At 36.8% G+C, this 68,463-nt stretch overlaps 8 protein-coding genes and 1 non-coding gene across 11 annotated transcripts; 7 read left to right on the top strand and 2 right to left on the bottom strand.

The window, feature by feature from the left end:
- Window positions 1-8,361: 8,361 nt before the first annotated feature.
- On the top strand, window positions 8,362-9,377 carry LOC103838534. Its single transcript, XM_009114981.1, has 2 exons — window positions 8,362-9,047; window positions 9,353-9,377. Exons 1-2 carry the CDS (start codon window positions 8,362-8,364, stop codon window positions 9,375-9,377), a joined length of 711 nt encoding a protein of 236 aa, XP_009113229.1.
- A 365-nt stretch (window positions 9,378-9,742) lies between these two features.
- LOC103838427 (uncharacterized GPI-anchored protein At1g61900) lies at window positions 9,743-12,455 on the bottom strand. The gene is made up of 8 exons (XM_009114863.3): window positions 12,386-12,455; window positions 11,979-12,098; window positions 11,327-11,908; window positions 10,999-11,244; window positions 10,875-10,886; window positions 10,632-10,775; window positions 10,492-10,536; window positions 9,743-10,091 (listed from the first exon to the last, which is right to left on the bottom strand). The coding sequence occupies exons 1-8, from the start codon at window positions 12,453-12,455 to the stop codon at window positions 10,018-10,020; spliced, it is 1,293 nt and encodes a 430-aa protein (XP_009113111.1). The 3' UTR covers window positions 9,743-10,017.
- A 4,613-nt stretch (window positions 12,456-17,068) lies between these two features.
- LOC103838426 lies at window positions 17,069-21,190 on the top strand. Its single transcript, XM_033279883.1, has one exon. It carries the CDS (start codon window positions 20,078-20,080, stop codon window positions 20,672-20,674), a length of 597 nt encoding a protein of 198 aa, XP_033135774.1. The 5' UTR covers window positions 17,069-20,077; the 3' UTR covers window positions 20,675-21,190.
- A 10,270-nt stretch (window positions 21,191-31,460) lies between these two features.
- Window positions 31,461-33,204, top strand: LOC103838425. The gene has a single exon (XM_009114861.3). The coding sequence runs from the start codon at window positions 31,679-31,681 to the stop codon at window positions 33,035-33,037; it is 1,359 nt and encodes a 452-aa protein (XP_009113109.1). The 5' UTR covers window positions 31,461-31,678; the 3' UTR covers window positions 33,038-33,204.
- A 407-nt stretch (window positions 33,205-33,611) lies between these two features.
- LOC103838424 (transcription termination factor MTERF4, chloroplastic) lies at window positions 33,612-35,780 on the top strand. 2 transcript variants are annotated; one of them, XM_009114860.3, is made up of 2 exons: window positions 33,612-34,218; window positions 34,337-35,780. In XM_009114860.3, the coding sequence occupies exon 2, from the start codon at window positions 34,363-34,365 to the stop codon at window positions 35,644-35,646; it is 1,284 nt and encodes a 427-aa protein (XP_009113108.1). In that variant the 5' UTR covers window positions 33,612-34,218; window positions 34,337-34,362; the 3' UTR covers window positions 35,647-35,780. The 2 variants fall into 2 exon arrangements, with proteins under 2 accessions (XP_009113108.1, XP_018509680.1); XM_018654164.2 differs by having other exon boundaries at window positions 33,612-34,225.
- A 385-nt stretch (window positions 35,781-36,165) lies between these two features.
- Window positions 36,166-43,014, top strand: LOC103838423 (transcription termination factor MTERF8, chloroplastic-like). The gene is made up of 3 exons (XM_033279223.1): window positions 36,166-37,934; window positions 41,830-42,301; window positions 42,788-43,014. The coding sequence occupies exons 1-2, from the start codon at window positions 37,107-37,109 to the stop codon at window positions 42,277-42,279; spliced, it is 1,278 nt and encodes a 425-aa protein (XP_033135114.1). The 5' UTR covers window positions 36,166-37,106; the 3' UTR covers window positions 42,280-42,301; window positions 42,788-43,014.
- A 252-nt stretch (window positions 43,015-43,266) lies between these two features.
- LOC103838422 (transcription termination factor MTERF2, chloroplastic) lies at window positions 43,267-44,915 on the top strand. Its single transcript, XM_009114857.3, has one exon. The coding sequence runs from the start codon at window positions 43,336-43,338 to the stop codon at window positions 44,671-44,673; it is 1,338 nt and encodes a 445-aa protein (XP_009113105.1). The 5' UTR covers window positions 43,267-43,335; the 3' UTR covers window positions 44,674-44,915.
- Window positions 44,916-45,143: 228 nt separating this feature from the next.
- LOC103838420 lies at window positions 45,144-55,899 on the bottom strand. Of its 2 annotated transcripts, XM_009114855.3 has the most exons (3): window positions 47,258-55,899; window positions 45,593-47,103; window positions 45,191-45,502 (listed from the first exon to the last, which is right to left on the bottom strand). In XM_009114855.3, exon 1 carries the CDS (start codon window positions 52,925-52,927, stop codon window positions 51,185-51,187), a length of 1,743 nt encoding a protein of 580 aa, XP_009113103.2. In that variant the 5' UTR covers window positions 52,928-55,899; the 3' UTR covers window positions 45,191-45,502; window positions 45,593-47,103; window positions 47,258-51,184. The 2 variants fall into 2 exon arrangements, with proteins under 2 accessions (XP_009113104.1, XP_009113103.2); XM_009114856.3 differs by having other exon boundaries at window positions 45,144-45,491; window positions 45,593-55,899.
- A 4,242-nt stretch (window positions 55,900-60,141) lies between these two features.
- LOC117128631 lies at window positions 60,142-60,248 on the top strand. Its single transcript, XR_004452025.1, has one exon. It is a non-coding gene; the product is annotated as a small nucleolar RNA R71 (small nucleolar RNA).
- Window positions 60,249-68,463: the final 8,215 nt, after the last annotated feature.

Genomic DNA, 68,463 nt, shown 5'->3' with positions numbered 1-68,463 from the left:
TTCCTAAAAATTATTTTATGAAGCATTATATCATAAATTATTTTGTGCAGTATATTTAGGTCATTTGGATAATGATTATAAAACTGGTTCTAGAACTGATTTTCTTACTCATAAAATAAAACAAATTAAAATCATTAACAAATCAAATTATAATATTATTTCTCAAACTCTCTATATGATCGACACCTAACAAAAAAATAATTAAGTGATTTCTCATTTAGTATAAAATGAAAATTTAATATAGTTTTTATAAATTAATTTATAAGCTTGTATAAAAGACTTAAAACCTCCTATCATAATATAAAACATATGATAATCTAAGATAAATAATTTTATAAATGTATTTATACTTTTTATAAATGATTTATAAAGCTTGTATGAATTTTATTAGACATTAATAGTTATTATAATACTTTATATACAAATATATGGCTTTATAGAAGAATATAAAATCAATATATCAATTTTAATAATAAAAACTGTTTATTATTTTATGTAGCTTACAAATATATAAAAAACTATCAAACATTACTATTCTTTCTATAGTTTCAACAAATAGTTACCATAAATAATTATTTGTAATATTATATAAATTTTTGGCAAGTGATATTAACTGTTTATAGACTTTTTTTAATCCAATAAAAAATAAAAATAAAAATTAAAAATTATCTACCAATCAATTTATAACATTTTCTTTAAAATTTCATAAATGATCGACGCATAAAGAAAAATCTCTTAACTGACTTCTCAATTAATATATAGTAGCATAATATGATAAGATTTTATAAATTAATTTATAAACTCTTATAGATGACTTACAAACTTTTATCATAATTTAAAATATACAATAAGCCAAGATAAATAATTTGATAGAAAGAATTTATATATGTCTTCTAAAGCATGTAATATGAACTTTAGAAGATGTTAATAGTTATTATAATAATTTATATAAAATATAATGCTTTTAAGTTTTAAGTAAGAAAACAAATTCATTATCCTCCTATATAATTCATTTTATATAATTCATTATGTAAATAGAAAACTATTTTACTTATTTTATATAGTTTATAAATATTAAAAATAATTGATCAAACATTATTAATATATCTATAATTTCAACAGTTAGTTATCATTAGCTATTATCTGCAACATTACATAAAAGCTATCTATTACTATACCTTATATATTAATTGAGAAACATTACAAAGTTGTTTTGTAGCCACGTGTCACCATGAGAATGAAACTGAATTTTTTTAGAGAATTAGGTTGGTCCATCTTAATTTATATTATATTTTTTATTAAACTAACTATTAAACTGATAAATAGTGTACAAAAAAATATTCTCACACTTTTCTTAAATAAAATCTACAAAATTACCTAATATGATTAACGTATATATGACAATTAATGATTATGAATAATAAATATTTGATAATATTTTTTGTATTTTAGCTCTTTTTTGTTTAATTTTATATTATTAAAATATATTAAAAACCACATTAATCATATATTAAAAAATAACTTTTTTTCTTATATGTTATATTTTGAATGCTTAAAATGACTATAAATTACTAAAAATGTTAAATGTCTAACACTAAAATTTTGTGATTAATAGTTTAACTTTTTTTGGTAATAAGAAGATACAAATGATCATAAATCGTATGAATATGTAGTCTCATTTATTAGACATTCATATTATATATTAATAAACTTTAAAATTACATTATATAGCATAGAAAAATACTTAAATATGATAATTTATAAATTTGTATTGAAAAATATTGAAACTCTAATATTTTAATTTTGAAATTTGCATTCAAAAAATCGCACATCAGAAATTTTTGTGTTTATCATATGAGTATGATTTCTCAATAATAAATATTTATATTAAAATATACTATATATCTATGTCCATGTCACTGAAATTTAGTTATATACCATATAAAATAAATAAAATGATTGTTTTAATTTATTTACCAAAAAAATATTGTAAATAAACAAGATGTATTGTTTTGATTTATGTATTTACTCTAATTTATTTATATATATAATACGTAAATGAATACCAATGAATAATAATAGATTAAAAAGAGTTTATATATAACATTCATCCCGCGCAATTGCGCGGTTTTAAGCTAGTATTTTGTTATTTAACTTGTTATTATTAAGAGAAAAGTGTTTATTTATTTTTAATAACGATAATATGGGTGTAATATGTAACTTTTTAACCAAAATGTCTATTGATTTATTCAATATATTGGTTGACTTAATTTACATTTAATAAGTTAATTATATTAGTATTTGTTTAGAAATAATAATATATCTAAAAATGATTTTAGTATTATATGATCCTCAGTACTAATTAACTCGTTTATTCTTTAAGGCTTTAACCAATTACGAAATGCTTCCATCTATGTTAGTTAATTGTGCTTAATAAAGAATCAATATTTTAAATGAGATGTAATATATATATATATATATATATCTGGCTTAGATGACAAACAGGTTAAATAATAATTTAAATCATGATTTTAAAATACCATAAATTGGTTTTTATTTTTTTAAAATACATTTAATCAAAAATACCTTAATAACGGTTTAGTGGTCATTTTTAAAGTTTAGAATTTAAGAGATGGGGTTGAGCTATCATTTTTTATAAATGATAGTCAAACATTTATAAATGAATTAAGAGGATTAATTTAGTTTTATCATAAATTTAAGATATTTATAAAAATAGTAATCTTTTAAAGGTAAATTTGAAAGTGGTATTCTGGTAAAACTGAATTACCTGTTTTATATTTTTATATCATCAAAATTATATAATATAACTTTTAGGGTCATCAAATTTCTGAAATTAGTTTTGAAAATTTATAATACAATACATATATATAATAAATATAATTTATTTAAAATTTTGAGTAGTTTTTCTGGTAAAAAGATTTAATTAGAGATAAAAGAGATATATTAATCTATATTAGAGAGAAGAAAAAAAACATTGGTCAACAGAAAACTTTTTTAGCGTTGATTAGAATATGTAAAGATAATGAGTCGTTTTGATCAAAAAAGAAAAAGAGAAAAAAAAAACGAAGAAGATGAGTCGTCGTAAGGATATCACGTGGGACAGCAAGCACGCTAAACTCGTGCATCAAATCAACACACGTACAGAGAGAGAGAGAGATCTATGGTCAACCTAACCGCAAACGCGGTTTGTCTCATAAACGCCAAACTACAAGTAACAAACTCAACAACGATCAATTGCGTATATTTCAGCCAAATGTGAACATAAAGATACAGTGTAATTTTCATGATTATATATAGCAGAAAATTATCCTTAACATGTGTAGTATTTGATTTGTCCTCTTCAATAAAATATTCTCAAAGGAATAACATGTCCAGAAATAATTAGATTTTTTTTTTCTTGACTAAAGGCATAATAATTAGATTCTTTTTTATCTATTAAATAAATATCCGATAAAGGAATTATCCAGTGATTACATTTATCGTAGAAAATTTAGTTGAGTATTAAATGTTTAAATCATATTCCATATGTCAAAAAATTTAAGAGTAACAATCTAAATCACATTCTAAAGTAAATAATTTCCCACCCCATATGATTGCCGAAGGTGTAAACAAATGTAGTCTCTGTCTCATGAAAGTCCAACCTTTTAACTAACTGTCGTATTTTTTTCAGTCAACGACAAGTAGTTAGCATAGACATAAACCTTTCCATTGACTTTCTGATACAAAATCATATAGGCCTTCATCATTTGATTTAGGGACATAAACTATTGTTTTTCCTTTGGAAGACAACTCAAACCTTTCAATTTTGATTCAGTACTAAAAAAAGTTTAAATATATCAAAATGTTAGTTTGATTTGTATTGAATAATGAAGTATTCACATCTTTAAGTTTTATTTTATTTAATGATGAATATTAATCATTTAATATCTATGAAACATATAAAATGTTAATTTTACTAGAAACATAAAGAGAAAAGGCTTTCAAGTTTTAAGCAAATATTTTTGGAAAATTCCATAAAAAATACCTCAACTAAATTTTGTTAAGATATTTTGTACACAAACTTTTTTTGTTACCCAGTTTAATACATTAACTAATTAGTTTGTCCATTCTAATATAGTAACTTTTTTAAGCGGTTCATTTTTATACCCAAACTATACTTATTTTAATTAAAATATTAATAAGTTGCAAATGAAACTTATAAAATCTCTCAAACTGAAAAAAATTTCTTAAGGTTATCAACTTTTTAGTTTATTTTTTTCCTAAAATTTAAAACTAACTTATTTTAAAAAGAAATGTTTTGAATTTGAGAGATTTTATAAGTTTCGTATGAAACTTATTAATATTTTTATAAAAATAAGTATTGTTGGGTATTAAAATAAGCAAAAAATTTTAAAGTTAGTGTATTAAAATGAACAAATAATTGGTTAGGGTATGACACTCGGTAGAAATAAAATTCGATATTAAATATCTTAACAAACTTTAATAGGGTATTTGTTTTTGGAATTTTCTCAATATTTTTCAACCTTGAAATATTATTCAAACCCTAACATATTTACATTATGAAGTTTTATTACTCTCTCTGCTTTTATTTCTTGGCGTTTTGAGTTTGTACATATACATTAAGAAAGTATTTAATTTCATTTTTATAAAAATAACATAATTTATAACTAATTAATCACAACCCAACCAATGGAAAAACAAACAGTACAATATAAAGAGTCATATAATGTAGTATTAATAAATTTTACATTGCAAATTGAAAAACTAATATAATTTAAAACAATTTTTTTCTAAAACGTCATTTATAAAAGACGGATGAGAGAATTCTACCTCAAATTTGATACCACTTTTTAAATTTAGTGATTTACTTTTAAATGCTAATCTTTTTTGTGATTTACTTTTAAATGCTACCGCATCCATATGAAATACAAAATACGATTGTTTCCAAGCATTACATGCTAGACTGTCACTTTTAAATGCTAATCATTTTCGTAAATACCTTAAATTTATTTTAAAAGACAAAACTAGAATTCTTAAATTATTTATAAAAATTTAAGAATTATTTATAAGAGTTTATAAACCCAACTCCACCACCCTAAATACTAAATCTTAAACGATAATCACTAAGCCATAAATATAAATATTTAATATTTTTGATCGAGGGTATTTGAAAAATAGTATTGAGCTTAGTAGCAATTTCTCAAAACAAAAGGAATATTATTTATCATGATGCATCCAAACTCTGCTACTTACATAAAAATATCTAGATTTTATTATTCTCGCAACTCAAACTCATCATCCGGATTCAACTCTTGAGTTGGAAACTATTTAATACTCGGGCCCCTTAGTACTCCTACTAAATATGCATATGCATGATTTAAATACTGAACATGTCATGTTGTAGCAGAAACTATTTTTAGTCATATAAATGAAAAACATCCAACATTCTTTTATAACCGTGATGTGATTCCAAAGGTTTTCTAGACCCAATGACTAATCAATACGAAACCTGCAGAATCCGCATTTTCTTACCATTTAAATCGCTCTGAATTGCCAAGGATAATCAAATTTATAGTGGTACTCACATCTGTGAACATTTTATCATTAGGCCAAAACCATTTGGTTATGATTTTCCTTATGATTTATGGCTATTATCCTCTAGGTAGTTATTAGTTAATCATTTTCATTTATTTTGTGTAAATATATGAGTTAAGATAAGATTAACACTTAAGTTAATCTCCATTTTCCTAGAGTCAGATCAAAACTTTGTCTCACTCATTCCCACGTGAATCGCGATCTCTACTTAGAGAAGAGGATATTGCGGAAATGAATAATGACTTATGACTTATGGTTACAGACTTACAGCTAAAATAATAATTAAGCATAGTTCAATTATTGATTTAATCAGATTTAAATCATAACTTCTGATTGGACTGCGTTATAAATTCTGACAGATGGACATGATATAGATGAACTGTTTTGTACCTAATGGATATCTACCATGCATATTTCCTCCCATAGATAGCCTAACATTGTAGGTTGCTATATTTAGTAGCAGGCTAGGGTTTTCTAAATCATATACATTCATACATATATCGTCTTGGAGTTATGTAAGATCGAAAACTCGAGAATCTCGTGGGTTTGGCTGGGTCTATATATCTATTGATGAATGAATTAAGAAGGTAGATGAGCTTAATTTAGTGAAAAAAAAACAAAAACTGGAGCTTTTGTTTTGTACTTGTAAGAAGTAATTAAATTTTGTATTTTTATGCCAGATATCACGTTATATCTTTTAATCAAACGTATGGCAAAGATAAGTGAAAAAACTGGAGCTTTTGTTTTGTACTTGTAAGAAGTAATTAAATTTTGTATTTTTATGCCAGACATCACGTTATAATTTTTAATCAATTTTTTATGTCAAACGTATGGCAAAAATAAACCCACTAGTACATTTTCAAGAGGCAAGCATTCATATTCTATATCACACATGATAGATTAAAAACTGAAAAAATCTCAGGTGGTCCTCAAAAATCTGAATAAAATAGTATTTTAAATAGCACAGGAATAGATAGAAAAAAAAAACGAACTAGGATATACATCCTATATTCATATGTGAGATAAATTGGTAAAATAACTTATCTTGTCTTTGTATTACAAAAAAGAAAAAAAAAAGGATTTTCTGCAAAACGACGTAGTTTTAAGATCCATCAAAATATGCACATATCATACACGTATACTTAATGGAAGGGTTATATTGCACGTTGAATGGAGTTGATAGGTTTGACTTGTATTTTTTCATTTGGAGGGTAAACTTGCAAAAAAAAAATCACTTGGAGGTTTTTTTTGCAGAAAACCCAAAAAAAAAAAAACTTATCTTGTCTTTATTGTACCAAAAATATATAAGTATTGTTAATTTGTTATACGACAAATTATTGAAGTGGAAGATCATAAACTTCGGAAAGCCGAAGACATCTTAACACATTGGGACAAAGGTCCGACATCAACGCCAAACTGAAGTTACTGAATCCCATTCTTGAAGTGGAAGATCATAAATGAAGAGGTGATAAAAGTCTTGTGCAAGTTGACTAAAACTCCTAATCTCTGCAACAACTTGCATGGTACATTTTTGTATCACGTGATATATTAAGATAGGCTACCCATTGAGATGTCACATCGTTAATTTTTCCAGAAAGTTTTGGTCACATAGTGTTGCTCTGGAAAATCACATCAACAAATTGAAAACATGTTATCTTATCATGCAACACATTGTAGGTATCCTAGTTCATCAAGCCCACTAAGTTCAGGCTGAGATTTTAGGACCCAAAACGAAATAGAAAATGACATGTTTTCTAAATAGTGATGTTATAATCTTTCCCATTGCAGTTCACATACTAAATCCTCCTAATAGTGCCAATAATAGGTCCAGTAATGTTGCCATTAACAAAAAAACTGTTCCATGAACGTGTTTCGTAGAGTTTCAATTTCTTTAAACGCAATTCCAGTTCACATTTTTTTAATCAAAGATATTTGTATCATTTGGCATGTGTACCTCCATCAGTCATGAATTCAATTTTTTTTGGGAAATAAATTATCATCACTTGGCTAGTCTGGGATTGAGATTCGGCCCAAGTGGTTTACATGGTGAATCGTAATAGATAATTGGTTAACCCTTTAACATTAGTCGGAAGGTATTCCAAACTCGGCTTAGGCAGTATGGTAGCCAATCCACTCTGTAGCACTAAGCGAGTTCTTCCTGAAGTCGATCGGATCAGCCGATAGGATTTATCAAATAAAAAAAGAAGATATTGGTATCATTGGACACTCATCGGAGTTATGCCCACCAACATATATGCTTTAGCCATACTAAGATCCAACGAACACCGTTGTCCTGGACTGGATGGATTATGTCAAAAGTATGTAATGTTCAAGACTTTAACATAAATTTCCAACCGAAGTATATAGTTGCCAGAATTTTAATTTCTTCGGTTTCAATCTAAAACAGAAACTAGAACTCTTGACCTTTCATTCTTGGTAATGATAACAAAAAATCAGATGTTTCTTGGTTTATATATAAAAGAGTACTATAAAAAATTTATCACAAAAGGTCCAACTATTCATTTGTCCGGAAACTCATTATGGTCTATCGAACCCGCTCAATCTGACTCTTGGGTTTGGAAAAGAATCCTGAAGCTCAGGCCTTTAGCTCTGCAATTCTGCAATAGAGTTGTGGGTAATGGCGCCACCACTAGTTTCTGGTTCGATGTTTGGACTCCCTTTGGCCAACTGATCAACCTAATAGGCATTGGTGGACCGCGAGCGCTTCGTGTAAGGAAAGAGGCAATGGTGGCGGATGCGGTATCTGGTTCAGCTTGGTCTTTACCACACCCTAGATCTCATCAGGAAGTGGATCTTCATTCTTACCTCACTACTATTACTCTCCCATTACCTGATGTTGATGATGTTTTTAAATGGAAAGCTGCTAATTACCCTTTGAAAGTGTTTAATTCTCAGGCTACTTGGGAGGTCTTGCGGCCAAGACAAGCAGCTCAACCTTGGCATGATATTGTTTGGTTCAAAGGGGCTGTTCCGAAGCACGCTATCTCGATGTGGATAGTGAACTATGATAGACTATCGACAAGAGCTCGACTGGTATCTTGGGGTCTATCGATACCAGTGTCTTGTCCCTTTTGCACAAACTTCCCGGAAACAAGGGATCACCTGTTCCTCTCCTGTCAGTACACCAATGATGTCTGGGCTCATGTCTTCACCAAATGCAACCCTCCTTCGCAGATGTTTGCTAACTGGGCGGAGCTACTATCCTGGATCAGAGCGCCACAATCAAGGAGGCGTTTTCTGCTCAGGATACTCGTCTCCCAAGCGGTTGTCTTTCACATTTGGAAACAGAGGAACAACCTGATCCATAACAACACTTCCCTGCCACCTACTAATGTATTCAGAGCCATTGACAGGGAGATGGGGAACATTATTTCTCTAGGAGGTCAAACAAGCTCTTCAATTCACTTATGGTTATGTGGTTGCGATAAATGTCTAAGTTATCCTGAACTTTGGATATCAATGACCCGTCTTGTTTTTTTTTTGTTTTTTGCCAAGATGTGTCAAACTTAAGATTTTGTTTGTGTAAAATCTTTCTTTCATTTGTATGATATTTACGATTTAGCAAAAAAAAAAAAAAACTATCAACACGTGAAAATAGCATGAATATGTTGGTCCTATTTGTTTTCATGTCGCAACAATCTGCAACTGCGACTTGCGATACAGTCGAACGTCATATATCACAAATCACAAGTTGCTATTTGTTTTGCTATCACAGGATTGATTGCACGATTAGATCATAAGTCGCATGTTATTGTTTGATTTGATTTACGCGACTTGTCACAAGTCATGATTTTAAATCCTAAAAAAGATTAGCAACTAAAAACCTATGATATGAAACGAATAACATTTGGTCACAGAATCTGTGGCATGCAAAAATGGCTGTTTAAACATCACATGGGAGGTCAAATAAGCAAAATCTGATCAAAATTCATAGAGCCATCACTTCTTTCCACCATCCCAAAGCTTATATGCATGCCTGATTTTGACAAATTTACCAACTAGAATCGGGTCCATATGAAATAAAAAGAATAAATTTAAATTTTGCATACAAATTAACCAAGTAGCACTTTTAATTTCCGAAATCAAATGTCTATAAATATATAAAAATTGCAAAGTAAACATATTATATATATATATATAAGCTTACAGAAAATAAATCCTACAAGACCTTTTTCTTTACATTAAAAAGGTTTCCAAGAATCATGAATCAATAAAGATAAAAGACTTTCCGAAACTTATACCTCAAACAACTCAAGCACTTGAACCGGTTATGTCAACATACTACTTCCAACAGCTGACTGTACCGGTTTGATCACAAAAACCACAGCTATTACTAGTAAACCGGTAAGAGATAAGAGTGAACCCAGTTTAGTTCTGGTATCATGACAGAAGCATCACAAGAACCATAGACAATACAAAGATCACCAAACGTTTCACTCCCTCATTGTAGAGACCTGCGAGATCAAAAGAAAATTAAAACACATTTCAGATTTGACTAACAAACCAATAAAGTTTTTAGTTTAGAGTATATTAAAGTCCCACATTGAGACTTTCTGGACAATATATAAAGACCATCTCCATTGTATTTTACTATTTATTCCTCTAGAATAGAATAATTCTATAATATAGGTGGAATTTACTCTAATGTATTCATTCTTCTAAAATAGCATTTCCCTATAATAGAGTAAAAAAATAGAGGAATGTTATTTCTTCCCTTAAATATAAAGAAAAATGTAGAAATTTCTATTTTAGAGGAAGATATTATGACAAAAATATACCAATCTTAACTCTTGAGCTATCTTTTGGTGAGAGCTAGGCCTATTACTAGTGTAACGTTAGACAGGAAAAACTTACTGGGTTGCGAGGAGGCAGCAGCAGGAAGAGCAGGGATTCTAACAGCTGCAAAAGAAAAGACAAAAGTGGATATAAGTTAAAGCACAAAAGAGATGTATATATCTAAAATCAAGAAGCTAGATACGATGATAACAACGCACTCTTTTTACAGGTAGAGGCTGAGGACTGAGATGAAGAAGGCCATGGGGCTGGAATGTTGTCATTCAGATCACAAGTGAAGCTAATTCCCGTGTCTTGATCGAATATCGCATCAGATGGTAAGCTTGGTAATAGACAACCAGATTCTTTAAACCAAAAATACAAAGAACAAAGTCTTAAGAGTTAATAAAAATGGTTTTAAGGTTTCTAACATGATGAATGTAAATGGGAAGTTTAATTCACACCTTGGTTTCCAACTGTTTGAATCCAACACCACAATGCATCATCAAGAACCAGAAAGATGAAGAAAACAGGTTAAAGATTTATATTGAAAAGGAAAATAGATGTTGAAAGTGTAAAGTAGAGAACCTTGAAGAGAGAAGTCTTTGAGACTTATATGACAAGCAGTGAAGACATTCTTAGTGATGTTTAGCTTCTGCAGCTTTGTCCCAAGAGAGGTTGCGCAGTCCAAAGCTTGCAAATTAGTTATAAGTGATTGCTTTTGCAGATGAGACACATAACTCTCCATTGCGCGGCAACAACTTGTTTGGTTACTCAACTCGTTGCTGCAGTTAGCACTGATGTGTCTCATGTGTGGAAACACAAGAGGACAAACTGAAACCAACACACACACACAAAAAACATGTTAACAAATCATAATTTAAAATGTTGAACCCTGATTTGGTTATACTTTTACCTCTATTGAGTTTGCAGTTTGCTAAACCTCTGAGAGTTTCCTTAGCCTGAGAAGGGTCAAGTTTAGTAGCGAGCCAACGGTGCACTATGTTCTTACAATCACTGATCCGAACCGAGTTATCCATCAAAGGCTCAGAGGCATTGAGAGTAATATTAGTAGCTGCGTCGAGTATGGCGTTTTGGCAAGCCTGTTCGCAACACTCCTTGACAGGATCAACTTTCTCACAAGCCAAAAGAAGCTTAGACGTATCCACCGCGCTTTCGAACTGATCCACGTCGGTCACAGGGCAGGAAGAAGCTGTGAGATTCGACGAGTGAAGGGAACATATACTCCCAAGCTTGCTAGAAGCGCCTTTGCCTACCAAGATCTGCTCTAAATCCGAGAGACAGTGCTTAGACTGTGTTCTGTTTAGTGCAAGCTGACCAGTTTCTTTGCTCGCTTTGCCGAGGATGATGGTGAGAGCAGCGTCTAGCTGAGGACAACACATGACATTGGCTAATAATGGAGCAAAGACGGTCCAGCAGTTGTGTGATGTTGTCTGAATCAAACTCTCGGAAGCAGTGAAATTAAGCGAGCAAAGCCCTGAAAGACACCAAAAAGAGTTAGTATCCAAAGGCAATCACAATGGAGAAACGTTAAGACAAGAAGAGACCAGAGAGCTTGGGGATGGTGGTGTTGATGTAAGGAGCCATAGGAGAAGGAGCAATGAAGGGAAGGAATGGTTGAGGAGACGTGTCTGGTGATATCTGAGGCAAGAACTCCTCAGATGAACCTATACCCAAACCAAACCATCACACAACAAGTTGAAGCATTACAGCATCTATAAACCTTAACATAAACACTCATGAAGCTCAACATTTCACCAGAATATTCGATTAATTTTCTACAGAAAGAGTGTAACTTTAGGATGACCCATCACAATAAACAAGCAGATTGTTCTAAATCAAGCCAAAAGAATCCAACTTTCAATCAAAAATTGTACCAATCAATTAAGGAAAGTGGTAAGTCATAAAACCCTTTGCTTATAAACCCTAATTAGAGAAGAGAATCAAGACTCACATAGAGATAGCAGAAACATGAATTGAAGAACCACGAAGAGACCTAGCTTGAACTCCGCCCTTCTCGTCATTTCTCTTCCTTCCTTTAACAGAGAGAGAGAGAGAGATTGTGGACTGTCTTTGGTCTCTTTCAAAGCGATGTTTTTTGTCACCACTACTGTCTGAGAAATCAGAAGGAAGAAGAAAGAGAGAAAGGCCGTTTCGGTGCGGGTTTGTAGTAAAAATCTTGGTAGAGAAGAAGATAGACACGAATAAAGAAGAAGTAAAACTCAGAAACAGCTGTCTTCGTCTTCGCAGAAAACAGAGAGAGACCCCACAAGGCAATGAACACAGACTGTTGTGTAATAAGAGAAGGGGAGCGCTTGAGAGCATTTATTACTCTCGCCATTAAAGTTCCCTTCCCACCTTTTTCTCTCTCTCTCTACCTCTAAATCTAATCTTTTTTACATAACCGGAATCAAACCGAAGTGTTAACCGAATTAGGAATTGGTAAACCGGATTTGATCATTAATTTATCATATACGTACTCCTACTCTGCTCTACTACTCGATTTTAATGTTCATTCGTACCGAGAAATTAAATAAACAAGGCCGCCCCGTTGGAGTAATTTATTAAACCTGTTGGTTAATACCGGTACAGACTGATTTCTCTGTGAGAACGCATTTATAACAATCGGGCCATCTTAGGCCATATTTATTTGTTTATTTGTTTCACTTTCAGAGAGTTTCGTCGTGCTGAAGAAATGGAACACCAATGACACGTGACTGTGCTTAAGGCGTAGGGTATGGGCACGTGATCGGAACCATGTTTACTGCTTGCTGCTTCCGGAAGCTAGAGCGAGGATTGATGGTAAAGTAGGCCTGCGGGATCTAGAACGCAATGATGGACGCGTAATGGGCTTATATGGCCCATAAAATGAGTTTTATATAATGTTAAGAGGTCTTTAATCTTTGACCATGGTTTTTTTTCTGACATCTTTGACCATGGTTTTTGTTGTTGTTCTTAAGGATTTGACAAAATAGTAAATTTTGATTTGTTTCCATTTGAACCAAAAAAATTGGATATATGTAACTCTTCGTAGCAAAACAAATACAAATATGCATTTTGCAATATCTGTGAGAAACGACACAAATCAAATATAGTAATATATTTAGGAACATATATTCATTTTGTTATATACATATAGTTTAAAAATTATACATATATATATATATGAAAAATTTCCTAGGATGGTCCTAAAAAGTTTTTTTTTCACAAAATAGTTTTATAAAGGTCAAAATGATCAAAATATTTCATTAAATATGTAAATAGACACTTATAACCATATGGTTAACTAATTTAGACTTATGGTTTAGGTCTGATGTCAGGGTTGGAGTGAGGTTTAAGAATTTTTTTAAATAAAAAATACAATAAATTTAAAATAAAATATTTTTAAATTGGTTCAAAAAATTCGGATTTCAAGATAAAATTGTGAAGAAAAAAATACGAAAAAAACCAAAAATAAGAAAAAGTTGGAATTCAAAAACGTATTATTCAAAATAATAATAATAATAATAATAAATTATTTTATGTATATTTATATATTTATAAAGTAAAAGTAAAAAGGTCTTTTACCTCTTTAATGAAAATTTATTTTGGTCTTTTTTTTTTCCTTGTGGACTATTTTGGTGAAATATCTATTTTAGGATCTTTTAAGAGAACTATCCAATATAAATTATATAACTATTATAATTTATGTAAGTTTTACAATATTTTAGTTACTAAATTTATAATTTTAGTTATTGAAAATTTTAAACTATATCTTTTTATTTTTAAAATAAAATATTATTATTTTATATTATTTTGAATTTTTTATTTATTTTTATTTTGTTTTATTTGTAAGGATAGAATCGGATATCTAGACACCGAATATATGGATACCTACAAATCGAATCCAATTGGATAACTGATAATTCCGACAAAATGGATAGGATCACGAGTACCTCCAAAAATGCGGATATTTAATTATTGTCCACCCTTAGTTTTTCATGGATATAAGAGCATTGGCTTAGCATTGCTAAGAAATCTATTGAATTTATCAAGCTAATTTAAATATTAAAATAAGATTAACCATTAAAATTTAACAAATGCTAAATGAATCTCTTAAGAAATAGTGAAAAATTTCAAATAAGAGAGTCTCATACTTTTTTATATTTTTATTTATTGTTTATTTTTTTGTGTAAAAAGATTTCTATCAATAATGACAATCTAAAGGAGTTCATTAATCTAAATTTGGTTAGAAGACCTTTTTCATATTTTTCTTCTTCTTTTTGTTAGGAGAATTTGTATGCAGAGCATCTTGTGACAGCAAAACAGTGGGAGCCCTAAATCAGTTTGAAAGCATACAAATATATTCGAGATTCTCTTGGTCTTGTCTTCTAACACTAATGGTTGGAGTTAATATATAAATTTTCAGAAAACAAACATAAAACAATAATAATAAGAATAATAATGTATCACTATTCCAAGGAAAACAAATAATTTAGTGTACTATTTCATTTGTCTTTTAGAATGATTTGATTTTATTATGGCAGGTGAGATTCTGATTCTTTTTTTTTTTTGTGTGTAAAGATTCTGATTCTTTCCGGCATACATAGACATGTATGGTTGTGCCTGAGCTAAGATCTTGTCATCCTTTCTTTCGTTTAATAAATTTTAATTTTTAACAGCCATATTTTTTTTCACATTCCATCTCATGAGCTGTTTCAACAAAACTAATACAATGTATATACAAAAACTAGATTGTGAAGATGTTTCTAAAAGTTGAGTAAGTTTATAAGTTAATAAGTTTGTTCAGCTTTTATTAGTTTTTGTATTCAGTTTGGTTTAACTTTAGTTGGACTTGGATTTAGTCAGCTGTCTCTCTTGTTTTTAGTAGAAAGAAGCTTAGAAGTAGAAAGCGATTTTCTTAGTGAGTACCGGAAACCTGAATTTGATCCCATCACAAACTATTGCTCTCAACCATGAACTAACTCGCACAAATCAAACATAAACTTAGTATTTTTCTCTCAGAGAATCGACTTCTCCAACTATAATATCTAAAAAAAATTTCATAATACTATGGCTTGTGGTTTTGATGGATCGTTAGTCTAAAACTCTCATGCCAGGTTTAAACTTTATTTAATCTCACGATCGAAATGTGGTCAATATAATACGGAAGAATCAAATTGTTGAGAATACCGATCAGTTTCATGTCAGTCAAACTCTGTTGGATGGCTTCTATTTTTATTCTCAAAGATGTCTTTTTATTAACTTAGTGGAGTACTCTTTACTAGAAAATTATTTATCTTGTAATCACAAAGGTTGTTTGTTTGTTTTATGGTTGGCTATTGATCGATGGAATCTACAGATCCAATCTTGGCTGGCCTTACGGCTTTGCACATGGCCAATCATTTTTCTTTTCTTTTTACATTTCCTTAAAATGACTATTCTGAATGTTATTTGTATTGTATGTCAGTTTAAAATGAAAAATTTGTTATAAAATGAAAAGTAGTATGAGATAATTTAAAATTTATTACTACAAATAATAAATAAAATCGTTATAAAATTTGTGTTTGTATTTTGTAAGTTGGTACTCAAGCCTTGCTCTCATCCCAAATATATGTGACCTCCCATGCTTTCTCGATCATTATGGCATCCGGTTCATGGTAGCTTCGCTTCTTGGTGATTATGCGTTAGTCCTAGAAGTTCTTAATATTCTAGTTCGTCCTTGCTTTTAAGTTTATGTACTATGTTTTGTTATTGGTTTTGTTACTTGGGGGAAATCTTTGCCTCGCCGGTTTATGGCTCTGGAAAGAGTGTTCTTTACCAGTTTTTGGTTTTATTTGTAAAAACTGCAGTTCATCCGTTCAAATATAATCGACAGATGACAAAAAAAAAATATTTGTAAGTTGCAAGTTGTAGCTACTGTTTACTAAACCTGTCTGATACTCTGTCGTTCACTCTCAGCCGTTCAAGATGACCACAGTGGACCATAGGTTTACGTCGCATAATATTACAAGTGGACTCTTGCTTTTGTTTATTAAGTTACCTCCATTATTTAAGAGAAAAATATTTAAACTTAACACGACCTCATAAAGAAGAATATCTCAACAAATATAATGAAAATAACAATAAATTATAGAGTGAATCTATGAAAAAAGAACAATATTTTAAAAGAGCTCACCTGAGTGAACATTAAACTAAAATTCTTGATAAATATATATAATCATGTTTTGCGCAAAATTAAAATCCAGAGCTAGAATTTAATTTTGTTACATTATATTTGTAATTATGAAAATTATCCAATATAAACTTTCTTGGGTCTTAACATTTTTCACCAGACAAAAAAACTTTCTCATACTAATATTTATCTTTGATGGACTATCAGACAGTCATCCATTCAAATCCATTTAATAGTTTTTTTTTTGAAATACTCATTTAATATTTAATCTATTTATTTAGATCAGAAACAAAGAAAGAAGAGAAAAATACCAAAATAGCACTAAATCAAGTTTTTGTTCCCAAACTAGCACTCAAGACCAAAAGTCACAAAAATAGCACTCAAGGGATGGGGTTTAAGGTTTAGAATTTAGGGTTTAGGGTTTAGAGTTTAGGTTTTAGGGTTTAGAGTTGAGAAGTGAGGTTTTGGGGATAAGATTTCAAATTTGAAAAATAAAAAAATTTAAATTTTTCAAAAGATAAAATGTTATTTTGGTCATTTTAGTTTTTGAGTGCTATTTTTGTGATATAAACTTAGAAATGTGCTATTTTGGAGATTTGCCCAAGAAAGAAAGTTATTTTTTTTTTCTCTGTTGACAACAAGAAAGAAAGTTACTTGTTAATCACTTAATCCTAGTCGAAGTTTCTTTTAACCAAAAGTGTGGCAAGTTGCTAACATTATTGTCTTCTTGAAAGTTCGACCTGTAACACGCGCCGTTGAAGAGTGCATCACGAGACTTACCTTAGTTTCTTACAGCGAATTCAGCTTATGTGCGAGGGCAACTAGGACTGGACACGAATACTTGTTATTTGCCTTATACCTGCTATTTGATCTGTATTCGCTTTGTTTTTGCAAGTATTCATCATTGTCAAGTCAAGTATTAAGTCGTTGAGTTTTGCTATTTGCAAGTACAAGGCAAATAATAAGTATCACAAAAAAAGTTATGACTCACTTTGATATTACTCGTTACTTGTTTTATGACTGAAAAAATGATAATTAAACCATAAAAACAAAAGTCATAAACAAATAATTCTTTGTTGTAAGAAGTAAACAATACTTTTTTTTATCGAATTCCATCTTTATTTTTATATTAGCTGCAAATATTTTATTTAAAATAACTCTCGTGTTTTTACTAAATCGAGTAAATAAAATAAACTTTCATAAACTTTTCTCGTAATCTATCCAAGTAATTTTTAGAAACTTAAAAATATATCTAAGTAATTAATAAATACTTGTAAGTAGCAAGTAATCGAACAAGGTAAGTAATTTGCAAGTAACATATTTTTGGACAAGTACTCAAAACAATAAATACTCAAAATAACAAGTACTCGTTTTCGACAAGTCAAGTATAAATCTAAAATTTTATTATTCGTTTAAAGTAAGCCAAGTATCACAGGTATACTTAAAAAGTGCAATGGTAGGACGACTGGATCTTTATAATATCCACATAAGTAGACAATAAAATATTAAAAATTTCAGTTTCTATCGTGTTCCAAAAGGTCCTCCTCCTCCACCTTCGTATCAAAGTGACTTAAAGATTCTTTTAGATTTGACCAAAATACAAAAACAGATGGTGGAAACTTAAATTCCTTTTTCATAAGATGACCGAATATTAAAGAATTATATTGGACGAAAAGGACATTTATTGAACACAATATTTTTCCCACGCAATTTCTTATAGTAAATTATTGTAAAACTAAATTTATTCCAACTTTCATCATTCGTTGATCTTAAATGAAAATGCTATAAAAATATCGTAGTAGAAAACATTATGTAGTTGGAAGAAACCCTTTAGTATAGTTAAAACATAATTTCTAGTAATTTAATCTGTAGTGAGTTGGCTTTTCTCTCATTCTTTCTAGGTTTAGCTTAATTGCTCAAAAACCTACAGCTAAAGTGTAAACTAAAAATCGTTTTATTCCATTTTAAATTGTAAACTGTACGACCTAAAAAGCCAGATTTGTATTGGTTTCATGCATTTTCAGGAGAATGTCTTTTAGCCAAAAAAAGAAGTAAGACTATTATTACCAGGACATTCTAACGAAATTATAGCAACCGAATAAGAATAGTAAAAATAATGAAATGAATTTGAAATACAATAGTGATATCAAAAATAAAGAATAAAAAGAATCAACGAAGATGTTAATAAATCTTGGGATTTTTTTTTTATGCCAAAAAAATAATAACTGTCTCATTAGACTAATCTTTTATATTTTATGTTCCATTAGGCTAATTATCTTCAAAATAAAAATAATGCCCTTAATTTCAGTTACAAATTCGAAATTACAATTAACAAAACGATTGTTAAATATTAAATATAATAAATAACTAAAGTAATTAAAATAAAAAAATTAAAAATCCTCAAATAAAAGAAACTCTATCTCCAATTTTTTATTTTTTTTTCTTCTGAAAATCTGTTTTTTCATATATGGAAACTAAATATTTCTAAATACTTTTTTTCCATATTTTTCGGAAATGATTATTCTTACTCGAATACAAGAAATCAGTAGTATTCGGTTTTTACAGGTTTTTAAAATTATAGTCATGTGTAGATTTTGATTTCTACATGTTTTATTTACACTAAATCTGTAGAACTCAGTTTCTACAAGTTTTTAGATTTATAATAATGTGTAGATTTCGATTTCTGCAGGTTTTAGATTTATAGTAATCTGTAGATTCTGATATCTACAAATTTTAGAGTGATATGTTAAGCGCGAAATGTGTATTCTAAATATGTTTAAAGTACTATTATTTACATAGATCAGGTATTCTAAACATAGAAGATTCAATGAAAAAAATGGATTTTATTTTCTACTTCATAGAATGTCAATTCTAACAAAATCTGAAATTATGATTTAAATATTTTTAGAACTGAAAAAAAAATACCACTTAATTCATATAGGTATTTCATCAGATCAGTAGTAACTATTTTTCAACTTTTTGTTTGTTTGTAAAACTTTTTTTTAATTTATTATCAAAAATATTAAAGAGCATCATAAACAAAATGGTACAAAATAGAAATTAGTTTAATGGGACATAGTTACTATTTTTTTGGTCCAAGAAACAATTTTTCCATTAATCTTTCCGTTCTGTATTATATACCGTATGCTACTGCATGTGGCTATTAGATTACGCAAGATAATACATTTTCTGGAAAATAAAACAAAAGACGAACCAATGGATTTGAAAAAACTTTGTTCTAAGCTAACGAAAATTGTAGGGCTATTAGTAAGAAACAGAAAATATAGAAGCCATATTGCACAATTTTATTATTTATTGTCACATTCTTTTGTACTTTCTCCTCGCAAATGCTATATATATACTCCTCCATTTCACTCGGTCTGAAACTTATAGCAAAATCTCTAACATTTAACTCCATAATAATAATTGTATAATTATTATAACTAACCAAATTTAATTAAGCGACAAGAGGCTAGCCTGTGGCTGAGTTGCATGGCAAGAGGTCGAAATCCGACGACGATGAACCGTAGCGATCGATACCTTGGAAGCTACAGTTACGGTGACAGTCACGGAACCTCACTCACCGACGAATTAGAGCTCGCCGAGGAAGACATCTGGTCACCGGCCGTCATTCACGACACCGAGACAGAAGATTCATACGGCGGGTGGAACTCAAGTGCTAACTCTGTGAAAAGTGGGCGCGTGGGAGGACTCTCGCTGACTTTCAAGAGCTCTTCAAACGCACCGTCGTCATCTCCGATGCTCGTGCAGCAGATCCACGGCGGAGTAGGCGAAGGAGGAGAAATCATGCGGAACTTGGCGTCCTCAGCGCCGGTTAATGTGCCGGATTGGAGTAAGATATATCGAGTCAACTTGGTTGAGTCAACACACGAGCTTGACGGTGACGACGAGGAGGAACCGGGGATGATGCCGCCGCACGAGTACCTTGCTAAGAGCCAAGCACGGCGGAGCAGGAAAATGGGAGGCGGTGGGGCGTCGATGTTTGAGGGTGTAGGAAGGACACTCAAAGGCAGGGAACTAAGGCGGGTTCGTGATGCAATTTGGAGCCAAACAGGGTTCTACGGCTAAGAATGTTTATAACAAATAACAAGATTCTAGATTTCAGTTAAAATATTTGTTTTGGCAGAATAGAAGTAATTTTGTAATTTTCTAAGTTTTTTTTTGCGTTCAACGAGCCTACAAATTCAAGTTCCTCTTTATGATGTTGCCTAAAATTCAAAAATCATTTTGTCTTATGTTAATTAGTTTAAGGCCCTCTTCGTTTGCTCTGTGATCCATCTGGGTGAAGATGCAAATTGATGTTCGTTTTGTGCATTATAATGCTCCATCCAGATGGATCATCCAGCTGAATTTTTAAAAACTTATCTCAAATTCTCATCCAAATGAAAATGAGTCTTGATGGTGCATCTGGATGCAGATGCATCTAGTTCAGTTCAAAATGATAAATGACAAAAATGACTTTTTAAAATCAAAATATAATTTTCAAACCGTAAATTCTATTTTTTTGCATATACATTTTTCTTCTATAACCAAAAAATACATTTTCTCGCAAAAACTGAAAAAACACACTTTCCCGCCAAAACCGCAAGATGCGTTTTCCGCAAAAAAAAACATAAACCCACACATTTTCATAAAAACACATTTTTTGGCTAAACCAGTATTTTTCGACCAAAACCGAAAACGTATTTTCCCTTCAAAAAAAAAAACGCATTTTACCGCCAAAAGCCAAAAAACGCATATACCCGCCAGAACTCCAAAAAGCATTTTCCCGCCAAAACCGGAAAAATGCATTTTCTCGCCAAAACCGGACAACAGAATTTCCCGCCAAAACCGGAAAACACACATTTTCCCGCCAAAACTGAAAACACACAATTGTACCGCCAAAACCAGGAAAACGGATTTTCCCGCCAAAACCGAAAAACGCATTTTCCCGCCAAAACTAGAAAAACGCATTTTCCCACCTAAACCGAAAAACGCATTTTTCCGTCAAAACCGGAAAACGCATTTTCTCACCAAAACCGGAAAACCGCATTTTCCCGCCATAACCGGAAAAACGAATTTTTCTGCCAAAACCGGAAAACGCTTTTTCCCGCTAAAACCGAAAAAACGCATTTTCCTGCCAAAACTGGAAAACGCTTTTTCCCGCTAAAACCGGAAAAATGCATTTTCGTGCCAAAACCGGAAAAACGAATTTTCCTGCCAAAACCGGAAAAACGCATTTTCCCGCCAAAACCGGAAAATATATTTTCCTGCCAAAACCGCAAAAAAATGTTTTTCCCGCCAAAACCGGAAAACGCATTGTCCCGCCAAAACCGGAAAATGTATTTTCCCGCCAAAACCGCAAAAAATGTTTTTCCCGCCAAAACCGCGAAAAAACCTTTCCCGCCAAAACTTCAAAACACACTTTTTCCGTCCAAACCGCAATAACGTATTTTTCCGCCAAACCCATAAAACATATTTTTCCGCCAAAGCCATAAAAATGCACTCTTTTCGAAAAACACATATTTCCTCAAAAACCGCAAAAAAAAATTTCGACCAAAACCGTAAAAATGCTATTTTCCCCCCGAAACGAAAAAATTATATTTCAATTGGATGCAGATGAAAATTAAAAAATGAAAAGCAAACGAACATAGTTGCATTCAGATGATTCATCTGAAATATGGACGAAATGAAGAAACGAACAACATCCAGATGGAGCATCTGGATAAGACATCTAGATGGACCATCTGGATGCATCTTCCAGATGTACAAACGAACAGGGCCTAACTAGCTCTCTGAGTTATAGATTATACGTTGGCCTAAACTCTAATCTTATTATTTTTGGCCTAAAATTTGGCTTTTAGTTTTTTTCATACGCATTTAAAAAAATTAAGATAATATCTGATATAATATTTAACTAGTACGCTATCATTTTTGATTAATACTCATACTAGCTTTTGATCCGTGCACTCGCGCGGATGTATGTTTGATGTAATTATATGTTTTTTTAGTTTTTAAAACATTCATGTAATTGTTTCGTATGTTATTATGTTCTGACATTGGTGTACCTTGTTTATTCGGTTTAGTGTACATTTATAAACTATGAAGTTTTATTTTTCTTATATTGTATTTTTCTTTTCTTTTGCTTGGTAAACTAAACATAAATTGTATAATATTAGAGCATGTAGTTTATGTTTAATAGTATTATTAAATAAGATAACATATAATTAAAAATAAAATATAGCGTTAAAAAGAAAAATAAATTATTTGTAGTACTTTTTTTAACAAATTGGAAAAGAAAATTATTTCTTTTGTTTATATAGCGTTTAAAAAATCGATAGAAACTATAAAACCAATAAAATATGTAAAAATATATATATATGTAGTAATTATATTAATTTAGCCTTATTATATGAATTGATTGGGCCCTTTTGGTTATGATATTAAAATAAGTATAATTTGTAACCCAAATATTAGTAGACCTGAAACAGAAATCAAAGCCCATATAATTTTTTTTCGCGGAAAAAACAAAAAAATAACTGGCTTTTGATATCCTTTTACTTTCTCCTTTCACATGGGTATCTCCTACCGATCTAATCGTTTGCCATGTCTGTTTTTCTCGCGATATATTCTTAAACACCTCTGATTTTTTTCACTAAAAAGATTACAGAAGATAGATCTACTGATTACTGTGAAGATCATGGCATGTGAAGGTTTCTCCTAATCTACTGAAAATAGTACATGTGTGTCCTTTTGCAACAGGCCTAGATTTTGTTTACCTACCAAAAAAGAACCAAGGTAATATTAGTTTAGTAACATATTAAAACAAAACAAAAGTTTAGAAAATTTATTTACCCATTGGTCTGCTAAAACCATCTCAAAAGTATCTCCAAAAGAGGTATTCTGCCTCCAGGAATGCAAACACTTAACTTGAACTCGCCAGTTATTCTTGAAAGGCCTGAGTTTTGTGAGAAGATGAAAGTAATTGCCGACATTTTTGGTGAATATTCATAGAATGGTATGGTGTTGAAGCTATTAGGGAAGATGTATATATAGCTTGTTAGGAAAGGGTTGAAACAATCGCATTTTAATAGCTACAATTTTGTTAGTTGTGAATTTTTAGTATTAAATAGCGAATATACTATACAATTTTATTCCTTAAATGATCTGTTTGTTAGTTGCTTATCGAATAAATGTTTATAAATTGTGGATTTCTTACGTGATCTGGAAGAATATGAACAAATAAGGATGTTGTGTTTGTTGATTGTTATCGAATTGTTAGAGGATTGTTTAAATATATGAATATATAATGGAAGGTAATTATTTTTGAGGTTAATAAAAAAAATTTTACGTGATTTTCAAGATTAGGAATAAAAAAGAATTATTTGGTAGTTTATTAATATCGTATTTGCTTAAATATATGAATAGATATCGTGAGGTTTTTTTGGAAAATAATAAATGAGTAGTTTTGATTTTGAATTATTAGATTTAATTTCTTAAAATCAATTGTGTAAGTTAGTATCGAATTAGAATCACTTGATTTATAGTAATATTGATATAAACTATGATCTTATTATATGACATATATATGTATCTATCTAATGTATTGATTCTGATTCTTGAGACGAAAACCATATAGAGAACCAACAACTGATGCGATGAACTAAGATAACATCACAATTTGATTCGATGGTTTGACAATGATATATAAAGATATGTAGGAAACCAGCAATTGTATTTTGATTGGTTTGTAATTGATCCATAAGTAGTAAGACAAAAACGTACGTGTTTTAGCAAATGTATAGAAATAAATGTAAGGAAGTGGTTGCCTGTGGCTAAGTAATAGTTTATTAAATTTACGATACAATAATTAACCATTCGTGAAACTCAGTTTATTAAATAATCAAAATTCTGAGTTTTAATGCCAGTGGCATATATTAGTAAATATTGCAGAAAACTTTGGGCTAAGTACTATTTGTACTTTACTTTTAATAGTTTAGATACTTTATCTTTCTAATTAATAAAAAATATTTAAAAAGTTGAAATTGAAATTTTATAAAATATTTTTTCTGGAAGTGACCAAAAATATAACAATAAATTTTCTGGAAATAGAAAAATCACTTCACTTGAGATTTTTAAATAGTATATGTATTCAAATATTCTTGACCTTGTCAAAGTTCATAAACTTTGAGTTTAATTTTTTTATATTTAGTTATTAATATATCTAACAAAAATTGTTTATATGTTCTAAAAGTTTTTGATCTGTGTAAAATGAAATGTAATTTTATAAAATATAAGAAGTATTTTCATTAAAATATCACTCTGTTCATAAATGACATTTCCCTCCATAAAAACATGATTGTTTTATAAAGTAAATACACTTTTTTTTTCATGATCGTATTGATTGAATGAAGATTTCTAACAATTATGTTTCTCACATGTTAAAAAAGTTTTTCTCACATTGTGCATATTTGACTAAATATAAGAACATTTCTCCATCCGCAAATATAATAATTTTAAAATTTAATATTATTTTATCTTTAAATGTAAATATAGTTTATATTTTGATATTTTTATTTTTATTTTAACTTTAGCAATTTAAATTATTTGTAATTTATTTAAATTTTTAATAAAATTAAAATTACATGTTCTAAGATAACAATTCTATTTAGCTTATATATAACAAGTATTTATTTTAAATATGTCATATTTGAATACATAAATACTAATAAATTTTGATTTTTGATTTTTTAAGTTAAAATATGTACATTCGTTTATTTACACCTATTAATAAATTTAATCTTGTTGATTTAATTAGTATTTGTCCTTGTTCGGAAACTCGCTACGCGTAACGCGTGCAGCTGACCCGGGCCTAGCGATTTATTGAAAAATCGGAAAAAAATCGGGGAGTACTCGGGGCCTAGTTTTTAATAATTTAATATTAATAATATTTATATTTGTGATATATCAAATTAATATGGATCAAATTAATTAAAATAAATTTATGATCGGTTATATAAAATTTCAAATGTCAAGTATCAGAGAAAGTAATTTGGTCTAGTGGTTTAGATATCATGTTCTCGTGCAGCATTACGTCCCCACCCAGGTTCGAGGCTCCATTTTACCCAATATATCGACGTTTTTGTATTAGGTTTAATGAGTATCAAATTACGTTTCTGTCCTCATCTCCTTCCTCTTTCTTCTGCAAATCTAAGCAGCCGCCTCTGATTTTTTTTTTTTTCACCATTTTTGTCGATTTATCTTGTTTTCTTGTAGATTACAGATAGATTTGATCGTTTTATAACCCAAAATCAAGTTTTAGAATCTTATAGTTATAAAAACTGGATAAACTGGAGATTTTCAATTTTTAAACCTCATAACCGCACAAAAACATACGCTATAACACGGCCGAGTTTCTTAAACCACGGTCCACGCGGTCAATACGCGGCTGGCCGCATAATGTCACCGCACCGGTGCAATTCGCCACGGTGAGGGTCCGTGGAGCGTTTTTCCGGACGATTAAGCGGCAGTTCGCCCGCGTTTTTGAACAAGGGTATTTGTTAAGACACACTTGTAATTAATTTTATAAAAATAATGATATATAAGTTGATATTTTTAATACTTCAAATTACATAATTAGCTTATTTTTATTAATGTGATATACATTTTTTACCTTGATAGTTATATAGCAGTTGTTAGTCATTTCTATATTTTAAAAATCTTATCAAAAATATGAATGTTTATAAATAAAATTATCCATGTTAGAGTTATGATATTTATTTTAATTAGGCATGGACGTTCTAGTATCCATTCGGGTTCGGTTTGGACATTTCAGATTTTCAGGCATTTTGTATTGGGATTTAGAATATGTTGGGGTGTTTTTCATTCTAGATCGTGTTCAGATATTTTTAGTTCAGGTTTAGTCATTTAGGATCTTGTTCGAATATTTAGATTTTAAAATAAAATTCTTCACTACTCAAGTTTCTTGTACTTAAAAGCTACACATTAACTTTATTTTCTAATTTTTATTAGGTTGGACGATTAATAGATTTGGAGATAAAATTTTGAAAATATAAAAAATACTAATATGTTTGTTGTTTTGTGATTTTTGATGCAACTTTTGTTAATGCATGAAACAAAAAGCTTGACATGCATTTAAGTGAGTAGCAAATTACTTTGTCTTCACATTATATGTATACTATCTGATATTGAACCATATGCAACATCAATATAAATATTTTGAATAAAACGAGAAAATACTAAACTAGAAATATAGAGTTAAGCATATGTCCGATTATCTTCGGATATTCATAATGGTTCGAATATTACTTGTTCGGGTTCAGATATCCAATATCTCTTAACTCAATACCTTTTGGATATTTTGTTACTTTGGTTCGACTTTCAGTTCAAATTTTTTGGGGCTGATTCAGAGTGGATATCAGATAAAATGCTAATCTGAAATTTAATGATATATATGAGATATTAGTTATTACAATATTTCAAAAATCATACGAAAATATGAATCTTTTTATATGACATTGTAATTATTGCAATTAGGTTGTTACATTGTCACATTTTTAAAAGTCGAATCGTTTTTTGGTGAGAATGAGTAAAAGAATAACACATAATCACAATTTAAAAGATAACTTACAGCTACAAATTTGACACTGATATTAAAATCTATAAAATTTATCGTTTAGAAGAATCTACTGATGATGTTAAAAATGATTTTTGGCTGATGTCAAATAACTATTCCCTCAATTTCATATTAAATATCGTTGTAAAATAAAATTTTAGTTACAAAATAAGTGTTATTTAGAACTTTAATGCAAATTTTATTAATTTTATATGTTATATATCTTTTTATATTGTTCACTTTATTTTTAATTGATTGAAATATGGTTAGACCTTTAATTGGTAACAATTTAACTGAAAAAATAATAATGAATTGGTATTCAATTGATAAAATGAATAAACAAAAACATATGAATTAATATTCAATTTGTTCCTCATGGAAAATGGAGAAAGAATTTTTTCTTCATAATTTTTTCATTCATAAGAAAATGAAAGGAATAGAGTGGGGATCCATCATCCATGTGTCTGTAGTTTGAAAGAAAATTCAACAAGAATAACATAAAATTTGAGAAATAAGAATTTCACCATTTGTTTTCCAAAGTGTTGTCACCAATTAAAATTTATGTGTATAGTTAATGATATTCTATTTAAAAATACACAAAACTAAATACTTTTTAATGTATGTGCACAAATCCAAAATAACATTTACAATATGAAACGGAGGAAGTATAATTTTAAGATTGATAGAAAAAATAAGATAGGAATATGAAAATATTACACTCATAGATATATAAGATTTTGATTTGTTTTTTTTGTTAGTAACACGTAATTAGATCATTTATTTATTATTTTTACTTTAACTTAAAAAAAATAAAGCAATTGTATTGGTTTGTACTATTTTGGAAAAAAAAATTCTTTTTCTAATTTATATAAAATATAAAATAATATTCTCTAAATAACAATTTTTTTTTGTCATCATTCTCTAAATAACAATAAAAATGAAAAAAATATATAAAAAAATTGGCGACTTGATCACTACACAATGTATACGGGTTTTGACTTTGACCAAATGTATACCTTTACGGTTGATTAAGAGAAATTCAATAATAACGGTGAAAGCCAGAAGCTGTAATAAGGTTGATCTTATCAAATGCATGTTTAGAAAATCTATCAACATACTATTTGAGATAATTGCAATATAAAAACTTAGTAGCTATTCCAATATCTTAACTTTCCCACAAGTGTTTTTTTTTTTTTTTTTTTTTTTTTTTTTAACGGCAAACGGCTATTCTATTACTCAAGCTTGAGGTGGTCTAGGTAACCAGACCGGAATAGAACAACCAATAAAAAGTAGCACCCTACGGAAAGTCCTAGCTGTCTTAGCTAAAAAATCAGGAAACTGGTTGCGCGCTCGTGGCACATGAATGATCTTGAAGTCCGGAAAACAAATCTGCAGCTAATTTTAAATAGCTAATTTAAAATATTTAAATAGTCCCACAAGTGTTTAAATAGCTAATTTGTTATATTTTTATTATTTATTCTTTCCTATAAGTAAGGCAAGAATATATTTTTGCCCAAAATAGTACAAAACACACTAATTTTATTTAAATTAAAAATAATTGATAAATAACCTAATTACGTGTTACAAAAAAAGCAAACGTTATCTATGGACATGGTCTTTTTTTTAACACTTTTTTTTTGGAAACACAACATAGTCTTTTCTTATTCCTATCTTATTTCTTCTATCAACCAATTTCATTTTAGATTTTCATTGCAGCTATTTGACTATTTGTGTTCTATTCCTATTTACCTTTTCAAAACTATATATATGTTAATAAGGAAAACTGTACATATCACAATTTAGTGATGATACATAATCAAAGTTGAAAAATTCACTTCTCAAAAAATGTCTAGGTATTTGTTAAAAATATGTTATAACATGATGTTGATGATGTTTTTTGTAATTATATTATCAGTTTAGTTATTTATTAATGTGATATATAATTTACTTTAGTGGTGATATATTAATTATTAGTCATTTCCATATTTCAATAATCTTGCAATATATATATATATATATATATATATATTTTTTTTTTAAAGAAAATCGTACATGTAGCGGTTATGTTATAATTTACTAAATGATAGATATATGAATTATAGTAATATTTTTGATAAATCTTGCAAAAAAATAAAATTTTCGTAAAAAAATGCTTTTACATGTTATAATTAGGTTAATGTCATATTATATTTTTTAAACTATAACATTATTTCTAGTTGAAATGAATTTGTGATGACACATAATTAAATTTGAAAATCACTTTTAATTTTTCTTAATCTTAATTTTTAATTAATCTTAAATTTTGTATTAAGAAGCATATATATATATATATATATATATATATATATATATATATATATATATAAATGTTAATAACTTTATAAGGTTTGAGTAGGACTAGACAATCAATATATTGGAAATCTTCCAAGTATCCTACTATACCAAAAAGGGCCTGTAAACTCAATAGCCACTAAATTAAAATGAATATTGAAATATTCCAATTAAAAAATAAGTAAAAAGATTCTTGAATTTTTGTTAGGTAATAGGAATTTTTTTCTGTGTCCAAATATTTGTAACTTCCCCACACATACACAAACCCACTCAACATTGCTTTTGACCTTCTTTTTTTCTTTTTCTTTTTTTGAACCACCATTACTTTTGACTTATTGAGTTACATCACATGTATTTGCAATGTATATAAAGTGGATATTTATGCTTTACACATATTTTATATAGTGTGTATAACTGTAGGTTGATGCCCCCAAACCACATCATACAGTCACTTCTACAGAGCAGATTCGTTAAATTGTTATCATAAGTTCCGGGTGTTGATCATTTTATATTTATAACTGATTTTGAAAAGAAGAAAAATAATTGATTATGATCTTTCTTTAAACAGTAATCCATTCGTAATCTTTACAGGTTGGAGACTACACACATACATAATAATAGTTCTTTTCAAATTTATTCGAACTCGATACTAAAAACTCAGTTCTTCACTAAACATTATTCTCTCAATCGAAATGAATCACACTTATCGTATATCAACACATAAGCGTGAAAGAGACCAAACGATTTTCAATTACTAGCGTTTTGATGTATCTTTGTAAAAGAGGTTGATCTTGATCCCTAACTCGATTCTTGTTTGGGAAAGTCCTCACGAAATCTCAACATAGCCACATATAGACTTCGACATAAAACTCCCCAATGTTATCTCATTTTACCATAAAAAGAAAAGTATATACATGAAAAAAATGGAGTAATAGGTAACCAAATAAAAAGATGGAGTAATGGGTATAGTAGTGATTCAGAAAAAGAGAGCGTGACATAAGTTCGGAGAATGTTGCGTCAAAGCATATACTAGAGGCAAATTTGTCAAAAACGATTTGGGTCTCTTTGGTCCCTTTGTGCCTTTACTTTTTTTCAAGAAGAGAGTCTCTTTGAAAATGAATTGTGAAAGTTGTTTTCATATGTGTCTTGTGGTCTCTTTACATCTTTCAATAGGCTTATCCCGAGCTCTATTCACTGTTTCTTTCAATAGTTTTAATAAATGAAAATTTAAAATTTCGTTCTGCCGACATGTTTCTATTCAACATATAATAAATAGAAGAAAAACTGATCTGAGATTACTGAAAGTTCGAAAAATGCTTTAGAGGTAACTCTTACAGAAATAATGGATCACAACTAGGTTTATTAGAATTGGCGACTATTACATTAGATGCTAGGTTAACAAATGATATTGTGGGTTGTTTTATTCAGATATTTCAGTGTTTGATATGTTTCTTCATCACTACAAATGTTCAGAACTCATTGACTTGATGCTTTACATGTATTGATTCTCGAACTACAAATTAGTTTACTTTCCAATTTTTAATGGCTTGAACAACCAGAGCATATCTATTTATTTATTTTTATTTATTTTATACCTATTTATTTTTATATCTATTTATTTACCTGCTTAATCTGCTTCCTGTAGGAAAAAGATATTCTAAAAATACATATCAAACTATACTTCTGAATTCAAAAATATGAAATACTATTTGCTAAAATATCTTTAAAAACGAGCCAATGGCAGTATTGGTTGCTTTGGTAGTTGGTAGAGAAGGTGTAAGACATTGCCATTCTCTCCTTTTCCTTGAATTAAACCAGTATTGGTTACTTTGGTTAGTTTCGGTTTAGGCAGATGTTCATGGGAATGTCACTGTTGATTGCATTAAATTTATCTTGGCTACAATGAACCGGTACAAATTCAAAAGAGGAGAGAATTTGTTCAAGGCTTTTTCAACACTTTGATAAAGATAGTAGTGCAGGTTCCAAACCGATCTATACCTAAATATAAACTGGAGTTAAACCGGATCAAGAACCAATTAACGTTTTTTTGTAGGTTTCCTCTAAACGTAGCAGCCGAGCCGATTCGTTCTCTTCTGCTCTGTTTAGGTTATCGGCATTTCGTTCTCATGCTTTCTCTGATTCTCCACGGAAGAAACTCTCTGGAGCTGCAGAGATGTCGTCACTTGCGATTCGCAGTGAACCCTCTTCAATATTCATCTGCTTTTTCCTCTGCTGCAGATGCGTCCCTTCAAGATGGGCGAAAAGCTCACAACTTTACAGCCTCTTACCTCGTTGCATCACTGGGTTTCACCACAAAACTCGCAGAATCAATCTCAAAGAAAGTCAGCTTCGAAGACAATGTCAATCCTCAATCAGTTCTGAGTCTTCTTAGAAGCCATGGGTTCAGAGATTCTCACATCTCCAGCATCATCACAAACTATCCAGGACTACTTACACTAGACGCTGAGAGATCCCTAGCTCCCAAGCTCAAGTTCCTAAAGTCGAGAGGAGCTTCAACCTCCGAGCTCACTGAGATTCTCTCCAAAGTCCCCAAGATCTTGAGAATCAAAAAGGACAAAACTTTAAGCAGATACTACGATTTCGTCAAAGAGATAGTACAAGCCGACAAGAGTAGCAGCTCCGAGTTCGAAGTCTCCTTACCATTACCACACGGTCCCAGCAAGATCAGAAACGTTTTCGCTTTGAGACAGTTAGGCATGCCTCAGGACCTCTTGTTCCCTTTGCTCATCTCCCAGAGCGGTGCTGTAAACGGCAAAGTCAGATTCGAAGAGTCTCTCAAGAAGGTTCTCGAGATGGGTTTCGATCCCACAACCTCCAGGTTCGTGCAAGCTCTCCGCATGCTTTACCAGATGAGCGAGAAGACGATACAAGAGAAGGTCAACGTGTACACAAGGTTAGGCTTGAGTGGTGAAGACGTGTGGGAGATGTTCAAGAAATGGCCTACTTTTATGACCAACTCCGAGAAGAAGATTACTCAGACGTTTGAGACTTTCAGCAAGTGTGGGCTTGTGGAGGAAGAGATCCTCTCCGCGTTCAAGAAGTTTCCGCAGTGTATTGGTGCTTCGGAGCATAACTGTGTTGATACGTTTCTAGGGCTGGGGTTTAGTAAAGATGACGTGGCGGTGATTTTCAAGCGGTTACCACTTTGTGTTAGCTATTCTACGGAGATGGTGAAGAGGAAGACTGAGTTTGTCGTGAAGGAGATGAATTGGCCGTTACAGGCCGTTGTTTCTTTCCCCGGTGTGCTTGGGTTGAGCATGGAGAAGAGGGTTGTGCCGAGGTGTAATGTGATCAAAGCTCTCATGAAGAAAGGTTTGCTGGGAAGTGATGAACCCCCTCCGGTGGGGTCTGCGTTGGCGTGTACGGATGAATTGTTTTTGAGAAGGTATGTGAGGAAGCACGATGATGATGAGGAGCTTGTGGCTGAGCTGATGGCTATCTTGAGAGGATCTCGTGCCTCATAGACCATAACGTTTGATTGGTTCTTGATCCGGTTTAAGTCTTGTTTTGCTCAGATCCTGGTTTATTTGGGTAGTACTAATTGCGTTGATGATCATGTTGTGATGCAAAATGTGAGAAAGGATGAATATCAGCTCAAGACTTATTAGCTCTTTAGATTTTTTTAAGCTGATTTTTGTTAGTCTTAAGTGCAATAATAATACATAGACTGAGTTTCTGGTGAATAAGATGAATTAGCGCCTTCAAAGGCTGTGGTTTTGTATCCTCAGGCATTTGGACTGTGCCAAGGTGTTATGTAATCAAAGCTCTAATTGCATTACATACTCACAACAATATGAGAAGAATGTTGTTAGGCTTCTGAAAATCTCAATATGATCTGGATCTGATCTGTTTTCTCTATATGCTTAAATCTGTAGTTGAACTTGAAACTCTTTTTCCGATATATTACTTACTGAGAGAGCACATTCTTGGAGCTTATGGTACTCTGAAACCTATGTCACATCATTAGTACTCATAATAATTATCATTATCATCTATAGTCCACATCATTCTATTACTGTTGGAACAGGAGAAGATAGTTTTGAAGGGGTTTAGTTTCTCCGTTTGAATCACAATGTAAATATGCTTTTTACTATGAAACCACCACTCGAGTAGGCCTGGACGTTTTACCCCAACAGAAGTTCTGACCTTAAACGGAACCGAAAGAACCGACACCTCTATCCAAATCTTTTATACAAAATATCCAAACGGGAGAGCTTGGTATTTTCAGATTCGGGTACCATCCTAATCGTATCGAAATCCAACTTAGGATCCGTAATATCCAAAATTGGTTTGAAAATGTTAATATTTTTGTATATATTAAGATAATTTAGATATTCTAAGTATTTTAAAGGTTGTTGTAATTTTTTTTTGCTTTGTTTTTATGAATGCTTTTTAGTTAGTTTCGATAGTTTAACTAGTTTTAATTAAATTTATGAATAATTTATATATTTTGAATATTTTTGTTAACTTTTGAATGTTTTTAAAAATTTATTTTTGGCGATTTCACATTATTTATAATCTGATCTGGATGGAATCCAGAAGGAATCAAACCGAACCCAACCTAAAACATAGTAAATCTGAGAATAAGACTTATGAACATTCGTTCATGCCTGAGTTTACAAATAGGTTCGTCCGTAGGCATTAGGTAAGAGGTTCGAACCTAACCTGTTAGAAAATTTAATAATTTAGTGATATATTTGTATATATTTCATTATTGAAACTAGGGATTCGTTTCTTCTCTTCTCTTGTGCTCTCTCACTTAGGTAAATTGCATTTGCGTTACGTTCTGATGTCATCTCTGATACTCCACGGAAGAAGGTTCTTCGAGTTGCAGAAATGGCGTCATTTCCGATTCGCAGTGAACATCGTGCTGCAGAATGAATCTCCTTTCTCCTCTGCAAGTTCGACCCTTCAAGATGGTCGAAAAGGTCACAACTTTACTGTCTCTTCTTACCTCGTTGATTCGCTGGGTTTCACCACAAAACTCGCAGAATCCATCTCCAGTAAGGTGAGCTTTAACGACAAGGTTAACCCTGACTCTGTTCTGAGTCTACTTAGAGTCCATAGGTTCACAGATTCTCAGATCTCCACCATCATTACAGATTATCCACAAGTTCTTGTCGCAGATGCTGAGAGATCCCTTGCTCCCAAGCTTCAGTTTTTAAAATCAAGAGGAGCTTCAACCTCTGAACTCACTGAGGTTCTCTCCAAAGTCCCTAAGATATTGGGATCCAAAAAGGACAAAACTTTAAGCAGATACTACGATTTCGTCAAGGACATTGTACAAGCCGACAAGAGTTCCAAGTTCAAGAAGCTGTCTCCTTCTTCTTCTTTGCTGTCACAGGGTAGTAAACAGGAGAACAAGATTAGGAACATAATAGTTCTGAGAGAATTAGGGATGCCTCAGAAGTTGTTGTTCTCATTGCTAACATCCCATGTACAGTTTGTATGCGGGAAAGACAAGTTTGAGGAGTCACTCAAGAAGGTCCTTGAGATGGGTTTTGATCCCACCACCACCACCCTTAGTTTTGTTGGAGCTCTGCGCATGCTTTACGCATTGAGCGACAAAACCATTAAAGCAAGAGTTGAAGTCTACGAAAGGCTAGGCTTTTCAGTGGAGGACGTGTGGGCAATCTTCAAGGAGTGGCCAATCTTCCTGGGATACGCGGAGAAGAATATAGCTGACTCTATTGAGACATTTCTAGAGCTTGGATTCAGCAGAGATGAGTTTGTGATGACTGTGAAGCGTCATCCTCAGTGCCTTGGATTATCTGCTGAGTTGGTGAAGAAGAAGACTGAGTTTTTGGTGAAGGAGATGGGTTGGCCGATAAAGGCTGTGGTTTCAAACCCTTCAGTACTTGGAAACAGCATGGAGAAGAGGATGGTACCTAGGTGTAATGTAATCAAAGCTCTCATGAGTAAAGGATTGCTTGGAAGTGAACTCCCTTCTATACACTCTGTTTTGGTATGTACAGATCAGGATTTTTTGAAAAGGTATGTGAGGAAATATGATGATGAGCTGCTTGTGGCTGAGCTGATGGGTATTTTCACCGGAGGTCGTGTTTCAACTTGATGACCAACTTTAATGCTTGTTTTCTTTTTGTTTCTCTGTTGATTTTAGATTCATCTGTGGATCTTTTGATGCTGACTATAGGTAACAGAGGAAGTGCATCTTTTTAATATAAATATATGAGTTTCGGAAAACCATCCAATTGTCGTCTGTGTTTGCATTACCCAATAATAAGTATGTGATGAAGCAATTGAAGCATGATGAGAAACAACTTGTGTTTGAGTTATTGAGTATCGTAGACAAGAGATGTGTAAGTGGAACATTTTTGATTTATTAGAAATCACACTAAACAATCTATTATAAATAGCTTATTATCTTCCTAATAGTTGCTATTGAAAGAACACTTCCAATAGATTCTCACTTTTATTATAAAATCAGTCAAGTGTTTTGTCGAATCTTGATCTCCACGTTCTCAAAACCCTAGTCCAAAAATCATACAAAAAAACCATTAAGCATGGAGAAGGAGATGAATTGGCCGTTAAAGGCTGTGGTTTCGTACCCTGCTGTACATAGATTGAGCATGGAGAAGAGGATTGGTCCCGAGGTGTAAAGGTTTGCTTGGAAGTGAAAAGGTACGCAAGGAAGAACGAGGATACGGAGCTTGTGGCTGAGCTGATGGCTATTTTAAGAGGGAGGGAGGGAGGGAGGGAGGGAGGCATGAGACCCTCTTAAAAATTCAACCCTAAAGTCTTTCTGGTTATCTCTTCCTTCCTCCCTCCACTTCCACCAAAGTTGGGACCTCTGGCGAGTTTGATTTCCGACAAAATAAGTGAAGTCCTAAATGATAAAGATGATGCAAAATGAGTAGTTCCTGATCGTTGAATGTGAGAGGTCTTCTGAGTTACAGAAACTGTGTAGTCTGAGTGTATCAGTGAAGCTCGTATTCTCTGCTTACTCCAAACACTTCTCCTCCGCAACCACTGTGAGTCGAAAAAGTCAAAACTTTACAGTTTCTTACCTCCGTTAACTCACTCGATCTCACCACAAAACTCGCAGAGACCATCTCCAAGGAAGTCATATTCGAGGACAAGGGCAATCCAGATTCAGTCCTGAGTCTATTCAGAACTGCATCTACTAGACGCTGAGACATTCCTAGCTTCCAAGCTTAAGTTTTTGCATTCAATGCAAGGAGCTTGAACCTCCTAGTTCACATAGATAGTCTCCACATTTCCTAAACTCTTGGGTAAAAGAGGCGACAAAACTCTCACAGTTGTACTATGATTTGTTTTGAATAGTCAGATATCCAGTTTGGATATTTCGGTTACAGAAAACTATATAAACCGGTTATGGTTCGGTTCAGTTTGAATTTTTTTTAATTCGGTTCAATTTTAGTTTCATTTGGATTTGGGTCGGTATTAGACTATTAGGTAAGTTGTTCGAACCATGTTTTTGCTTTTCTCCGATCTTTGGTTTGGCGAGTGAAGAGGAATCTTGGAGAGTCCATAAATTTTCTTCAACTTGTCATGTCTTCTTCGCTGATACTCCATGGAAGAAGAAGGTTCTTCGACTTGCAAAAATGGCATCATTTGAGATCCGCAGTGCAAAATGCATCTGCTTTCTCCTCTGCTGCTGCAATTGTGAGTCGAAAAGGTCATAACTTTACGGTCTCTACTTACCTCGTTAAATCTCTAGGGTTCACCACAAAACTCGCAGAATCCATCTCCAGGAAGGTGAGCTTTAACGAAAAGGTTAACCCAGATTCTGTTCTGAATCTCTTTAGGACTCATGGGTTCACAGATTCTCAGATCTCCACCATCATCACAGGTTACCCACACGTTCTTATCGCAGATTCTGAGACTTGTCTTGCTCCCAAGCTTCAGTTTTTAAAGTCAAGAGGAGCTTCAACCTCTGAGCTCACTGAGGTTCTCTCCAAAGTTCCTAAAGTCCTTGTTTCCAAAAAGGACAAAGCTTTAAGCGTATACTATGACTTCGTCAAAGATATTATAGAAGCTGACAAGAGTTCCAAGTTCAAGAAGTTGTCTCCTTCTTCTTCTTTGCTGCCACAGGGTAGGAAACAGGAGAACAAGATGAGGAACATAACAGTTCTGAGAGAATTAGGGATGCCTCAGAAGTTGTTATTCTCATTGCTAACATCCAATGCGCAGCTTGTAAGTGGGAAAGACAAGTTTGAAGAGTCACTCAAGAAGGTCCTTGAGATGGGTTTTGATCCCACCACCACCACCCTTAGTTTTGTTGGAGCTCTGCATATGCTTTGCGGATTGAGCGACAAAACAATTAAAGCAAGAGTTGAAGTCTACAAAAGGCTAGGCTTTTCAGTGGAGGACGTGTGGGTAGAGATGTCAATTGGACACACTGTCCATTGGTTACCGATGTCCAAGCCCATTTGGACTAACCAAATTAGACCAATAAATAAAGCTGTCCAGTTGGTCGAAACCCAATAAACTCCAAATCCAATGGGCTTAAACCAAATGGACATGGGCGGCCCAATGGGTTTCCAATGGAAATCACTCTTTTTTCGGCTCTCGTCTCTGCGACTCTCATCTCTTCCCGTTCTCTCTCGATGAAGTCGACTCACGGCGACTCTCCGTTCTCTCTCCCCTCAGCGTCTTAATCCTCGACTCTCTCTCTCTCTCTCGGCGTCTCGATCCGCCTCTCTCTCTCTCTCTCGGCGTCTCGATCATCTCTCTCTCTTTCTCGCGAGTCGCGACTCTCGATCCGATCTGCCTCTCTCGTATGTCTCTTCTCTCTGTCGCTCTGTGTAAACTGATTGTGCATGTTGAAGAATTTTCTCTTCTCTGATTGTGTACAGCTTCTCAGTGACTCTCTCTCTCTCTCTCGGCGTCTCGATCCGCCTCTCTCTTTCGGCGTCTTGATCATCTCTCTCTCTCTCTCGGCGTCTCGATCCTCTCTCTCTCTCTCGGCGTCTCGATCATCTCTCTCTCTCGGCGTCTCGGTATGATGGGTTTCTCTGATTTGTTTCTCTGATGCGTTTGATTCAGTTTAGTTTTGATGGGTTTCTCTGCTTTGTTTGCGTTTGTATTTAGATGTGTAAATCATTTGTTTCAGCTGGTTATGGTGTAACATTAGCTTGCGTTTAGACACGTTAGCTTGCGTTTAGACACGTTAGCTTGCGTTTTAAATCATTTGTTCCAGCTGGTTTTGAACGAGTTTTAAATGACTTAAATAGTTTGATGGGTTTCATCTGTTTATTTGGTTTCTGATTGTTACATCTCTTATTGGGTTTGTGTATTTAGTTCACTTGATGGGTTTGTGTATTTGGTTTCTGATTGTTGTTTGTTCATACACTCGCATACTCGTGGCTATACATAATGGTTCATACACTCGCTTTAGTTGTTTGTTCTCTTTTGTACTGTTTCTAGACCTCTAGTATCTAATGAATCTCCTTTGTCTTGTTTGCTTTCAGATGGATATATTGAGTTTGAACAATGATGATGAGTATGCGAGTGAAGATGCAGGTTCAGAACAGGAAATGGACGAGAACAATCCTATTGTGGACGAGTCTCTCATGAGCACAGCCGAAGGGAAAGGTAAACACAAGCGTAGACACTCTAAGTGCTGGAACCACTTTACTATAGAAGGAGATAGGTTGCCTGATGGGAAATTCAAATGTGTCTGCAACCACTGTAGCCAGTTTTACTACCTAAACTTGCATAAAAGTGGAACCAATACTATGCTTCGCCACTCTGAACGCTGCCCCAAAACCCTTAGTAGTATTGTAGGTTGTAAGAAGATCGATCAGTTGGTGTTTCGAGATATGATTGCTGTGGCTATTGTTGAGCATGATCTCCCCTACGCCTTTGTAGAGTTTAGAAGGGTTAGGGAAGCCTTGAAGTATGCCAACCCCACCATAGAATTCTGGTGTAGGAACACAGCTGTAGCCGATGTACTTAAGATATTTGAGGGGGAGAAAAGGAGACTTAAACATGTGTTAAATGAGCTTCCGGGTAGAGTTTGTCTAACCACCGATCTATGGAGAGCTATAACCATCGAGGGTTATCTCTGTCTCACTGTCCATTATATAGATGCTGAGTGGAACCTTAGAGCTAAGATCCTTTCTTTTTGCGCCTTCCCTCCACCGCACACTGGTACTGCCATTGCCATGAAGCTATTGGAGTTGCTAAAAGAATGGGGTCTGCTAAAGAAGGTCTTCACTATAACCGTGGACAATGCCTCTTCCAATGATAATATACAAGGAGTAGTCAAGAGGCAGCTTAAGAAAGATTTAGTCTGTGGTGGAGAGTTCTTTCACATCAGGTGTGTTGCTCACATTTTAAACCTCATTGTACAAGATGGTTTAGCGGTGATAGGTGAGGCGTTAGAGAAGATCAGAGACAGTGTTAAGTATGTCCAGATAACTGAGTCTAGAGAGATATTGTTTCAAGGCTGTGTGGAGTCGGTTGAAGTTTGGAAGAAAGGGGATTTACTTTTGGATTGTCCCACGCGGTGGAACTCTACCTATCTCATGTTAACTAGAGCTCTTCACTATAAAGAGGCATTCAAGAATCTTGCAGAGATTGAGACAAGCTACCAGAGCTTACCTACAGAATCTGAGTGGTTAAGAGCTAACCTCATTTCTGGTTTGTTACAGCCATTCGATGAGATGACAAGGCTTGTTTCTGGCACCAAATACCCTACAGCGAATCTGTACTTCATGGAGGTGTGGAAAATTCAGACTTGGTTGAATACAAACGAGTTTCATGAAGATAGAGTGATCACTGATATGGTGGATTCAATGAGGATGAAATTTGTGAAGTACTGGGAAGAGTACAGTGACATTTTGGCAATTGCAGCTGTGTTAGATCCTAGACTCAAGTTCAAGGTCTTGGAGTACTGCTACCACACTCTAGATCCAGCAACATGTAAATCCAAAATGGATTACATACGAAAAAAGGTGGTGAAGTTGTATGGAGTATACAAGAAGAATAGTAGTGCTCATAGTTCACAAGAAGTAGAAGAAGATGCTCTACCAGCTGGTTATGGTGTAAGTCATTTAAAACCAATACTTTAGATGTGTATTTAAGTTATCTACCAGAAACTGATGCTTTAATAATCTCTTTCTTTGTAGGGCTTCTATCAACAATCAGGAACAAGGAAATCTGCTTTGGATTTGTATCTGAGTGAACTTGTGCTTGATATGGTGTCAAATTTAAAGTTAGATGTCCTTGAGTATTGGAGGGACAACGCAAACCGTTTTAAGGAGCTCTCTAGAATGGCAAGCGATGTCCTATCCATCCCAATAACAACGGTATCATCAGAGTCATCATTCAGTGCCGGAAGTAAGGTTCTCAGAAAATACAGGAACAGACTTCTCCCTTCAAATGTTCAAGCTTTAATCTGCACTAGAAACTGGCTCAGAGGTTTTGAAGTGATTGGTGAGTCTGTTGCATTTATAATCTGATTGGTTTGTGTATCTGATATGTGAAATTATTGATTGAACTTCTTGTTTTTGATAGCTGGATGCGATTTAGATGAGGAAGGTAAAGAAGATAAGCAAGATACCAATGTGGAAGCAGAAGGAAGTGGAAGGAAGAAGAGGACCCGACTCAACTAAACCCTAAAGGTATAATCATTAATCTCACTTGAACTGATGTCTGTGATTATCGAACTGATGTCTGTGATTATCGAACTGATGTCTGTTACTTTGTGTGATATAAATCTATAAAATGTTTGATGCCTTGTTGAGTAGTGTTTTATACATTGAACTGATGTTTGTGTGATATGTACTGTCATGTTACTTTGTTTGAACTGATGTTACTGTCATGTTTAAACCAATGTATTTTATTATCTGCTTGTGTGATAACTTATGTGTTTTAATTTGATAGGAAATGCTGAGAAGATAAAGAAGAGAAGGGCAATCAAAACTTATGTATGAACCATTATGTATGAACCATTATGTATGAACGAATATATGAATTTTCTATGCGTTGGATATGTAAAACTTATGAAACTTAATGTGTAAAACTTGAAATTTATGTTTTTTATGGATGTTTCACAAAAAAAAATGTTTTTTTATGGATTTAGCATATTAAAGCAGAAATTGTATTTGGGCTTTGTGGAATGCCCATTTGGACTTGGGCCAATTTGGTCTGGACAATTTGGTCTGGTACAATTTGGGCTTAAAAAAATAATGTCCATTTGGACTGTTGTGTCCATTTGGACAACCCATTTGGACTTGGGCAGCCCAATTGACATCTCTACGTGTGGGCAATCTTCAAGGAGTGGCCAATCTTCCTGGGATACGCGGAGAAGAATATAGCTGACTCTATTGAGACATTTCTAGAGCTAGGCTTCAGCAGAGATGAGTTTGTGATGATTGTCAAGCGTCATCCTCAGTGCCTTGGATTATCTGCTGAGTTGGTGAAGAAGAAGACTGAGTTTTTGGTGGAGGAGATGAATTGGCCGCTTAAGGCTGTGGTTTCTCACCCTCAGGTACTTGGATACAGCATGGAGAAGAGGATGGTACCGAGGTGTAATGTAATCAAAGCTCTCATGACTAAAGGATTGCTTGAAAGTGTATTCCCTTCACTATCTTTTGTCTTGGCATGTACCAATGAGATGTTTTTAGAAAGGTATGTGATGAAGCATGATGATGATGAGCAGGTTTTGGCTGAGTTGATGGGTATTTTCACCAGAGGTCATGTTTCAACTAAATGAGCAACTTTAATGCTTGCTTGTTGTTTGTACAGGATTCGGTTGATTAGAATGATGAACTTAGGAAATGGGGTGACTAAAGACGTTTTTATTAGAATCAACACAATGGGTTACAAGACTGATGAAAGGTAAGGAGACAAGATCAGAGGTTTAAACGACAAGATCAAAGAGATGATTAGGAAACCCTAAATCTAGCCGCTTAGTGTGTGATTTGTCCAAAAGTCCTCTTTTCGTTGCCTCCTCCTTCTCTCTTATAGTGCCCTTGTGCGTGATGCCCTAATCGCGCCTGTCTTTTGGGCCTTGTCGCCCAAAGGCCGAGTATGTGGGCCTTGGTACTGTTTCGTCCAAACCGAGTATAGCTGATCGGCTTAGCTGACCGGCTTAAAGTACTCTAGGGTCGAACCGACGTCTCTAGCCGCTAAGCCGACTAAGCTCGGTCGACCTTGTCGGGCTAGGGCCTGTTATTTGATGGGCCTTGTGGAGGGATGTAATCCATCTCGTACACTTGTTTTTTTAGATTCATCTGTGGATCTTTTTATGCTGACTATAGGAAACATAGAAGTGCATCTCTTATATATAAAAATAAGGGAATATTTCACAAGTATGTGATGAGAGGATGGTGTTTTCAGTCACTGATCAGATACAACAGTGAGCAATGTTAACCGATGAATCTTTTGATGCCTAACTGTTTATGAATAATGTCTGAAACCCGTTTTGGTAAATCTCAATTTGAGTTCGGATCCAACCTGTGTTCCTTCTCTTTGTGTTTGTAGCCTAACAATCATCAGTTACTGAGCTATTCTTTCTCTATGCATCTCCTGTTACTATACCAACCAATGAATCAATAGTGAACCAATTAAACCGATGAAATCAGTTTTGGTTTTGTCTCTCTGACCGGCCAAGATTTAAACCCTAAAACTAAAAGTCGTTTCTTTCTGGTTCTCTTCTCCGACCAAAGTTGGGACCTTTGGGGAGTTTGAGTTCCGACAAAATGAGTCGATGGTGCTGAACGTTGAGTGTGAGTCTTCTTCTTCTTCACTTCTTTGAGATTTAAGAATCATGTATTCTCTGATACTCCATGTAAAGAGGTCTACCGAGTTACAGAAGCTCGTATTCTCTGCTTACTCCAAACCCTCCTTCTCCTCCTCTGCTACAACTAAAGGTCAAAACTTTACAGTCTCTACTTACCTCATTGAATCTCTGGGTTTCACTCCAAAACTCGCAGAGTCCATCTCAAAGAAAGTCAGCTTTAACGACAAGGGCATCAACCCTGATTCAGTTCTGTCTCTTTTCAGAAGCTACGGATTCACAGAGTCTCAGATCTCCACCATCATCACAGACTACCCCAAACTGCTTCTACTAGACGCTGAGACCTCTCTCGCCCCCAAGCTTAAGTTCTTGCATTCAATGAAAGGAGCTTCAACCTCCGAGTTCACAGAGATTGTCTCCACGGTTCCTAAGCTCTTGGGGAAAAGAGGCGACAAGACTCTCAGTGTCTACTACGACTTCGTCAGAGATGTTATACACAAGTGCCAAGTGTTGTCTCACTCTTCTTCGCCACAGGGGAATCTTGAGAATAAGATCAGAAACGTAACGGCTTTGAGAGAGTTAGGCGTGCCTCAGAGGTCGTTGTTTCACTTGCTTGTCTCTCGTTATCAACCTGTTTGCGGGAAAGAGAGGTTTCAAGAATCGCTCAAGAAGGTTGTTGAGAAAGGGTTTGATCCGACAACCTCGAAGTTTGTCCAAGCTTTACACGTTGTTTACCAGCTTAGCGACAGAACAGTAGAAGAGAAAGTAGATGTCTATAAAAGGCTAGGATTCTCTGTTGAGGATGTGTGGGACATGTTCAAGAAATGGCCTAACTCTCTCAAGTTCTCTGGGAAGAAGGTTACTCAGACGTTTGAGACGCTGAAGCAGTGTGGTCTGACTGATGAAGAGGTTGTGGCATTGTTGAAGAAGAATCCGCAGTTCTTACGCGTTTCAGAGGAGAACATTGGCAGCTCCATTGAGACGTTTCTAGCGCTGGGATTCAGCAGGGGTGAGTTTGCGATGATGATCAAGAGGTATCCTGTGTGCATTGGGTTTTCTGCAGAGACGGTTAAGAAGAAGACTGAGTTTCTTGTGGAGGAGATGGATTGGTCATTAGAAGCTGTGGTTTCTCACCCTCAGGTGTTTTCTTACAGCATGGAGAAGAGGATGGTGCCAAGGTGTAGCGTTATCAGAGCTCTTATGTCTAAAGGATTGCTTGGGAGTGAACTTCCTTCAGTGTGTTCTGTTTTGGCATGTACCGATAAGATGTTTTTAAGAAGGTATGTGAGGAAGCATGATGACAAGGGGCTTGTGGCTGAGTTGATGGCTATCTTCACCAGAGTTCATAAGGTAGGCCTAGTACAATGAGCAACGTTAAGGGTTCTATTTTCTGTTAGGTTTTAGATAGATTCGTGTTGAATCTTTTGTAATCTTTGTTTTTGATCTGTATCCTTACCGTGATGAGACTGAGAACAGAGATGAAGATGGGTTTCTCTTCTCTACATGACTTACAGTGGTGAAAACACTTTTGCTTTTGTTTATATTTGTCTAGTTTTGGTGTTTCATGCATATAAGCTATAATGAAAGTGGTAAACGTGTAATTTCTCCAATCTTTTTGTTGCTTTCGATTGATTTTTTGTAAATGTTGCTTTGAATTTGGCATTTTTGTAGTTCAGAGTTTTTCACATTTACATATGGTAAAAAGGCTGGGTAAAAAATATAATGAGGCTTTTAAAAAACAATTTGTGAGAAAATAAAACAAAAAAAGTTATAAATGCAGCCTGCATGTTTTGAAAATATAACATTTTAGTTTGAAGAATATTTTGAGCCATGTCATATATAACAAAACAAACAAAAAACATTCAATCGTGGGATGCACCATACATAACTCACATGAAACTCAACATGAAAATAAACAAATACAATGATAGATTTTGATATCTTCAGAAGGAAAAGGGTACATAGAAAATGTTGTCTTTCTTTTCATTTTAAAGAATTAGAGTCTTTTGTCTTCTTCTTGTGCACAAGATTCTTCATCCACTTGAAACTCATGAAGTCAATAATCTTGGCTTTGGTCGTGCCGGACTTCTTACCGCCGGCACTTTTGGTGTTATCTTCCTCCGGCATCTCTCCGATCCCTCCAGTTCCCCATTGATCAGCCCAACTTGGGGCTTCACTTGTCATATCTTTTCACAAACTAAATAGTCAACCATCTTAGTTCAAACATCATATCAAAAATCTTCAACCTATCAAAAGAAAAGTAATATAAACATCTAGAGATACATACCTCTAATGTGTTGAGAGGTTTTCTTTGGAGAAGAAAGACGATTTTGGTTAGCAAAATGTGTGATAATGTGGAGAACGGAGACTCCTAGATTAATAGTAGATGTGTTGTTTTTTTGTTTTATAAAATACTGCAAAGTATTATTTAGGTTGTCCCTTTTGGATCAGGGTTGAAATCTTTAGATTTAACAATTTGTAGAAATATAATTATATACTTTTTGGATTGTCTTTTCGTTTTTGGATTGTCTTTGGATGCACTTAACTAACTCAAAGTTTGTTCGTTTCCGACTTGCAAAGAAAACTTTGTTTGGGATATTTAGCTATAAAGTATACTCCTTCCGTTTCATATTAAGTTTTGTCATTCTAGAATCTAGATTTTAAATTTTATTTTATTATAAGTGTTATTTTACGTTTTTAATGCATATATTTAATAATTTTTCTTATTTTTACAATTATTTTAATTCATTAATTAATAAAACCAAACATAAAACTATATTAAATAGAGGTAGGGTAACATAGAAAGTTGACAATTTTTTTAATTCGTGTACAAAAATTTTGAACGACACTTAATATAAAACAGAGCGAGTAAAATGTAGGTTGAGATTAAGGCAACTAATTAACGCCTCATTCCATGTGACATATTTATGATCTGTTAAATTTTTATTCAAAACTAAAAAATTCTTTGGACATAAAAGCTCTGAAAATTGTGTCACTGCCTCATGAACTGTGGTGATTATCTTTAAACCGCATAGAATAATAAATGATATAAAATCTATTGAATCCTCATATAAATCATAATAGCAAAATAATATAAAAATGACACAAGAAACTATGAGTGCTCATAGAATCTGTTGAATTCTTTGCTTGCAGGCATCAAACAAAACAGCAAAGAGAATGGTTCACTTATTCAGAGGTGAAGGTAGTGAAAAAATCGTTCTTGGTAAATAAGTGTTTGATGATCATCTATCACGGTCATTTGAACGATACGTATCCAGCAAGTGGCCGTAAAAGAACTATCTAAATCTTGGCCTTTATATATAGTGGCCCATTCATCCTGTTCATCAGAAACTCAAGTCTATAAATGTTTCAATGGAGTTCAATATCTTCTTCTCCGAGTATAAGAGAGAGAGAGAGAGAGAGAGAGAGAGAGAGAGAGAGAGAGAGAGAGAGAGAGAGAGAGAGAGAGAGAGACTGGAACACTTCTTGAACATTTCCCATAGGCGATAGACATTGATTTTTGCTTCTATTGTTTTGTAACTCAATCCGTAAACAATGCGTAGAGCTTCCACAAACTTTGAGGTGGTTGATTCAAATCCCATCTCAACACCCTTTTTGCCTATGGATCCCCATCTTTTGTACATATGAAGAAGTAACCAAACGGTCCAAACTAATCGATCTGGATTCAAACATGAAGATTTTTAACTCTAGATTTAAGATCCATGTCAGAGCTCCAAACCACTCGTCTTCTTGATTGAAATTCTCTATAAACCAAGCAATGTCTTACAAAATGTTCTCCTGCTTTATCATATCAACCAAAGCATCACGTTTCAATGCTCCAAACTTAAAGAACTAGTTGACACCAATTGATAAGATTACAACAGTTTGAATGGCAACAAAAAAATCCATAGACAAATCTAAAGTTAATGCAAAAGAAAGAAAACACACACACCTTGACAAGCTTTCTGATCTATAAGTCACCATCTTTGGTGAAGATAGCCATTAACTCGTCCACAAACACCTTGTCAATGTCATCATGCTTACTCAAATACTTTTTCAGAAACATATGATCAGTACACGCCAAGACAGAAGATACTGAAGGAAGTTCACTCCCAAGCAATCCTTTGGACATTAGAGCTTTGATTACTTCACACCTCGGAGCAATCCTCTTGTCCATGCTACATCCAAATACACTTCATCTTCTCCACCAAAAACTCATTCTTCTTCTTTACAGTCTCTGCAGATAACCCAATGCACTGAGGAAAGCGCTTGACCATCCCCGCAAGCTCAACTCTGCTGAATCCTAGGCCTAGAAACGTATCGATAGAGTTTGATATATTCTTCTCAGAGAACTTAAGAAACGAAGGATGCTTCTTGAAGATCTTCCACACGTCTCCCACACCAAAGCCTAGTCTTTTGTACACATTCACCTTCTCTTCTATCGTTTTATCACTCAGTTCATAAACAGTATGCAAAGCTTTGACAAACTTTGGAGTTGTGGGATCAAAACCCATCTCAAGAACCTTCTTGAGTGACTCTTCAAACCTTTCTTTACCACAGACATGTGCAGACCTTGAGATGAGCAAAGGGAACAACAACCTCTGAGGCACACCAAGATCTCTCAAAACCAAAACGTTCCTGATCTTATTCTCCTGTCTACTACCCAGCGGCAAAGAAAGACACAACCTTTCGAACTTAGAACTCTTATCCGCTTCTATAATCTCTCTGACGAAATCATAGTATCTTCCTAAAGCTTTGTCCTTTTTGATTCTCAAGATCTTGGGGACTTTAGAAAGAACCTCAGTGAGCTCAGAGGTTGAAGCTCCTCTGTTCTGTAGCAACTTAAGCTTGGGAGCAAGAGACTCATCAGCATCTGCTACAAGCAGTAATGGGTAGTCTGTAATGATGGTGGTGATCTGAGAATCAGTGAAGCCATGAGTTCTAAGAAGAGTGAGGACTGAATCAGGATGACCCTTCTCCTCGAAAGTGACCTTCTTTGAGATGGAGTCCGCGAGTTTCTGATAGAGTGAAGATAGAGATAACAGAGGAAATGTATGTATTTTGATAGTAAGCTCGATAAGTACAACAATGGAGATCTCTATCACCTGAGAATCTCAACTACTCTATCACCTGAGTAGACTCAGCTCATCGCTAAGAATCACCAATGTACTTAATCGATAAAGATCTAACAACCATGACAATGACTATTTATACTCCTTTGTTTATTCTTCAAGTCTGTAACCGTAAACCTTCTGTTTCCACTAGAGTCTTTTAATCCACTCCTTTCCCTTTCTTCCTCGTGTAAGTATATTTGAACCTATCAATACTCCCCCCATTGAGAGCAAGCTTGCCCTCAAGCTTATAATGAGGAAAAGAAGCCTGAAACTCCGACAGCAACACCCACGAAGCATCATGATCCAAGTGACCCTTCCATTTTACCAGTACTTCCATCAGTCCATCGTTATTCGTTCTTGCAGCCAATATGTCTTCAGGTTCCCATATTAAGTTCTCCAAGTCCGTGCAAGTAGGTGGTATCTCTTGTAAGATGTGATACTGTCCCAAAGCTGCCTTCAACTGCGAAATGTGAAAAACAGGATGTATCTTCGCTTCCGCTGGCAATTTGAGACGATAAGCCACCTTTCCAATACGCTCCACAATCTCATAAGGACCAAAGAACTTCGCAGCCAGTTTTTGACAAAAGCGACGAGCCACTGTGCTTTGACGAAACGGCTTCAACTTAAGATACACACGATCACCCACTGCAAACTGCACATCCCGTCTATGCTTATCAGCTTGCGTCTTCATGAGTTGTTGAGCTCTAGCCAAATGTAGTTGAATCTGTAGTAGCATCTCATCCCGTTCCTTTAACGCCACCTGCAAATCATAGTTAGTCGTAGACCCTTCTTCGAACCGCAACAACTTAGGAGGTTCTCTTCCATACACCACTTGAAAAGGTGTTGCCTTCAACGCGGTATGAAACGAAGTGTTGTACCACAGTTCTGCCCACGCCAAATACTTATGCCATGTCTTTGGATGACCAGAAGCAAAACACCGAAGATACGTTTCCATACAACGATTGAGAACCTCTGTTTGCCCGTCTGTTTACGGGTGAAAGGCTGTGCTGTACTTCAATTTTGTTCCTGAGAGGCGAAAGAGATCCTTCCAAAAGTTACTCAAAAAGATGCAATCTCTATCGGAGACAATCGATTTAGGAAACCCGTGATGTTTTACCACCTCCGTCATGAACTTAGATGCGACGTCGACCGCAGTAAACAGATGTTTTAACCCCACGAAGTGGCCATATTTGCTGAGACGGTCCACCACTACCATAATCACATTACTCCCTTGAGAACTTGGTAAGCCTTCAACAAAATCCATCGAAACATCCTCCCACACTTGCTGAGGAATAGGTAATGGTTGTAGTAACCCAGCAGGTGATAACGTTGAATACTTATGTGTTTGACATATCTTGCACTCCATCACATGTCGTTGCACACGTTTGTATAACCCCTCCCAATGAAACATCAACTGCACACGTTTGACTGTTTTCAGAACACCAGAATGACCTCCATACGTGCTATCATGGCATTCAGATAAAATCAGAGGAATGAAGGCGGACTGCTTCGGAATAACCAACCTCTTCTTATACCAAAGTCTCCCATCAGTCACCGTGTAGTGTCTGTTAGCCACGGTACCCGCTGAAACAAGCTTGATCAATTCCTGAATCTCCTTACTGTCTGCAATCTCCTTATAGAGGTCTTGTAACTGAATCACTGAGGGAATTGTTAACGAAAGCAATAAGGAATTCACTTCTGTACTCCGCATAGGTTCAATTCTAGATAATCCATCAGCAGCCTTGTTGTCACAGCCTGGTTTGTAAACAATTTCGAAATCAAAACCCAATAATTTCGTCAGCCATCTTTGATATTCCATATTAACTTCTTTCTGATCCAGCAAATATTTCAAGCTTCTTTGATCTGGACAATGAATTTCCTCCCCAGCAGATAGTGCTTCCATTTAAGCACTGCCATAACCACTGCCATCAGTTCTCTCTCATACGCAGGTTTCAGTTATTCTCTTGCTGTTAACCCGTGACTGAAGTAAGCAATAGGACGACGATCCTGCATCAGAACTGCTCCTACTCCAAACCCTGAAGCGTCTGATTCAATGATAAAGGGCTTGTTGAAATCTGGTAATGCGAGCACAGGAGCTTCCGCCATTGCTTGTTTGAGCCTTTCAAACGCCTCTTGAGTTGGCGCCGACCATTCAAAATTATCCTTCTTCAATAAGTCTGTTAGCGGCCTGGCTATTGTTCCATAACTCTTAACATATTGTCGGTAATAACCTGTCAACCCCAAAAACCCGCGAAGCTGTTTAACTGATCTCGGAATGGGCCATTCCTTCATAGTCTTAGTTTTCGCTGAGTCTGTAGCAACACCATCCTTTGAAATTATGTGGCCGAGATACTCTACTTGGGATAAACCAAACGAACACTTCTTCTTGTTTGCTAGTAACTTCTGTTGATCCAATATCTGTAACACCACTCGCAAATGTTCCTCATGTTCTTCCATTGTTCTGCTATAGACCAACACATCGTCAAAGAAGACTAAGACAAACTTCCGGAGGTACTTCTTGAAGATTGTGTTCATCAAGGATTGGAAAGTGGCTGGGGCGTTTGTAAGCCCAAATGGCATTACAAGGAACTCATAGTGCCCTTCCACTGTCCTGAAAGCAGTCTTCGCAATGTCTTCCTCTTTCGTACGTATTTGATGATACCCCGCACGCAAATCCAGTTTCGAAAAAACCATAGCTCCATGTAATTCGTCTAGGAGCTGATCAATAACTGGGATGGGAAATCGATCTGGAATCGTTGCCTTATTCAGCGCTCTGTAATCAATACAGAATCTCCAAGTTCCATCTTTTTTTTGACCAACAAGACCGGACTTGAGAACGGACTTGTACTGATTCTGATGATTCCTGATTCCAACATTTCATTCACCATCTTTTCCATAATCACCTTTGTTGCGTGTGGGTAACGGTATGGTCTCACGGAGATGGCGGAAACTCCTGGTTGCAAATTTATTGCGTGATCAATGCCTCTAAAGGGAGGTAGACCCGTAGGGAGGGCAAATACATGATCAAAGGATTCCAAGAGTTTCGCCAACGTCAACGGAATACACGGAATGGGTAATGTTACCTCACTTGCTGATGTATAAAGCTCTACTCTTCCTTTAACATCAGTAGTTGAGATAGGAGCCAATGACTTCATCGAGAGTTTGGAACAATGGAGTGTTGGATCCCCGAACAGTGTCACTTTGTTCCCATTATGAACAAAGGACAGTTCCTGCGCCTTCCAATCCACCTCGCATTTTCCTAAAGTCTCAAGCCATTGAATTCCTAAAATAACATCCACCATCCCTAATTCCAACGTGATGAAGTCTGATGTGAACTCTGCATTTGCTAGTTGAAACTGAACATCAACACACACCCCTGAACTCTGTACTGTGACACCGTTTCCTAGCTGAATGTCGAAGCTTGTTTCAGCACAAATCTGCAGCTTCAGACGCTGGACCACTTTTGGCGTGATGAAGTTATGTGAAGCCCCACTGTCTAGCATCACGATCACCTCAAGGTTAGCAATCTTGCCATAGAGTTTGGTTGTCTTTGGTGAATGACGACCCAAGAATGAATTGAGTGATAATGTCATCAACTCTCGAGACTTAGATGATTCCGTCAGCTCAATGTCATCTCTTTCCTGATCATCTAACACTTCCAGTTCCCATCCATTGGTTACCATAAGAATTCGCAGCTCTTGATTAGGACATTTATGGGCTCGAGTCCACCCATTTGCCCCACACTTGAAACAAATGAACTCCCTTCGCATCCTATCTAACTCTTCCTTCGAATATTTCATTCGAGGACGAGTATCTGTAGAGCTGCTCTGAATACTCTGATCTTTCTTAGTTACCGCAGTGCTTGTATTTGACTGTTGACCTGAATTGTATTTGGTTGCAGCCTCCGAACTTGATCTCTGTGAGTTGTACCCGGAAGATGACTTCAGTGGGTTTGTAAAGGGTTTCGGTTGCGTCACTGCCCCCTTCTTGGTTGCTTCGCTCACCACTTTACAAAAAGCACTCGATTCCATTCGTAGGACTGCGGCAATATGGTTCTCCAGCCCCTTAGGTTCCTTCATTCTAATCACCTCCTTCATTTCCTGATTGAGACCGTTGTAAAAGATCTTGATCAGATGGTCATCGTCTAAGTTCGGCACTAGCGTTGAGAACTCCTCAAATTCTGAGATGTAATCGCTCACTGACCCTGTTTGCTTGATAGCAAAGAGTCTGCTTGCAGGTTCATCTTCAATTGACTCTGAAAATCGCAGAATCAACTTCTCTTTAAATTCAAACCAGCTAGCAAATCCCTTTCGTTTCAACTCCCATCCAAACCATTTCTTAACCTTTCCTTCTAAACTCAACCCAACCAGCTCCAGCTTTTCATCATCCTCATACTTCCCAATAGTAAACCATCTTTCGACCTCTGTAACCCACACATAAGGTTGCGTTCCCGCAAAAACTGGCATCTGTATTTTCTGCAACATCGACTCTCTATTCGCAACATTCATATGCCCAGATCGATAACCTAGCGGATGATAATCCCGGTTTCATTCCCAATTTTGTGAGTATACCTGATGCTGGGAAGATCCTGGTTCCATTTGTGGCCTCGTCGCCGAGTCAGGTTTCTCCAGAATCTTGAGGATCGATCGCAACTGTTGATTCACCTCATCGATTTTGGAATCTGCTTGTTTGCGAGCTCGATTGAGACGGATGTAACCGCCTTTGAGGAACTCCATATCCATATCTTGATCTTCGACTTCGAATTCCTCCTCCGATTCCACCGGTCTCGGACTTTCCCCCACCTTCGCCTTCGACATCGCTTTGCCGGTGTGATTTAGAACTCCGATGATCGATTCGAGCTGAGCTGACTCGATTCAACTTGCAAACTCCGATCGCGTTCGATTCGTCCAAGCTCACCGCACCAATGATAGAGTGAAGATAGAGATAACAGAGGAAATGTATGTATTTTGATAGTAAGCTCGATAAGTACAACAATGGAGATCTCTATCACCTGAGAATCTCAACTACTCTATCACCTGAGTAGACTCAGCTCATCGGTAAGAATCACCAATGTACTTAATCGATAAAGATCTAACAACCATGACAATGACTATTTATACTCCTTTGTTTATTCTTCAAGTCTGTAACCGTAAACCTTCTGTTTCCACTAGAGTCTTTTAATCCACTCCTTTCCCTTTCTTCCTCGTGTAAGTATATTTGAACCTATCAGTTTCCTAGTTAAACCCAGTGAGTCAACCAGGTAAGAAGAGACAGTAAAGTTCTGACCTTTTCGAGGACTTACATCAGAAGGAGAAGAGAAGGATGCATTTTGAAGAAGGGTCACTGAAACTCTCACGTTACGCCATTTCTGTAGCTCGACCAACCTTCTTCCATGGAGACTCAGTCTCAGAGTATACATGGGTGATTACTGACTGTTCGACTTTCTACGGAACTACTAGGTCTTGTAAGCAATTGAGCAGAAGACGGTGACAGAACCGGAGGTTTCAGAGTGTCCTTAAGACGACAGAGTTTTGTTTATTATTTTATTGGTTCAACTGGCCGGTCAGAACCGGAGGTTTCAGGGTGTCCTAAACAAAAAAATTTACACTTCAAAACACACTAGATTTTGACCCCAGTGTTTATTATTTTAGAATTTTTGTATATTATTATGATACAAAGTCATATTATATCGGAAAAAATGTTTAAAATAATATAATTTATCAATTAGTTTATTTAATTTTTTGTATGTACATTTTTATGTAAATCCGAATCGACTTGAACCCGAAAAACTCGAGTTGAACCCCAAAAACACAGTGTGACCCTCACTCTCGGGCTCCATATAACCCATAATCTTCCCAAAAGGTGATGATCATAATTCGTGATGTAGGACCATCCCGGAAAAACCATCTCCAAAATACGCTTCACCTTATTCTCCTTTACTCTTGTCTCTATTAAACATCCATATTGAAAACCACGCTTCCTCACCCAATTTTGTACCACCATATGCTTAGAAAATTTATTGAAGCCTCTAATATTCCAGTAGAAACCATACATATTATTGACGACGGGGTTTCTTTTTCTTCAGATAGCTAGAATCAACATCCTGAGCTGTCTAACCTCATGCTTTAGCTATGAGATATCTATGATTAATCTTAAATTCTCGAGGTAATACTCTCCTATGAATAACTTCTTTGTCTTGCAATTTGTCATGTTGATCATCTTCTTCTTGCTCCTCTTTCTCATAAACTGTCACTTCTTTACCCTCCTTCGGTGTTAACACATCAAATCTTGATTTCGTAAAAATAGACTCCAATTCCTTTTGACTTGAATTAGAAGAGCGGCTAGATTTCCCCGGTGAAACATCTGACCATTCTTTCTCCTTCTCAACATTTTCTGTACCTTGAGTTATCTCTTCCTTACTACTCACATCTTCTCCCTCTTTCAACTTCAACTTCTCAGAAGACTCTACCAAAGCCACTTGCTCACACTCAGTATTTTCCTCAGGATCTTCCAAACTTCTCGATATAATTTCTTCTTTATCTTTTTTCTCCTCTCGAACTTCTCTGACTTCACCCTCTTCCATCTCCTCCTGATTCTCTTTTTGAAATTCTTTTTCTTTAGAACACGCTTTCACTGAATGTCCCCGCTTTTCACACTTCGAACACTTCTTTGGTAGCCATGGATAGATGTACTCCACCATCACCTCCTCTCCTTGGATGTTAAAGTTCATCTTTTGTGGCAAGTCCTTTGTTAAATCCACAGTTACAAAGATCTTTGCCACATCAATCTTTAGGCATTGCGCTGTCTCCGGGTGCAGTCTACCAGGACTCCCAATTGGACTCGTCAAGAAGTTTAATCCTTGCCATGAGAACATAGACAAGTACATTTTTGAGGTGTACCCACATTGGAATGGACTGTGTTGGTGGTTTTTCCTTTTCAATCACCGGTGACCATTTGGTCATTGATGTTAGGAGTTTTCAAGGCTCCTAAGACAAATGTTGTAGTATAAAAGATTGTCGAACCAGTTCTGAGGGATATCAAAGCACTGAGAATGCAAGTACTCACTTAATCTAAGTGCAACCAATGATTTAGATGGGTTTTAAGCTATGACTAAAACTAAAAAAAGCAATAACAGAATGATACTTTCTTGACTAAGGGAAAAGAGAACTCTTGGGCATAGGGATTAGACCTTGGGTGATCAAGTATCGAACTAAGGATGGCAAATGATCGATCAAACTATCGACCTTAAGCCTAAACACAATTCTAAGCAAGCTCTATGTCTAGATGAATGCTCATTTGCTAACATATCTCAAACATCAAATGTCTTTGGTTGAATAATATGAAAGCAATCATTACTAACAAGTCTATTAGCTATCTTAGCACCTTTAACAACAAATGTCTTTGGCAAAGTATACTAAAAGCCTAGGAGAGTTGTCTCGGGCATTTCATCGAACACCTTTCGGGTGAGAAATGCCTAAGGATCAACAACTGAGTGGCCAACTCAGAAGATGCATTATGATTACTCTACTAGCAAGGAAATACGAATGATCTACACTAAAACATCCTAGCTCTAACCTAATCACCCTTAATCTCCCTAACCCATGAATTCAAAAGGTGATTACTCACTAATCTCCATGATTCCTCTTAAACCCATATTGGATTTCAGATTAACCATGTAGAGAAATAGATAAGAAATCAACAAGAACACAAGATGAAAGCAATGAAATCTGAATCAAAAGAGGTTTTTTACTAGTTCTTCTCTCCCCAAAAGAGATTATCTTGCCTCCAATGGCTTACAAAAGTACTTAACTTAGGTTTAGAAAGTGTAAAAACATAAAAACAAATGACCAAAAGGCCCCTGAAATAACATAAAAATCGTCCAAGCAAAACACGTGGAGTGACCTAGCATAGTCGCTCCAGGAGGTCACTCCCGACGCGTTTTTTTTGTGTCTCGACGCGTCAAAACGCGAGTGACTTGAGCTGGTCGCTCTGGCTGGGAGTGACTTGAGGTAGTCGCTCTGGACTGGTCGCTCTGGCTGGGAGCGACCTCGGTAGGTCGCTCTGAGAGGTCACTCTGCGATGCTCGACCAGGATGGATATGCCTCTAGTAAATTGATCATAACTCCTTCATTACATCTCCAAATGACTTGAAACCAATTCCATTAGAAAGCTAACTCAATTTGCTGTGTCTCCACAAAATCTTAGCAACAGAAGATTTCTCTAAAGGCTCCATTCATGCTCATCTTTCACCCCATTTTGGATCACAATGCTCCCAAACATCTCAAATCACTCCATGGCACACTCCAGCACCTAATAAGGACAATGAATGCAAAATGCAACCTAGACATGGCTAAATCCTAATCTATATGATGAAAATGCTCATGGATGAATGGATAAAACAATGTAAATATGCAAGATATCAACTCCCCCAAACTTGTTCTTTTACTTGTCCACAAGTGAACTTTCTAGAACTCATAGGGAGAGAGGTTGAAGGTGGGAGCATATAGCCAAAAGAAACACAACTAGCACACTCTCTTATTACACTCTAGCTTCTCTAGACTTATCTTAACTCTTTTTGTTCTTACACTCATCATCAAGCATCCACACATTCAAATCAACCAACTCTCACATTCATTAAGCACAAAACATCAGGTGAATTCTTGCAAATGGTCAGTTGGTCCAAGTCATTTGGTTGGGTAAGGGAAGGCTTTTATTCAAGTGATTCAAGAGGTTCAAAACATATGATCTTTAAGGTGGTTTACTCTCGAAACAAGTAGCCTTGACATTGCACATAATATATCTACGAAAGGGATCAACTCATGCATACAATGCTCAATCTCCATTGTTCTACCCTTTTCTCAAACATACAATTACACAATCATTCCCAAATGTCAAACCCAACTCACATCTCTCACCAAAAGATCCTAAGAACTTTAACTCCTTCTCTTTGAAATCTACAAGGGATTTTTTCAGATCTCAAAATATTTCTTAGCTCCTAACAACTTTGCTAGCCCCTTTTTATTTTTTTTCTTTTTCTTTTCTCTTTTTTTTTTCGTTTTTTTTTTTTTTTTTTAGGTTGGGGGCCAAGACTTTCAAAACTTGAACTAGAGGCTTTTCTACTTATCCCAATAAAACAATTCACTTAAACACAAAGAGTCATTTCTTTTCCTTTTTCATTGCTCCCAAATCATAATCACAACACTCACCCCCACCTATAGCTAGACAATAGAGTGCCCAATCTAGAAAGAATGAAGATCAAGCATTGTCGTTCCCGATACTCTCAACATTATGCACATGTAAGACTTTCCGAAGAAGGCCTCACTCATCAAACAATGAAAGCTTAAAAGGAGGGAAAGGTTTTGGGAGTGGTCTACCACTAGAGTTTGTCAAAATAAGATTGGCATAAAGGATGTGACAACTCAAGTGTGTATAGCCATGACTCAGTACACAAGGGACCATGAGCAAGAAGCATTAAGTTCGTTCAGTTCAAATAAGGTTGTAGTTGGCTTCAAAGACTGAGTTTCAGCAATCAACAAGTTTCAGGAAGAGTTTTCAAGGCTCGAAACATACAAGTCTTTTTGAGAGGTGCAAAAGCTACTCAGGTGCAACGTAGTGTTCTTTACAAGGCATTTAAAATCATTGCTCCCAATGCAAGTGAATGCAACCTATATGCTCTAGACTCTCCTAGAAATGCAAATGATGCAAATTAAATGATTGATTTTTTTTTTATATATGCAAATAGGTATGCAATGCATGACTCAATGAAACAACATCAAAGCAAACATGATCAAATACTTGGTACCTCCCCCAAACTTGAGTTACACAGTCTCTGTGTTGTCAAGTAGAGAGAGATACCGAAAAGAAGACTAATATGCAAAAATGAAATGGTATATACAAGGGAGTGTGGTGGGTTACCTTCTATGGGGAATGAGTAGAGGGAGATGCTCCCTCCTCGTCGTCCTCAGGTGGTAACTCTTCAAGGTGCTCATCAGCAGGAGTGCCCATCTCTTCAATGTAGAAGGCTTGCCCGAACACAGTTGGTTTCCTCATTTTCCCCTTGATGTCAAAGTGGAGGATGTTCTCTTTACCCAAATGGAGATCAATCGTGCCCTCCTTCACATTAACAATAGCTCCTGCTGTAGCTAAGAATGGCCTTCCTAGAATCAATGGGTCTTGAGCCTCCTCACCCATCTCAAGCACCACAAAATCTGTAGGTATCTCATACCTTCCAATCTTCACAGGGAGGTCCTCTAAGATGCCTACAGGATACTTCACTGAACGATCAGCTAACACCAGAAAGAGTCTACACTTTTTGTACTGAGTGAATCCAAGCTTCTTTGCAACAGACAAAGGCATCAAACTGACACTAGCTCCCAAATCGCAGAGACATTTCTCAAATACCATAGGTCCAAGAGCACAAGGTAGTGTGAAGCTTCCTGGATCCTCTAACTTCTCTGGAACATCAAGCCTCTGGATGATGGCACTGCACTCATGGGTAAGAATCATCATGCCTTCCATCTCCTTCTTCTTTGCAGCTACAACATCTTTCAGGAACTTGCTGTATTGAGGAATCAACATGAAAGCATCGATGATTGGCATTACAACCTGAGCTTCACTCATTTGCTTCTCAAACAGAGCCTTGTACTTCTCTAGCAGCTGCTTCTTGAATCTACCAGGGAATGGAAGTTTGGGTTCATAGGGAGGAGGAACAAAAGAACTTTCACTTGCTGGAGTAACAACTTCACCATCCTTTACTGTCTTCTTCTCCTCTCCAACCTTTCCTTTACCTTTGGCTTCCACTATCTTCTCCAAGATCTCGTCATTGATCTTCTCATCAACAATCACCACTTCATCATCTATGTTGATGGCAACCCCCTCACCTAGTTTCTCAGCATCCTTGGTGAGGGTTCTAGGAGGTAACTGCTTACCACTCCTAAGGGTGATAGCTTTGGCCTCCTTGGGATTTTGGTCAGACTTTCCAGGTAGAGATCCTTGCTGGCGATTCTGGTGAGTGTTCATGGAAGCAAATTGATTCTCTAAATTCCTGACTGTAGAAGCAAGGTGTGAGAATTTGTTGTTGAGCTCATTGTAGCTCCCATCAATCTTGGAATGAAGGTTCTTCAACTCATAACCAACTTGCTTCTCACTTCTAGTCTGAGACTCCAAGATTTGTTTCAGTAAGGTATCAGTGCTGCTCTCTTGAGGAGCAGAGGAACCAGACGAGGGGTTTTGCTGAGGCTGATAGCTGCCTTGCTGGTTGTTTCTAGGCGGATAACCACTCTGTTGGTTGTTGGGATATGATTTCTGTTGGTAGTTGTTGTACTGAAAATTGGGCTTTTTTTTGTACCAGCTACCATTGTTGTTGATGAAACACAACTCCTCTTGACCTTCCAAACCCTCAACCTCATTGACAGCAAGTGGATCTTCCTGCTTGGAGTTACCAACAAACTTCAGCTGCTCTTGGGTTGCTTTTTCAGCAATGAGTAGGTCGATCTTGTCTTCCAAAGCTTTGATCTCTTTTCTCGTCTGCTTATCATCTGTTCTACTGCCTCTATCGTGGTCTCCACTGTAGACTGCATCACTCTTTACCATGTTGTCAACCAGCTCTTCTGCATCCTCCTCAGTTCTCCCCAAGAAGAACCCATTGCTAGCTGTATCCAGTCTGGCTCTGTACTTAGGAAGAGCACCACGGTAGAATGTGCTCAGCAAGCTCTCCTTAGAAAAGCCATGGTGTGGACATTGAGCTTGGTAGCCCTTGAATCTCTCCCAGGCTTCACTGAAGCCTTCCAAGTTCTTCTGTTGAAAGCTGGAAATCTCGTTTCTCAGCTTAGCAGTTCTTGAAGTAGAGAAGAACTTCTCCAAGAATGCTTTCTTGCAGTCATCCCAAGTGGTGATGGAGTCACTGGGTAGAGACTTCTCCCACTGACGTGCCTTATCCCCCAAAGAGAAAGGGAATAGCTTGATTTTTAAGGCATCTTCGGATACACCATTGGTTTTTGACAACCCACAGTAGCTGTCGAACCTCTCCAAGTGATCAAATGGATCCTCTAGAGCCAAGCCATGATACTTGTTGTTCTCAATCACATTGAGGAGTCCTGATTTGATCTCAAAGTTGTTGGCTGCTACAGCTGGTGCTTGTTGGGGTCAAAAACGGTTACGACAAATTTAACATTCAAAACGTCCGAAGAAGAAAATAAGAGTTTCTCCGAAGAGTACTTTTCGAAATAGATTCTTCCTTACGAAAAAGCTTGGCGGAAGAAAGAATCGAGACGTCCGACGAAAGCTCGAAACAGGTCGTTACGCAGCGACTGAACGTCCGTCCCGCTCGGTCGCTACGTAGCGACCGAGCGATCGTCCCGCTCGGTCGTTACGTAGCGACTGAACTCAGCCAAGTCTCGGTCGCTCCGTAGCGACCGAACGATCGTCCCGCTCGGTCGCTACGTAGCGACCGAGCTCGGCCAAGCTCGGTCGCTACGTAGCGACCGAGCGATCGTTCCGCTCGGTCGCTACGTAGCGACCGAGCTCGAACCAAAGCTCGGTCGCTACGTAGCGACCGAGCGCTCGTCCCGCTCGGTCGCTACGTAGCGACCGAGCTCGAGCCAAAGCTCGGTCGCTACGTAGCGACCGAGCGATCGTCCCGCTCGGTCGCTACGTAGCGACCGAGCTCAGCCAAGCTCGGTCGCTACGTAGCGACCGAGCAATCGTCACGCTCGGTCGCTACGTAGCGACCGAGCGATCGTCACGCTCGGTCGCTACGTAGCGACCGAGCTCGAGCCAAAGCTCGGTCGCTACGTAGCGACCGAGCGATCGTCCCGCTCGTCGCTCGGTCGCTACGTAGCGACCGAGCTCAGCCAAGCTCGGTTGCTACGTAGCGACCGAGCGATCGTCCCGCTCGGTCGCTACGTAGCGACCGAGCGATCGTCCCGCTCGGTCGCTACGTAGCGACCGAGCTCAGCCAAGCTCGGTCGCTACGTAGCGACCGAGCGATCGTCCCGCTCGGTCGCTACGTAGCGACCGAGCTCGAGCCAAAGCTCGGTCGCTACGTAGCGACCGAGCGATCGTCCCGCTCGGTCGCTACGTAGCGACCGAGCTCAGCCAAACTCGGTCGCTACGTAGCGACCGAGCGATCGTCCCGCTCGGTCGCTACGTAGCGACCGAGCTCGAGCCAAAGCTCGGTCGCTACGTAGCGACCGAGCGATCGTCCCGCTCGGTCGCTACGTAGCGACCGAGCTCAAGCCGAAGCTCGGTCGCTACGTAGCGACCGAGCACTCGTTTCGCTCGGTCGCTACATAGCGACCGGGCTCGAGCCAAAGTTCGGTCGCTGTGTAGCGATTGAACCTTTCCGAACATCGATACGACACCAGTCCTTGCATTCTCGTCAAACCTTCGAATGCTATCTCCCGAAGACCGTAGCAAGCTCAGTCTATGTTTCCCGCTATTCTAATTCATCGATCAAACTTCGCGGATTAGAAACCGCGGAAAACTCGTAGTAAACGTGTCGAGTCGGAAGACGGCCCAAAGGGACCTAAAACACGACTCGAGGCCCATCCTACGATTTTTCCTAACCAAAAGCCCGTGAACCACAGCATGGTTCGCGCTTGGCCCACGAGGAAGGATAAATGTCAAGTTTCCGCGGATAAATACGGAAGTTTTGAAGATAATTGTGAAGATCGGGAAAAATGGAATATCTCCATTTTTATGCTATGACGGCTTAAGGGCAGAAGAGTAAAAGCGTAAACCGACCTTGGAGCTAGTATATAAGGAGTCCTAGGCGAGGAGAAAAGAGAACTTTTTCAGAGCAAACTTAGCACTTAGAGCGATTTAGGCAACTTTCCGTTTTTGTTATTTCGAGCTGCGACTCAATTAGGTTTAGCCGTCTTAGGGTTGCTAGAACTAGGAATCTCGCCGACAGCTCTCGAGCCCAGGCTTATACCTTGTTGTAACGCTCATACGCAGATTCGGAATAAGATCTACTTTGCTCTCTTTTCGATTTCTTATTTTTATCGTTGTTATTCTCGTGTTCTGATTGCTTGACGTGTGGTAATTAACAGATATCCGGGTCCTCTGGGAAACTAGGGTTTTCTTAGTTTCCTTATTTAAACGGAAATCGACAGTGCGAATTTCGGTTCCCACAGTTTGGCGCTAGAAGGAGGGGGACTTACGGATCAATCTAACCCGCAAAAACCACTCAACGATCAGGAAGACATGCGAGATTCGACGTGCGCGAATGTCATCTCATTCAGGGGGGAGAAACGGTCGATCGAGCCAAACCTCGGAACGATCTCCTTGTTATCGAGTTGACAATTCGAGATATCGACGTCGCTAGAGTACTAATCGATACCGGAAGCTCGGCCGATATCATCTTCAAAGACACTCTTGAAAAGATGGGGATCATTCAATCCGAGATCGCAAAATGCCCAAGCCCACTGCTAGGGCTTTCGGGGGAAACGACCATGGCCTACGGATCGATTAGACTCGCTGTCAAAGCCGGAACCGTGACAAACATCACAGAGTTTCTAGTCGTCGACCGCCCCGCATCTTACAACGTTATCATGGGGGCGCCATGGCTGAACACCATGCATCAACCTACCATCTTTGCCTCAAGTTCCCGACCCCTAACGGAGTCGAGGTAATCTGGGGAAATCCAAGAGTTTCTCAGGTTTGTTTCGCCGCGGAACTAAAACGAAAGAGACCGATCCTCGAAATCACTCCTAAGAAAGCGGAGAAAGAGACCTCCAGCAAAGATACGCGAAGTCAGGATTCAGCGGAATTCTTCTGGCAATCTCGTATCTTCGCAGCTCTAGATGAAAAACGCGAGCCAACTTGTGAACCCGTGGTAACGATCTGTCTCGACGAAGCCTTCCCAGAACGCTGCGTCGAGATCGGAGCCAATCTCCACGAGCCTTTAAAGACAGAACTCATAACCTGTCTTAAAAAGAACCTTAATACTTTCGCGTGGGCTGCGGAAGATATGCCAGGAATCGACATTAACATAACATGTCACGAGCTGAACATCGACCCAACATTCAAACCCGTCAAACAGAAAAGACGGAAGCTGGGACCCGAACGTGCTACCGCAGTAAACGATGAGGTCGAAAAACTGCTTAAAGTTGGGTCGATAACGGAAGTAAGATACCCCGACTGGCTCGCCAACCCCGTAGTAGTCAAAAAGAAAAACGGGAAGTGGCGAGTTTGCGTAGATTTTACCGACCTAAACAAGGCATGTCCAAAGGATAGCTTCCCTCTACCACATATCGATCGATTGGTAGAAGCAACGGCGGGCAACGAACTCCTATCCTTCATGGACGCTTTCTCAGGCTATAATCAAATTAGGATGAATCCCGACGATCGTGAGAAGACTGCGTTCATTACCGATCGCGGAACCTATTGCTATGAGGTAATGCCCTTCGGCCTCAAAAACGCTGGAGCAACTTACCAACGACTCGTGAACCGAATGTTCTCCAAACAACTCGGAAAAACGATGGAAGTTTATATCGACGACATGCTTGTCAAATCCCTCAAAGCAAGGGATCACGTGTCACATCTCGAAGAATGCAGATTCGCCGTGGCATCAGGAGAATTCCTCGGCTACTTGGTCACCAACCGCGGTATCGAAGCAAATCCAAAACAGATCAACGCTCTAATCGAGATGGCTTCGCCGAAGAATAAACGGGAAGTCCAAAGACTGACCGGCAGAATCGCAGCACTTAACCGATTTATCTCACGATCAACAGATAAGTGCCTGCCCTTCTACGACGTCCTGCGAGGAAATAAAAAATTCGAATGGACGGAAGAGTGCGAAAACGCCTTCCAACAGCTGAAGCGTTATTTAGCTACTCCTCCAGTCCTCGCAAAACCCGTGGAAGGAGAGCCTTTGTTCTTGTACATCGCGGTATCGGCAACAGCCGTAAGCGGAGTCCTGATCAGGGAAGAACGCGGGGAGCAGAAACCTATTTTTTACATAAGCAAAACCTTGCTGGATGCCGAATCTAGGTATCCGTTGATGGAAAAATTGGCATGCGCGGTCGTAACATCGGCCCGAAAACTACGACCATATTTCCAATCCCACACGATTGTTATCCTCACGACTTTTCCCTTACGGACAATTTTGCATAGCCCAAGTCAATCAGGCCGATTGGCGAAGTGGGCGGTCGAGTTGAGCGAGTATGACATCGAATACCGACCAAGGACGAGCGCAAAATCACAGGTGCTCGCGGACTTTTGGTCGAACTTCCAACGGGAGCAATAACCAACGAGGAACCAAATTCCACCTGGCTCCTCCACGTCGACGGATCTTCATCCAAGCAAGGATCGGGTATCGGGATCCGTCTCACATCTCCAACAAGCGAGATCCTGGAACAATCGTTCAGACTGGAATTCCATGCCTCAAACAACGAGGCCGAATACGAAGCATTGATCGCAGGTCTACGTTTGGCTCACGGCTTAAAAATACGCAATCTCCACGCTTACTGCGACTCCCAGTTAGTGGCCAGTCAATTCAGCGGAGAATACGAAGCCAGAGACGAACGGATGGACGCGTACCTCAAACTGGTCCAAGGTCTAGCTCAAGACTTCGACTGTTTCGCCCTTACCCGGATCCCCCGTTCCGAGAATGTCCAGGCGGACGCCCTCGCGGCCTTAGCATCAAGTTCCGATCCAGGACTCAAAAGGGTAATTCCGGTCGAGTTCATCGAACATCCGAGTATCGGACCCCAGTCGTTGTCAATCTCATAGAGGGTCAAGACGACGAGGAAGAAGAGATTACGATACCACCACCATCGGAGCAATCCGATTACGGTTGTGATACCCCATGGCTTCAGACGATTCAAGACTACATTATCGACGGGCAACTGCCCGCCGAAAAATGGTCAGCTCGCAAGATCCGAACACAGGCCGCACGCTACGTAACAGTGGACGGCGAAATCTACAAGTGGAGATTCTCTGGACCGCTCCTGACGTGCCTGGAAGGAGAAGAGGCGAGGAAAGTAATGGAGGAAATACATTCCGGCTCATGCGGCAACCATTCCGGCGGAAGATCACTAGCCGTGAAAATCAAACGCCACGGGTACTATTGGCCAACAATGATTGGAGATTGCGAAAAATTCGCACGAAAATGCGAAAAATGCCAAAGGCATGCGCCAACTATCCGACAACCCGCCGAAGTTCTTTCCTCCATCACGTCGCCTTATCCCTTTATGCGCTGGGCCATGGATATTGTCGGACCTCTGCATAATTCAAAGCAAAAGCGTTTCCTTCTAGTCCTTACCGATTTCTTCTCAAAATGGGTAGAGGCGGACTCGTACGCAAGTATAAAAGACGTCCAAGTCGAGAATTTCGTATGGAAAAACATCATCTGTAGGCATGGAGTTCCTTACGAAATCGTAACCGATAACGGGTCTCAATTTATTTCCACCCGATTCGAGGCATTCTGCGAAAAGTGGAAGATACGACTCAACAAGTCAACTCCCAGATATCCGCAGTGCAACGGACAGGCTGAAACAATCAACAAGACCATTCTCGACGGACTGAAGAAACGCTTGGAGGCCAAAAAAGGTAGATGGGCCGACGAACTCGAGGGAGTCCTCTGGTCTCACCGTACCACCCCAAGGCGAGCAACGGGAGAAACTCCCTTCGCCTTGGTATACGGCGCGGAGTGCATGATTCCCGCGAAAGTAGAATTTCCCGGTGTTCGAAGAAGGTTCTTACCCGAACGAGAGGAACTCAACAATGCTATGCTCTTGGACGATCTCGACCTCATTAACGAACGCCGTGATCGAGCGCTCATCCGAATTCAAAACTACCAGCACGCCGCTGCGAGATACTATAACTCCAACGTACGGAACCGAAGGTTCAATCAGGGAGATCTGGTCCTTCGCAAAGTCTTCCAAAACACCGCTGAACGAAACGCGGGAAAACTCGGAGCAAACTGGGAAGGTCCCTATAAAATCGAAAAAGTCGTCCGACCAGGTTCTTACGAAATAGCCAACATGCAGGGCATAAAAATCCCTAGAACCTGGAATGCGATGCATCTCAAAAAATACTATCACTAAACGAACCAACTCGCAATCACTGAACTACGAGACGGCTTGATCTCCGCAAGGAGTACGTAGGCAGTTTGCCGAAAGGCAAATTCAGCTGTCCTCCCTTATTAAAAAGGGGGGGAGTGGGTACGTATACTCGTATACTCCCAAAAAATCGAAAAACTTCTTACCGCACTTTTTTGGTGTTTTCGACTTATCAAAACATCCTCACCCGCGAAATCGCAACGAGGTCTTCGGAAATTGGTCGGCCGCTTGGGAGAATCGAACCTTTAGCATCGCGAGACGTCGCAAAAGATGCCTCAAAATTGGTTTCTTCCGAGCAAACGAAATCTCCGCAAAAAGACACATATATGCACACATTAACATTTATTTTGCGCAAATTAATCAAAACAACGGCACACGCCACCAAGTCCGATGCTGATCACATCGAACTCACAAACGTCCTAAACAGACATAGCCATCTCATGGAGATGACTCTCTTACATCCGACACAAGGATAATAGCGCTATAAAAGAAATCCGAAATTTTGGTCTAGCACTTCCGGTCTCCGGAGAGATGCTCGATTCGTATCAAACAAGTCGTATAAGCCGAGAACTTTTCGCGGACTTTACATCGATACGAATCAGGAAGAAATCGCGACAGGAAAAACGATAGCCGGTTAGTCACCGCACAATCCTTAAACCGAAAGTAAACCTAGGTCTTGCCCTAAACCCAGCGCACTGGTCTCTAACATCTCAAAGGCATGATATCGAAAGATAAGAGATTCTTAAACCACGCCTCTATGTTTACGTTCGATACCTTCAGCGCCCCCGCAGAGTTCACATCTCGCGGAAGAACTCTCGAAACAGGTCTCGAATAAAACATTTCACAATCGAAGAAGGATATGAGACGACAACTCATCACCTTCCTCCCCACTATTCACAAATTCATAAAAAACGTTATCCGATTATCATACCATAAAGCCGCGGAGCGGCAGGGATTCAAAGCCACACACGGCCAGTCCCGAAATACAAACAAGGCCATTCAAGGCCGAAGCATAAAGACATAAAAAAAAAAACAAATCTCTCGCAAGAGATCTAACCCAAGTCACCCTCAGAACTTACGCTCCCTCTTCACCCGCCGCCTCGTCCGAGCCTGGAGCCGCGTCGCTTCCGTTCTCTCCGACCATCGGATCTTTCCCCTCTGGGTCTTCTGAACACGTCGGAAGGAAGCAAGCGGATTTTAGGTCGGCCAGGATGAGACCGAAATCGCCATCCTCGGCCGCCATATCTCCCTTGCAGCCGGACAGTCGGGCCTCTTCGGCCCTCCAAGGTCGGGGGAGTCTCACTTTGGAACGACCGAACCACGGCCATCCCGCCCTCAATCGTCGCCAAAGCGAAATCCCTGCTCCGGATACACTCGAGGGAACCCAGGGAAGCAGAAATCTTCGCCAAGCGAGCCTGAAACTCCGCACGAAGGGCATCCGTAGCCTCTTGGATCCCGCGGCGCGCTAGTCCAGCGTCACTCTCGATCTGACGCTGGAGTCGACGCACCTCCGAGGATTTGGCCTTCCTGGCCTTCTTTTCCTTAAGCAAGGAACTCGCCGTCTTCCCGAGGTCCCTCTCAAGCTCTCCTATCGCAACCTCGAGCTTCGACACTTTCGCAGAGTGAGAGTCCTCGACAGCCGTCAACATAGCCTCGGTTTTCGGACCATCTGCCCTGAAGCTCCACCAACTCCCCGAAAGGCGACTGGTCTCAGAACCACATTCGCTGATCATCCCATCGATCAACGATATGAACTGCGAACGGTAAAATTCTTAAGACTAAGTCCGTGAAAAGAATGCACGAAAGACGATCGAGAATTCAAACAAGAAACAAACCTTTCCGCGAAGTCCCGATGCTAGGCTCGACCCACCTCGCTGCGAAGTCTCCCCGTCACCGCTCTTGGCAGTTCCTCCTCTTCCGACTCTTAGGCTGAGTAGCCTGGACAGCGCTAGGAGCACGCAATGCCAGAACGATTTCTT

This window comes from Brassica rapa, chromosome A09, assembly GCF_000309985.2.
Source record: "Brassica rapa cultivar Chiifu-401-42 chromosome A09, CAAS_Brap_v3.01, whole genome shotgun sequence".
Taxonomy (NCBI): domain Eukaryota; kingdom Viridiplantae; phylum Streptophyta; class Magnoliopsida; order Brassicales; family Brassicaceae; genus Brassica; species Brassica rapa.
Note: the sequence above shows the minus strand (reverse complement) of the source record. Positions and strands in the feature narration are given on the sequence as shown.

Excerpts from the sequence above, each read along its gene's own strand:
- LOC103838420 (XM_009114855.3), bottom strand. The coding sequence starts at position 52,927 with ATGAATGTTGCGAATAGAGAGTCGATGTTGCAGAAAATACAGATGCCA.
- LOC103838422 (XM_009114857.3), top strand. The coding sequence starts at position 43,336 with ATGTATTCTCTGATACTCCATGTAAAGAGGTCTACCGAGTTACAGAAG.
- LOC103838424 (XM_009114860.3), top strand. The coding sequence starts at position 34,363 with ATGTCATCTCTGATACTCCACGGAAGAAGGTTCTTCGAGTTGCAGAAA.
- LOC103838426 (XM_033279883.1), top strand. The coding sequence starts at position 20,078 with ATGGCAAGAGGTCGAAATCCGACGACGATGAACCGTAGCGATCGATAC.
- LOC103838423 (XM_033279223.1), top strand. The coding sequence starts at position 37,107 with ATGTCTTCTTCGCTGATACTCCATGGAAGAAGAAGGTTCTTCGACTTG. Across the intron at positions 37,935-41,829 it reads TTTCAGTGGAGGACGTGTGG|GCAATCTTCAAGGAGTGGCC; the intron begins GTAGAGATGTCA and ends CTCTACGTGTGG.
- LOC103838427 (XM_009114863.3), bottom strand. The coding sequence starts at position 12,455 with ATGACGAGAAGGGCGGAGTTCAAGCTAGGTCTCTTCGTGGTTCTTCAA. Across the intron at positions 11,245-11,326 it reads AAACTGCAAACTCAATAGAG|TTTGTCCTCTTGTGTTTCCA; the intron begins GTAAAAGTATAA and ends TGTTGGTTTCAG. Across the intron at positions 10,537-10,631 it reads AGCCTCTACCTGTAAAAAGA|CTGTTAGAATCCCTGCTCTT; the intron begins GTGCGTTGTTAT and ends TTTCTTTTGCAG.
- LOC103838425 (XM_009114861.3), top strand. The coding sequence starts at position 31,679 with ATGCTTTCTCTGATTCTCCACGGAAGAAACTCTCTGGAGCTGCAGAGA.
- LOC103838534 (XM_009114981.1), top strand. The coding sequence starts at position 8,362 with ATGGTGGCGGATGCGGTATCTGGTTCAGCTTGGTCTTTACCACACCCT. Across the intron at positions 9,048-9,352 it reads AGCTCTTCAATTCACTTATG|GATTGATTGCACGATTAGAT; the intron begins GTTATGTGGTTG and ends TTGCTATCACAG.